Here is a 72,089-nt window from a genome sequence, read left to right on the forward strand (position 1 = left end):
TAACCGTTCTGCTGGAATCGATTGCATTTAGAACATTTACTACTATACTTTCACCAGCAATAAAATCCTTGGCGTCCAAGCATAATTCGAAGCCCATACTATTTACCTTGTCATGAAACTGTTTTACCCATACCGAATCTGTGTGACTATATGATATAAAAGCATTATAAATATATTCCTGTTGCAAGTCATTGTAATTTTTCATTTTCATTTTGAATCTCAGTAAAAAGTACTCAACAGCATATTTATATCGAAAGAATACGACGGTTAATATCATAGCAATATGATAAAGGAGGTTGTAGACACAGCAAACGCCAACCAGAATTTCGTTCTGCATGAAATCTCAAATGTCTTTAAGTTTGACATAACTTCAGACATATCCCTTCTGGAAGCCATTTCAGTAACGCAGGTCAGATCTAAGATATCCAGTACTCGGTTTGTCTCACTTAACCATTTTAAAAACTGTAATGTTTTACAGGAACATTTAAAGGGATTGCCTCTCAGGAGTATATCAACTTCTCCAAGCTTTTCTATTGGGTCAATGTCTTCTCTATTGAAATGTATAATACTGTTAAAGGTCAAATCAATTATTTTCAATGTTTTGATACTTGTATGAAATTTTGGAAATATTGTGAGATTGTTATACGACATGTAAACTGATAATAACTGCCCAAAGGGCGTAAAAATAATCCTTTCGGTGTACTATTCATTCTAATAGACGAAAGATTAATATCTTGCAATCTCAGATTCTTACTCAAGAAAGACCCAGCTCCAGCAAGGTTTACAAATCATTTTCCTAGATGTGACCCACTGGCTTTCAATGTCTTTAAATTTGGAAAACCATATAGCAAATTTATTGACAGCTTTTCGCATCTCCATCCAGACATATCAATATACTCCACATTTATAATTCCTCTAAAAGTTCCAATGCACGACCACATTTCATTGTCCTTCAAGCTTAGCACACGAAGATTGATACCTTTTATAAATTAAACATCGGCCATATCACCACCCATGTTATGTTCTATATACAATTCTTCAAGAGTTTTCGGAAGCACGAGACTAAATAATATTAATGCTTGTGAGCGTTTACTTCTCGAATTACACCAATTTCTGTTTATTTTCAAAACTTTCAAATTTTTTAATTTATTCATAAATGCAACTGCAGAAGCTCCTCGGTCTAAGAGTTTTTTTTCCAGATAATTCCAGGTACTCGAGACATGTGCTTTTGATAAAAAAAAATTCTTGCATCGCATATATAAGTATATCTGTAATGTATAGATTATTAAAAGTGAGTCGTTTCAAACAAATTGACCATAAATACTTCATTCTCTTGTGATTTAAAGTAAACCCATTATCAAATCTCCCTGTATTTATTTCAATGCTCGTCAGGTTTCTTCCTCTGAAAACACCAAACGATTCGAATACTTGGTTTATTGGATGTTTAGGTAGGTCAGTACCTATCGAAAGTGTTATTGAATCTAATTTAGGATTTTTTTTTACCGAGGGTATAGTTTGCCGGCTTCGATGGTCGAGAGACCCGTGGTAGCCCGTCCGCGTCTAACGTGCGACTCCTCGATGAAAAATTCACCCAGGTAAAAATTTTTTTTACCGAGGGTATAGTTTGCCTGCCTCGATGGTCGAGAGACCCGCGGTAGCCCGTCCGCGTCTAACGTGCGACACCTCGATGAAAATTTCACCCAGGTAAAAAAAAATTACCGAGAGTATAGTTTGCCGGCCTCGCTGGTCGAGAGACCCGCGATAGCCCGCCCGCGTCTAACGTGCGACACCGATATGAACGGTACAACATCTATGGACAGAGATATTATTTTCAGTAAGTTAACATGAGCGAAATTGCCTTGTTACATTGCACTTTTGCTGACCTAGCGAAAATCCCCAAATCTGTCAACTCACTTAACGTACCCCATTGACTGGGAAATTTGAAATTTGGATATATGTCAAACGAAAATTTCCTCAATGACATGATCTTTAACATGTTTAATATTTTTTGTTAATTCATTATCGTGTAAGTATTGTAGTTTATTGTCATCAATCGACAACTCTTGTAAACCATTCAGTCTGTCGAACGTGCCAGCGGGAAATAATTTTATAGAATTGGAGCTGAGATGAAGACTTCGTAGACGATGTAACCCATGAAAAGCATTTATCTCGATTACTTGTATCCCATTTCTTGCCAAATGAAGGTCGGTGAGGTATCGCAAAGACTGAAAGGCAAAGTCTGGGACTATTCTGATGCTGTTTCTACTTAAGTCCAGATTAGTCGCGTTTACTGGTAAGTGCCTTGGTATTGTGGTCAAGCCTAAATTGCAGCAATTAACATTGGTGCTTTTAACGTGGCATTTCGTTTCATTGCTATAACCTTTAGGTGAAAAAAAATGTAAGTATTAATATAATTTTTGATGTCAAGACAAGTTGAATAAAAGATCTTTACAAACCTTATTCAAATATTATAATCCTGGTACCTTTGATAAGTTTTTATCAAAATCCTTCAGTTAAACAAAAAAACAAAACATTTGAAACAACTCTTTCCGTATTGGTTAAAGCGGCACCACTTGTAAAATACTTGTTCACCGATTTGACTCAAATTCTCATATTTGAATTTATAACCCGGTAAAACATTTATTCAAGTTATAAATGTCTACAACAAACAAGTTAAAGGGCATTGGCTCGAGAATGTGTAGCTTCGTTTCGTGTGTAATTTTAAAAATGATACAGCTTCTAATAAACTACAGAGTTGACCTCCGATTCATATAAGCGATATAAACATAAATGTAGATATAAATAGAAGCAAACTCGTGTAATTGGATTTTTCTAGGGATGTTTAATTTCATATTATAGATTAACAATATGTCTTAATCATCGTTATTACCTGTATAACAATGATTTTTTGTGTATCAAATCAGTCAATCATATGATTTACCTTTGTTTCACTTTTCAATGTTGACATTCTTTCCCTATAAATAACCTAACACGAACAATGCATTAATTAACCATCTAAGGGTAACATTTAAGTTGACATAAATACTGATTCAATGAGCTCAAATTATTTTTTCGCAAGTAAATGAATCATCATTAATGTTTTAGCTCAATTTGACAAAAATAAACCATACTGGCTGCTAATGCAAAGTATTATTTTACTATAAGTCTTTTATTGATAATAGAACAAAAAAAATCATAATTGGAATGTTTAACATATCTCGTGCCCCTTTAAGAATTTAAAACCTGATATAGAATGTAGAAAATAGAGCATTCGTAAACATTTAATCTATACAAGTATATATCATAAAACAATAACTGTTAGCTCTTGTTTGTCAGTCAGATATAAAAACCGCTTGAATAAATACAAATATATTAAAACTTCCAAAATTCAAAGACAATCACCAAACATTGCATAATCAACAATCACAGACAAATTGTGTTATTTTGATCATCAAGCATGATGAGAAGAGTGTAAGTGTGAGTGTTTAGACATCGCATATATCAGTGAAATGTGAATGTTCTTAACCTTAAACAGTCATCAATGATCTACTGAATTGCCAATGGAAATATTGTAATGATATGGTTTGAATGAACCAAACGAACTAACGTACCTTCTTGTAAGGCTGTTAAGATCCAAAGGAGTATGATTTTAATAATGTGCATGGTTTTTCTTTTTTCAAGTGTTTGAGATTATTTTAGTAAACAGATATTTATATCACTGTTTCGTTTGCAGACCGATGTATCTCACATATCAACTACCTACCCTGTATGTATTTATAATCTGTGTTTTATAGGTAGACAGTGTTGTCCTTGATTTTTCTAAATGCAAAAGCACACCGTGCATGCATTGTTCGTCATGTATGATTGAATTACGTGTCAAACTGGTTTTTTTTCAATTGTACATGTTTAATTTAAAAAAAGTTGTAGCACAGTAATTTGATCTACATTCAACACCCCGTAAAGAATAATAACAACGCAAACGAATTGTTAAAGATGTGGTGTACGGTTAAGTATTCTTGTTACTGGTTATTAACATTCTACTGCCATCGCTGTAAAGAGGCATAACCAACACAAATAATTTTATAAATATAGAATAAAGGACTTTTTGTTTTTGATACTGACTTTATCACAGTAAAATATCAGGTGAGCCCGATCGGTAATTTAAAAAAAATAAAAATCACTACCATAATAGAGAAAATAACAAACGAACTTTTTTTTCGCGTCGAATCACGGCGAATCACACTTGACGTTACAGGCTGCATTACGTCATTTGAAATTTTGTCACAGTGCAGTAAACATGGCGTTCTCTTGCACAAAGTATTGAAAAGGAATTATTGCATGTGTTTCATTAATATTCTGCTTTGGACATGACTCTAACAATGGCAAATATAATGGTAGCATACCGGTAAGTCAAATTTCTTTATTTTTCACAGAGCATCAGCATAGATCAGCATAGATCGAGCATGGTATTAAGTCAGAACATTTAATAGAATATCAGATACGATATGAATCAGAAGATCATTTCAGGAGGCATTGTAACCTGACTATAATTTGTATATTACCTGAACAATAGAATAATTTAATACTTATGAAATCTTCAGGCGACTGTGGTCACAGTCACCCCTAGTCCAAATAATTATGACGTCTGGCAAGGCTATTTTTAATTTTTTTCTGGGATGCCCCAGAAAAAAATTAAAATAGCGTTGCCAGACGTCATAATTATTTGGACTAAGTCACCCCTTCTAAAGGCTAGCCTACAATTCTGGTCAAAGCAGACCTTTATTGTTCAGTGGTGCCCCGATTACCCCCCTTTTTCAAAATTTATCCTAGATCCGCATATGAATAAACTCATCATAGATACCAGGACTAAATTTTATATATACGCCAGACGCGCGTTAATAAGTTCACTTTTTTGTTCTTTGTTCAATGAATATCTGCCTTTAAATTGACAATGAAACCACATCTTTTAAAATTGTACATGATGGTCCCACAAAAATGTCGAAAATACGTAAATTTCATTTTTTTCTAGCTTCTCTGTTAGACTACCGATAGCGGTACCTTTTTGGTCACTATTTATGTGTTGCGTTTAAATATATATTGTAACACTTTATAGTGACTGAACAGGTGAAACAAATACTTCTCAAGAAAAAGAAAACAGCACCAGATATTGTATGAATAAAAACTCGGATTGGAACATCATGGACGGTATGTTAGTTGTCACTTCGTACATGTCATATATCAATTATTCTTTTTTTCCAAGTCTATCGGCTTTTTCATGCATTTTCTGTTCACATTTTCAAAACAATCGTTCAAAAAGTCTAAACTAACTTTGTGAAAGTTTCAAACGATGTCAAGTGTTTTATTCGCCAAAAATATCGTGCGTTTCTGTGAAAAAAAATACGCGCAATTTTGTGAATGAAAGGGGAAAGTAGATCCTTACGCGTTGCATTCGCGCATGTCATCTGCGTACTAACCTAATAATTTTTATATCACGGCCAGTCCACTGATACTGACAATATCAGCGAGTACACATCAAAGGAAAAATGTACAAATTACCGATAATCCAAAATATATGTCCGTTTCCTCATACTAAACTCAGACTTTAACAAACTTTGATCATTTCATTGTACAAAACCTTTTGAAAACGTTTTGGTTTTGTTTCTGTCTATTTGAAATGGTTGTGATTGTTTTATTTATTTAAACATTGTTTATTTGTATGTATACTTATAAAACTTAAGGTGATGAGACACATTTGACTAGGTCATAAACTTTAACACTGAGTATATTTCACTTGTAAAATACAAGAACTGTAGAAAAATGTAACCGGACAAATAATCGAGTAGAAAGTTTTGTTCGAAATATATAATATATATACTTTTAAGTTTGACTTAAATCTATTGAAAACAACATGAATATGTAAACTAGAAATAAGATATTCAAAGATATGATAAATAAAAGCAATACAAGTAATCCGCTGTTCGAAAGTCATCAATCGATTTAGAAAAAAAGGGGCTACAAACCAAAACTGAGGAAACACATCAACCACAAGAAGAAAACAACGAAACAACAGAAACACTGAAGTGCAACAAAAAACAAAAGACAATGCAACAATCACACAGGAAACTATAAGATATCAACTGCCGTTTTCCTGACTTGAATAACAGTATTTAACTGGTACACTTAGGAACGTTTGTCAATTTCTGAGCTTGGGAAACAACATCATTAAAAATAAAGATTTGCTATTCGTTTAAGATAAATTGTTTACAGGTACAACCAAACGTCCATACGAAACTTTGTATCTATGTCAGAATTTAGTGAAGTTGTTAAGAATTAGTTGTAATGATATCCATGACTTAATAATATACCAGTAATCAATTATAGATTAGGTTCATTAAAATATAAAATGTAACTACAGACACTAGCATAGTGAAGAATTTATGATATGTTGACAGCGTCAGACACAGTTTAAAGGAAAATTATATAATTTGGTTCACAAATTTGAATTTTGTGAACGGAGTTACACTTACCTGATAGGTTTATATAATTGGATATTCTCTCCGGTATTTTGTCTTATCTCGCTCAAGCGCTTAGCTGATCTTTTTAAAATCATCTACATCTATATCAGTTAAGCGCTTGGAACCTCAGGCAAAAATCCGGCTGAATTCACCATAGAAATTACTGAGGGGAGGAGGTGGGTAGGATATGAGGTAGGTGTAATTCCGTTCATAAAATTCAAATTTGTGAACCAAATTATATAATTTTATATTCACTCCGTTACACTTACCTGATAGGTTTAAATATTTGGATACATCAAGAATTCAAAGCAGTACTTTGTTCTGTGGTTGTTAGTAATTTCGTGTTCAATTTATATATATATGTAGGACTCTAAAGTGTGATGGTACTCTAAAGTGCAATGGTCACGCTAAAGTACGGTGGTCTACGCTAAAGTGCGATGGTGTCATAAGCTAAAGTGCGATGGTTGTTTGTTTTTTTAAGTGCGATGGTATGACACGTTAAAGTCCGATGATGTAACGGGAATGTGGTTCAGGCAATGGTTTTCGTTTGTTGCTGAGTTCCTATTACATTTTTGTTTATTGTTTTGATTATTATGTGTCAAGCCGTAGTTTTTATCTTTTGAAATGGTATACACTGGTCATTGTATAACCCTATATAGCTTGTAGCGGCGTGGACCAATGATTTACGTTGACGGCCGTATGATTATTAGCCGCATACATGAACGGCATTTGGGATTGAATGGATAGTATATTCTACATCTTCTTATGTTTATTTAAAGTACGATAGTTGTTCAAAAGGTGTAATGGTTACACTGAAGTATTGTTAGTACATCTGGAATGTAGTGGAAGTCGTTTTTTAATAAAATAATATGTTATAAGACAATGCCCCGTGTTAAAGGTCATACTTAATGTTGCATATTTCAATGACATTGGGTCGAAGATAGATAGTTGTCGTATTGGCAATCATATAGTATGATGATACTACACATCTGTTTGTTAGGTTGCTGTCTAATTGACATATGTTAGTATTTATTATTTAACAGAAATAACAAACACTATAGTATTTTTTTTCGTATTAAAAAGTAAATGTTTTGATTAAAGTTATTTCTACAATTTCACAAATTAAGTTAACTTATTCCAGCAACAACCAAAAATTCCAGATTGTGATCATTTGTTTTTCTCTTCTCTTCTTTCTTTTCTCGTGTTATAAAAATCCTTAATCTGGACAAACATTCTCGTCATAATGCTGTCGAACGTTTATAACGTCGATGTATTTGCCGTAAAACGCACTTTAGATTTTTTGCTTGGTTGGTCTCAACATTACTGTTCTTAACATGATTATAAATTCAAACCTTTTTCTCCTTAATTGTTTATTGATATGTAATGGGCTACTAGTTGGTAAAAAAAGTAAAAATATCAGTTACAACCATGTATTGGGGAAATCCCCTGAATAAAATCGAGCAAGACTTTGTTACATGTGCTATATAATTTTGTATTATTATTCTTATACTATAAATACAAAAACAGATATAAGTCATCCGGGTTGTTTTTCCTTTGTATTTATAATTAATATCATTTCAGTTTTAATATTGATGTATCATTCGACTGTAACCAGAGCTTGAACAATATACTTCGTCATTCATCGTCCTTGATCTAAGGTGTTATGTTGTTTATTGAAGTAAGCATTTATGGCGGAAAACATGCTTTTAAAGCTAACTTAACCTTTAACTTGTAAGACAGTCGCCTAAGATTCCATAATATTGACAACAATGTCTTAACAAAATATTTTCCTGAATTGCAATGCTCTGTATTTTGAAAAACTCAGAAGTTTTATAGAAACAGTTAATTATGATTATGATTTTATCAATGAAATTTCATGTCAACACAGAATTCGAGGTGCTGATATAGACTAGAATTGACAACAAATATAATATAGATAAGCAGTAGTCTGGCAAATGAATATTTCTTAATCTTATCATAAACTTGGTTCGTTTATTGTGGTGTTTCTTATTAAACTGATATGTGGTTTAGATTTTATTACGATTGTAAAGTCTTATCGTGTCCTTCTCATGTGTTAAATAAACATTTATCCCACTTGCTTTTTATTGTTGCACTTTTCAATGGGTTTTCTCTTTGTTTGATAAAGGACTTTCCGTTTTGATGTTTTGCTTTGCTTTTTTGTGGGTTATTTTGCGTTTCTTTTAGATCTTCCGCATACATATTAGGTTCAAATTGCATTAAATTGTTATCGTATGACTTGATTGTAATTAGAGCCGTTAAAATAAATTGACACGTTTTGATAGTTCTACTTCCTTGACTCAAAGTAAGAGAATAACACTTACTCATGTTACTAATTTTATCCATCTAATGCGCTTATCGGGATTCAACTTCATTAAAAACAATAAAATGGATTCAGCCAAGGATGTAACAGGATTTCTTTTATACATATATCTATATTTATAAAAACTAAGGAACTGATCTGTGAAGTTTCCACATGTTAAAAAATCCTTTTAGCTAGTGTTTTTTTAATAGAACTCCAAACTAAAGTAGCCGTTGGAACAAATATGGTTTTATCACAACTCACATGTGGATTCAATAACAAATTCAAGATTGGTAATCAACCCCTTCTAGGCAAAAAATGGACTGCAAAAGGAGTCTGAAAAATTAATGATTAATGATTTAATAGATAGCGATGGACATTCAATGTAGTTGCACTAATTAAAAAAATAATAATATTGATACCAACTTCTTATATACCAGGGTGTAGTTTCAGTCGTTTACTTTTTTATGAAAATAAAATTGGGAATGGAAATGGGGAATGTGTCAAAGAGACAACAACCCGACCAAATAAAAAACAATAGCAGAGGGTCACCAACAGGTCTTCAATGTAGCGAAAAATTCCCGCACCCGGAGGCGTCCTTCAGCTGGCCCCTAAACAAATATATACTAGTCCAGTGATAATGAACGCCATACTAATTTCCAAATTGTACACAAGAAACTAAAATTAAAATAATACAAGACTAACAAAGGCCAGAGGCTCCTGACTTGGGACAGGCGCAAAAATGCGGCGGGGTTAAACATGTTTGTGAGATCTCAACCCTCCCCCTATACCTCTAACCAATGTAGTAAAGTAAACGCATAACAATACGCACATTAAAATTCAGTTCAAGAAAAATCCGAGTCTGATGTCAGAAGATGTAACCAAAAAAAATAAACAAAATGACAATAATACATAAATAACAACAGACTACTAGCAGTTAACTGACATGCCAGCTCCAGACTTCAATTAAACTGACTGAAAGATTATGATTTCATCATATGAACATCAGGCACAATCCTTCCCGTTAGGGGTTTAGTATCATACCATCATAACATATATGAGAAGAACATAACCCGTGTCATGCCAACAACTGTTTTTAGAATAAATGTGTTTAGTTCCGATGCAAAGACCTTATCAGTGACTCAATATTAATGCCAAAATATGCAATCTTTAATGACTTGACAACAGTATCGTAATTATATCCCTTCTTAATAAGTCTATTCAAAGTCTTGATATTAAATGTAATGAGATTTATAAGCTTTATGGGCCAATTATTATCAATATCTTAAAATTTATGATAGGATCAAAAGAAATGTACAATGGTTTAACGACAAAACACAAATATCACAAGATAGGAAAAGTGGTTTCAAAATTTCAATAGACATTAAGTGTCATCTGGTACCTTGGTGAATGTTGTCTCATTTGCAATCAAACCATATCATATTTTAAATCTATTTGATGCAGTGTTTATTATTCGTGTTGTGTTAGAGCAGTAGAATGTAACCTCGTGCCTTTAGTGTATGCCGTTATACTTTACAGTTAGGATATTGTGCTTGTGAGAAAGTAGTCTACATATTCTAGAATGTGAAAGTAGAGTTGCCTCATTTGCAGTCATACCATATCTTCTTATTTTTATATGTGTTACAAGTATCATTTCAACTGATCGGGTGAGGCTTACGTTTTCATTTGCATAAGAACAGTCTATTTGAAGATGTGTGTGATAAGGATGATAGCCGTTATAATTATAATTGATTTCTAATCACCTATCAATGTCATCAAACGGATATACACTTGAGTGTATAAGATGAGACAAATAACTGAACACATCATTGATGAGTTTTAAATCCCGACACACTAGTCTATAGATGAACTGGTCTTAAATAAGCAAACCAGTTAAACCCTGCCTAATCGAGTGAAATAAATCAATTAATAATATTATCTGATATAAAGTGTATATGATGTCATTTTACAAGACTAAAAATAAAAAGTTACAGAATCTCAAATACAGGATCAAACACAGAGTTTTAGACATACATTAATTTCTGTACAAAATCAATGCAAACCAAAAATGTACTTTTTATTATGGACTTGTACAAAAATATTTGACGTTTAGAAATATTTTGAAAAAAGGACAAATACAAAAGTACAAAATAAGCTACCACTGAATTCAAATATTGTTTTATATTGGACATTAGAAAAAACCCAAATAAATATATATAATAAAAACTTAAAGATTATCTTAAAGATATTTTTTGATTTTTTTTAATAATGATTTTTCTTTTTTTGTAACAAATAGCCTATATGTAGCACTACATGTATGAACAAAGGTATGCAGAATGGCATATTCACAGCAAGGAAGAATTAAATAAAAAAAAAAAAACCATTGAATCTAAAAAGGTGCAACATTAGGTTGAACATAAATAATTATCTAATAACAATGAAATCGAATTCGTTTTTGGAATATCTATTTGTGCAGTTTAAATAAAAAAAAAAAAGTAAACAAAACCAGATATGTTTTTTAAATATTTTATAATAGGCCCACAGGGGCTCCAGTGTTTGCTATATAACTCTATATATATGATTTTAAATGAAACCAGTTGAAACCAATCATATAAAGAAAGTTTCTCATTTTCCTTTACAGCAAAAGTAATATTTGTCTCAATCAAAACTGTAGACATGTCCTCTGAACCTCATTGTTGATGAAAGAAAAATACTTATACTGAAAGGTAGCATTGCTTGAATGTTTTCTTTGCTTTACTTCAACATTGATCGATAATTTATTTATTGACAAAAACCATAAAAAAAAAAAGCTTCACAGAAAAGCGTATTCTTGACTCCTACTAATATAAATAGTACTTATTATTATTTTATATTTCTGAAATGATGACAAAGGCTCTATATAACTGAATTTCTAGAATAAAGTAAAGTAGTATCTTCCCTTCTTTGGAGAGACATTTTCATCTTTTCATAAAATATTTCCTCCGTATTGTATGGCAAGTTGTCATCGTTTGGCCATTGGATACATGTTATCTTAATCCACATATTCTTCATCACTTCCGGCATATCTGTTATCTTTATATCATCCTTCACGACAACAATCACCATATCTTCTCTTCCCTTCTGAAAAGCATGCATACGGGTCATTTCCATTTCATATGACCCCCAACTACTCTTTAAGAATTCGTGAGTTATAATAAATATTACCTTTCTGCTGGAATCGATTGCATTTAGTACATTTACTGCTATACTTTCACCAGCAATAAAGTCCTTGTCGTGCAGACATAATTCGAAGCCCATACTATTTACCTTGTCATGAAACTGTTTTACCCATACCGAATCTGTGTGACTATATGATATAAAAGCATCATAAATATATTCCTGTTGCAAGTCATTGTAATTTTTCATTTTCATTTTGAATCTCAGTAAAAAGTACTCAACAGCATATTTATATCGAAAGAATACGACGGTTAATATTATGGCAAGTACGACAATGGAGGTTATAGACACGGCAAACGTCAACCAGAATTTCGTTTTGCATGAAATCTCAAATGTCTTAAGGTTGGAAATAACTTCAGACATAAACCTTCTGGAAGCTTGTTCAGTTACACAGGTCAGATCTAAGATATCCAGTACTCGGTTTGTCTCACTTAACCATTTTAAAAACTGTAATGTTTTACAGGAACATTGAAAGGGATTACCCCTCAGGAGTATATCAACTTCTCCAAGCTTTTCAATGTGTTCAATGTCTTCATCATTGAACCGTGTAATACTGTTAAAGGTCAAATCAATTATTTTTAATGTTTTGATACTTGCATGAAACTTAGGAAATATTTTGAGATTGTTATATGACATGTTTACTGATGATAACTGCTCAAACCGGCGCAGAAGTAGTCCATCTGGTATACTGTTTATTTTATTAAACGAAAGATTAATATCTTTTAATCTCAGATTCTTACTCAAGAAAGACCCAGCTCCAGCAAGGTTTACAAATCCTTTTCCTAGATGTGACCCACTGGCTTTCAATGTCTTTAAATTTGGAAAACCATATAGCAAATTTATTGACAGCTTTTCGCATCTCCATCCAGACATGTCAAAATACTCCACATTTGTAATTCCTGTAAAAGTTCCAATGCATGACCACATTTCATTGTCCTTCAAGCTTAGCACACGTAGATTTAAACCGTTTATAACTTCAACATCGGACATATCACCACCCATGTTATGTTCTACATACAATTCTTCAAGAGTTTTCGGAAGCACGAAACTAAATAAGCTTGATTGTTGTGAGCGTTTACTTTTCGAATTACGCCAATTTCTTGTAATTTTCAAAACTTTCAAATTTTTTAAGTTATTCATAACTGCAATTACAGAAGCTCCTCGGTCAAAGATGGTATTTTCAGAAAATTCCAGGTACTCGAGACATGTGCTTTTGATAGAAAATTCTTGCATAGCATATATAAGTACATCTTTAATGTATAGATTATTCAATGTCAGTCGTTTTAAACAAATTGACCATAAATACTTCATTCTCTTGTAATTTAAAGTAAACCCATTATCAAATCTCCCTGTATTTATTTCAATGCTCGTCAGGTTTCTTCCTCGGAAAACTCCAAAAGATTTGAATACTTGGTCTATTGGATTTTTAGGTAGGTCAGTACCTATCGAAAGTGTTATTGAATCTAATTTAGGAAAATGTTCGAAAAAATCTTCCGATATGAACGGTACAACATCTATGGACAGAGACATTATTTTCAGTAAGTTAACATGAGCGAACATTGCGTTGTTAAATTGCACTTTTGCTGACCTAGCGAAAATCCCCAAATCTGTCAACTCACTTAACGTACCCCATTGACTGGGAAATTTGAAATTTGGATATATGTCAAACGAAAATTTCCTCAATGACATGATCTTTAACATGTTTAATATTTTTGTTATTTCATTATCTTGTAAGTATTGTAGTTTATTGTTATCAATCGACAACTCTTGTAAACCATTCAGTCTGTCGAACGTGCCAGCGGGAAATAATTTTATAGAATTGAAGCTGAGATGAAGACTTCGTAGACGATGTAATCCATGGAAAGCATTTTTCTCGATTACCTGTATGCCATTTCTTTCCAAATGAAGGTGGGTGAGGTATCGCAAAGTCTGAAAGGTAAAGCCTGGGACTATTCTGATGCTGTTTTTAAATAAGTCCAGATAAGTCGCGTTTACTGGTAGGTGTCTTGGTATTGTGGTCAAGGCTAAATTGCAGCAATTAACAATGGTGCTTTGAACGTTGCATTTCGTTTCATTGCTATAACCTTTAGTTGAAAAAAATATAAGTATTAATATAATTTGTGATGTCAAAACCAGTTGAATAAAAGATCTTTACAAACCAGCTTATTCAAATAACAATTTATCAAAATCCCTCAGATAAACCAAAAATGAACATTAGAAACAACTCTTTTCGTATCGGTTAAAGCGGCACTTCTTGTCAAATACTTGTTCACCGATTTGACTCAAATTCTCATATTTGAATTTATAACCCCGTAAAACATTTATTCAAGTTATAAAATCTAAATAGACAAATTAAAGGGCATGGGCTAGATAATGTGTAGCTTCGTTTCGTGTGTAATTTAAATGTAACAGCTTCTAATAAACTACTGAGTTGACCTCTGAATATAACACCTCCGATTCATATAAGCGATATAAACATAAATGTAGAAATAAGGAGAAGCAAACTCGTGTAATTGGATTTTTCTAGGTGTGTTTAATTTCATATTATAGATTAAAAATATGTCTTATCGTCGTTATTATCTGTATAAGAATGATTTTTGTGTGGATCGAATCAGTCCATCAAATGATTTACCTTTGTTTCACTTTTCGATGTTGACATTCTTTCCCTATAAATAACCTACCACGAACAATGCACGAGTTAACCATCTCTAGCTAAGGGGTTACATTGAAGTTCACATGAATACGGATTCAATGAGCTCGAATTATTCACTCGCAAGTAAATAATTCATCATCAATGTTTTAGCTTAATTTGACAAAATTAAACCATACTGGCTGCTAAAGCAAAATATTATTTCCCTATTAGTCTTTTATAAATGATTGAACCAAAACATCATACTTTATTTGTTTTACATATCTCGTAGCTAGTGCACCTTTAAGAACCCAAAACCTATGATATGGATCAATGAAGAACATAGAGCATTTGTAAACATTCAATCTGCACTAGTATATATCGTAAAACAATAACTGCTAGCCACTGTTTGTAAGTCACATATAATAACCCTTAAATAAATAAAAATATATTTAACCATGAAAATGCAAAGACAATTACCAAACATTGCATAATCAACAATACAGACACATTGTGTTATTTTAATGACCAAGCAAGATAATCAGAATGTAAGTGTGAGTGTTTTGTAAACTATTAAAACATCGCATATATCAGTTAAAAAGTGCATCAAAATTAGTTCCTTTCTCCTTAAATATAATCCCACCTTTCTATGTCTATGGTATAACCTTAAACAGTCACCAATGACCGACTGAATTTCCAATGGAAATATCGTAATAATACAGTTTGAATGAAACAAATGAAATAACTTACCTTCTTGTAAGTCTGTTACGATCCAAAGGAGTATTATTTTAGTAATTTGCATGGTTCTTCTTTCTTCAAGTGTTTGAGATTATTTCAGTAAACAGACACTTAGATCACTGTTTTGTATGCAGACTGATGTATGTTACATATCAAATTGCTTCCTTGTGTGTATTTAGAATCTGTGTTTTATAGGTAGACAGTGTTATCCTCGATTATTTCCTAAATTCAAAAGGACACCATGCATGCATTGTTCATCGTGTATGATTGAATTACGTTTAATATTGTTGTTGTTTTCAATTGTACATGTTAGATTTAAAAAAAGTTATAGCATAGAAATTAGATCTACATTTAACACCCCGTGAAAGAATTATAACAAAGCAAACGAATTGTGATAGATGTGATGAACGCTTAATTATTCTTGATACAGGTTATTATTCTACTATGAGCGCTGTAAAGAGATATAACTAACACTAATAATTTTATAATCCAAAACCTATGTCCGTTTCCTCATACTAAACTCTTATCTTTTTAATAAACTTTTATCATGTCATTATGCAACACCCTTTGAAAACGTTTGTGTTTTGTTTCTGTGTGTTTGTAACGTTGGAGTTTGTTTTAATTGTTTATACATTTGCCTATTTGTATTCATGCTTATAAAACCTAAGACACATTTGACTGAATTAGAAACACTAACACTGGATGTGTTTGACTTGTCAAATATTCGAACGTGACAAAAATATTACTGGACAAATAATCGAGTAGAAAGTTTTGTTCGTAATGCAGAAAATTAAATGTAACAAAAGAAACGAAATTTTGAAATGAAGTGGATGTAAGCATTTTTTTTTACAACCGTACGATTCAAATATAAGAAACACTCAGAAAATGATCGGTGTGAAAAGCCCGTAAATTAACAATAAAATTCAGAAACCTAAAGACCCTAATTTTAACAAAGCAAATAGAACAGACATGACCAACGACAAAACACCAAAACAAAGGGGGCTACAAACCAACACCAAATAAACACATCAACCACAAGAGGAAAACAACGAAACAACAAAAACACTGAAATGCAACAAAAAACAAAAGACAATGCAACAAACACAGCAACAAACTCTAAGATATTAACTGCCATTTTCCTGACTTGAATTACAGTCTGAACTGGTAACCTTTAGGAAAACATTTACCCAGAACGTATCTCAATTTCTGGGCTTTGGAAACAACTTCATTCAAAATTAAGATTTGCTATCCGTTAAAGATAAGTTTTGTGCAGGTACAGCCAAACTTCCTAATCAAATTTTGTATCTATGAACGAATCAATGACAATTGCACATAAACACTTTATCAAAAAAGTAAAATCACAAAAAAACTGAACTCCGAGGACGATTTAAAACGTAAATTCCCTTATTATCAAATGACAAAATCAAAAGCTGAAACACATTAAACGATTGGATAACAACTGTCATATTCCTGATTTGGTACAGGCATTTTCCTAGGTAGAAAATGGTGGCTTAAACCTGGTTTGATAGCTAGCTAAATATTTCACTTGTTTACAGTCGCATTCAATACAAGTTAGATAAACCTCTCACTTGTATGAAAGTCACCTTCAATACAATATTTGTAACTCATCAAAATAGTTACTTGACAAAAAAAAATAACTTTGAATAGGATTTTAACACTGCCAATACTTCTTTCACAGCCATTTTTCTCCTGTTTTGGGTTGTTGCTTGTTGTAACTTTTGTCTTTGTAGCTTTTAGGTAGTTCTTTTTCTATCAGAGAAATCCTAGTCCGTCTTTTGATATGAACATGGCCCTATGGTGTGGCTCTTATTTGTCCTTACATCATTTCCAGCTACAGTTAGAACGAAAAACATAATGCTTCTAACGCCTGTCATGTCATGCCACAATACAAGGATCAAAACAAAAAATATTATCTTATAGTAATAAAGATAAAATAAAGTAGATGTTTTACCAAGTGTTGGTGTGCAAGGCATATTTTGTTCCTTGGACAAAATATATCATCAAGAATTTGATTAACAATCTAAACCTAATCCTGATCAAATCGGGTACTTGCTTCATAAACTAAACGATTCAATAGTTTTTATGCTTTAACGTTGTAAATCTGATAGTATTGCTTTGAATAGGAATATACAGCAACAAACGGCGATGGATATCGGATACTTTTGCGCCAAATGGAAGTTCATTTGAGCATATGGTGCAAGACAATTGGTACCGTTAATTTTATTGAGCCAAATGATATTTCCTTTGCGCTTAGATAAAACAAATTTGTATGTGCCAATATGCAGGTAAATAGTATAAAAAAGTTTTATTCAAAAGAGACATAAAATAATACTTTTAAACACATATTATCCGTAAACTGTAATCGTTACCATCAGGAATGCACACTGATGCGTTCTTAAGTCATACGAAAGTAGTGACTTTTGGAAAATAAAGTGAATCCAATTCTTGAACCAATGTATGCATATAACATAAACTTATAACTTTGCACGATACTATCCTTTTTTACGCATCATATCGTCTTATCGTCAAATAAATATTTCACTCGCTTAGTGTTGATGTGATGATATGGCAGCTTATTAAAGGTCGTATTTTGTAGCCGACGTTTACCGACTGTACCATTTGTAAACAATCAGCAAAGAAGAGTGGATATTGAGGTAAGCATGTGTTTAACAATAATATATTGTTTATTTCGATGACTGAGCAATATTTACGTTTGTTGACCCTGTCTGCAAGTTGTGTTTTCCCCACTGCACTTGGGTATTGCGATCACCGGATTTTACGAGTAAGGTAAAACTGTAGTAACTGAATACGGAGAAAACGCGGGCTTATTGTTGGTTGGAAGCCAACAATTTAAAAAAAGTAAATGTTTTCTCAATTTCGTCAAGCTAAAAAATTTTGTCAGACAAACGTATAAGTTTGATAACAAATACCTAGCCATTTAAAAATAGAAAACACATGCATCCTTTTTTTTTAATTTGAAGTTTCATATTATTTTAATAGGATACTTTTAATATTAATGTTAAAACATAGTACTTTAATAAATTTTGTTCGAACACTTGACCAGTAGGCAACGGCTCGAATTTCCTAATGTACACTAGATAACCTGTATTTGTTATCATTAAAAAGTACAAACTCATTTCCTCTATATAAAAATATAGAAATAGGGTATGCCTGACAATGAGACAGCTATCCACCACGCTTAAATGAGGTTGATGAAAGCAGTTAAAGGCATCAATTTGAGAAAACCTATATTGTGTATAGTGCATATTTTCCCTCGATATCAACCGTACAGACTTCACTATATATTTTTACCATTAACCTAATGGGAAATAAATCTCAGCAGAAATAAGAGAGTCATAGCAGTTGACTACGTTATACAACTTGTCATTATAAGCTGCTATAACCATATCGTCTTTGTAATCCACACTGAAATCGAATATATTGGAATACACGTTTGATTTTAATCAAAAGTTTGAAACAACACATTAACTTATAAAGACATTTTTGCATTTAGAATATACTTTCATAGTCTTCCTTCATCGTCTTTTGTCATTTTGAGACTCAAAACGCATGTCAAGGTATTAACGGGAAAAATATATTACGTTTTCCTTGCTGAACGCAAATTTACTGAAACCAATACGCTGTGTCTTCATAGGTATAGGAAGATGTGGTATGAGTGCCAATGAGACAACTCTCTATCCAAATGTACATATGAAGCAATGATGTTTTTTGACTTTCAACTTTAATTAATTTTGTCTATTGTTTATGTGTAACTAGATATAGAAAGATGTGGTATGAGTGCCAATGAGATAACTCTCCATCCAAATAACAATTTATAAAAGTAAACCATTATAGTTCAATGTACGGCTTTACTACTTTAGAAAGATGTCAACATGAAGGATAATGCTAATAAAGTTTATTAATAAAACAATTAATTTACTTGAAGAAAGAAATCTTAAGAAAAAAATGTTATTTGTTTGCAATTTTTACCTTTTTTTGAAGTGTTAAACAATGTTTTATAGTAAGGTATAAGGCTTATATTCTTTACTTAAATCTACAATTAACTTGCTACGTATGTTATGTCATTTCGTATTGAATTGCTGATTCAACTGATTTTCCTACTTCTATTGTATAGTAAGATTATTTCACTCCCTGATGAATATGATGTACACCAAACTTTTTTATATGTACCTTTAAATGCGTTTTCAAAAACTACTGGACAGGTATCTTCCGCATTTATATGACGTTTTATATGTACGTGCAATTTACTGATATCGTATTATTGTAATCGGAGTGTTAAAAATACACATGAATAATTCAGCTTCCTAAATGTAAATAATTTAAACAAAAAAAAAGCAATTGATAAATTGAAGGTTAAATAAGAGCTTTGCTATTATTTTTTAAAAAGAATGTAGTTATTTATCCCTTGAATAACAGTAGTGTCGATGCTTGCTTTTTTTATTTAAAGAAGAAGACGATGTATTATTTCTAATGAGACAAACCCCCACACCAGTCCAAATGACATAAAAAAATTAACACATATAGGTCATTGTACCGACTTCAATAATACGCAAAACTTAAACAGCATAGTTCTATGAAGATATCTTGATCGATACTTGTGTAAACTTTTACGTCGATAACATTCGTATCTAGTGGTCGTTTTTTATAATGATATGATGTCCTAGATATCGCCAACCAGTGTAATCGTAGTAATTCTACTAATAGCATAAACGCAGCGATGCTCAACATTGGCTGTCCCCCGTCACACCCCCTTTATAAAACGACCCAGTCGACTCAGTTTGAAGCTAAAAAAAACCCAAGTTTTACGAAAGATAAGCTTCAATACAATACGATCATCTCTATGATAAAACAAGAACTACAAATCAGTCTATTTCAGATATTTTAAATTCAGTATAAAATTATGTAAAACAAACATTACGCAACACGATGCTATCGTCGTAGACAACGGAACAGGGTGACGTAATATGAAGCATTCTTGTGTCGAATAAGCAACGGACGTTTTCATGTTGCGACAAAGATCAGTCCTCTTTTTAGGTAAAAGTAAAAATTCTATGTGTAAATATTTTTTTTCGACTGGAGATTAGGACTTCACCGTACATAATGAACGGTCATTCGTCGCATGATTAAGTGATCCCAAAGAAAATTTCAGAAATCTACATCATCTTAACAAGCTAAGGGTGCTATTTGAAACCACATAGGAGGTCAATCTTGTTAGAATTCACCAATTTGAAATCTCGAATGTTCAGCACATTCTACAAAGTGAAATAGTTCTTACTGTCAACTGATATATACTGAGGATTGTCTTATCCCAGACATCAATTACCTTATACGTATTTGTAACAACTTTTTCGAATTTTGGGTCCTAAATGGTTTTCAACTTTATACCTGCTTGGCTTTATAACTATTTTGATCTGAGCGTCATTGATTAGTGTTATGTAGACGAAACGCGCGGCTTTTCAGACGACTTGGGAAAACTAAGAGCAGGACACGTAGGAAATAAGATCCCAATAATCTAATCTTATTTCTGCCTGCAGGATAACATACTTTATCAACTAATACAGAAAGCTTAGTAGCACATTAACATTTCTAACCAAAAGCTTCAGTACTCCATCCTAAGTTTCATATAAAAAGAAGATGTGGTATGATTGCCAATGAGACAACTGTCAGCTATAAAAGGCCCCGATATGACAATGTAAAACAATTCAAACGAGAAAACTAACGGTCTTATTTATATAAAAGAATGAACGAAAAACAAATATGTGACACATAAACAAACGACAACCACTGAATTACAGGCTCCTAAATTGGGACAGACACATACATAAATAGTGTGGCGGGGTTAAACATGTTAGCGGGATCCAAACCATCCCTCTAACCTGGGACAGTGGTATAACAGTTCAACATAAGAACGAACTATAAAAATCAGTTGAAATAGGCTTAACTCAGCATACCCTGTTCTCGTAAACATTAGAATAAAACACCACGTTAATCCGCAGAAGACAAAACCCAAGCTTACATCATTTGCAAAAAATATGTACTATAACTAAATTTACTATTTCAAATCTTTATGCGTCTTAAACGTTTTTCTTCGAACACATTCACGAATAACGTAAAAGCTTAACATGTCAAAGTCAAAGATAAATGGGTACTGATACACGTGTATTAGCAAAGTTAAATAAGTACTGATGCGTATGTATTATCAAAGTTAAATGAGTTCTGGTACGTGTGTATTATTAAAGATAAATGAGTACTAATACGGTGTATTTTCCTACATAAACTAGTACTTTATGATACGCGTGTATTATCAAACACAGCTGAGTACTGTTTTGAACAGATATTTCAGGTTAAGGAGGAGTATTTGCGAACATACCAGTTGAGAGAATGATAAATTTCGCGAGCCGTAAGGCGAGGGAAACTCATTCTCAAGACTGGTATTTTTTGCAAATACTCCTCAAGAGCATGCTATATCTGTTTGATTACACCGAATGTTAACGTTAAAAAAAAGCCTTGATGACCGTGACATTACTAGCGTCCAGTCAAATAGAGTATTTTTTGGCAAATACCACGGCAGAGAGAGTAAGAAGGCAATATCCTTTTTGCATATACACTGATGGCGTTACAAAATGAACGATATTCATTTGATAACAGTAAATTGGTGAAAAATACGCTGGCTATCAAACAGAAAATGTATGAGCGTATGCACACCACAATGGATGAGCGTATGCTCACCACATCTTCCTTTATCAATGTATGAGCGTATGCTCATTTTCAATCATTGTTGAAATATTATCTTGTAATATATTTATAGTACCTAAAAACAAAGAACATGGGTGGCCTGTTGAGCATGTGAGGCCAACATGTTGCCGGTCCCGCGGTCTTCCCGACATTTTCGGGGCCTTAAAATGAGATACTTTATGTTGAAAAGAAAATTGAAATACAATATAATTAATTATCAGTTCTTTCACAGTTGGACAAACGTAGTTATTAAAACAAAATCGCAAAACATGAACAGTCCATATCATGGCGTAACCCATTTCAAACAAATATGATCTATTACTTTACTTTGAAAGTCCATCAAATGTTAAATGTTCTCTTTCGCACATTTAGCTGCTGCTCGCGTGGATTACTGTCGTTCTGCAACATAGTCTTCCTTAGTCGGGTTGTTATTTCTTGTTTGTTCCATGTACGTGTTTTGACTCTCTATACGGATTGCAAGCGGATATAACTTTACAATTGGTCTATTTGTAAGTCCGTTTTTAGTTCTCACAACTGCTGAACGAATGTGTCCGTCATTTCATTTATGTGATGTGTACCGAGGCAGTTGAAACATAAATTGTTTCGTTAAACGGCAGCGAGGTGTTTATCTAAACGCGTATTTTCGGGCAATTGGTAGAGGATGTATATCTCTGCAGAAAATGCACGACTTAGCTGTCAAAAGATAACCCAACAAATTCACATTGCAAGTGAAAACAAGCATACATAACTACGAAAAATACTATCTTTTACCAATTTCTAGAACTGAATGATGAACACAGGTTCACAGTAACCCTTTATATGACCTACTGTTACCACATTTTAGCAACAGATATTTGAGGTTACATGTAGCTGTTATTTCGGACAGATATGTCAAAGGTTAGAAGTGATTAGAAAGATAATAAAAAGAAGTAGAAATCTGACAAAGAAATAATTCTTACATCTATCACAAACTTGTAAGGTAAATTATAAATACAGGCAACAGGTGTATACCGCTGTCAAATTATGTCATTTGTTATTAGAATAATATTAATAGGTCATCTTAGTTGATATATAAATAAGGAGATGAGGCATGATTGTCAATTTAACAACTATCACCCGAAGTTCAAATAAATTGGATGTCAGTAATTATCAGCATTCGTACGGCCTTCAAGAAATAGATAAAACCCTATCGTATAGTCGGCAATTCTTTATATTCGAGAGGTTTAGGAATATGACAGTTGCTATCCATTCGATAGATGTTTTTGAGGTTTTGATTCGGCCATTTGATAAGGCAACAGTAGTATACAGCTGTTCAAAACTCATAAATCGATAGAAAAAAAAAACCGAATTCGGGTTACAAACAAAAACCAAGGGAAACGCATTAAATATAAGAGGAGAAAAACGACACAACATTTTTGATATGTAACACACACAGACACGAACTAAGCATTAGACAAAATCTGATGAGAATAACAAATATAACATCAAAAATAAATACATGAATTTGGGTTAGAAAAGTACCTTGACACGTCGTATAATAATGTGAATTCACACTAAAAAATAAGAGAATAAACGACACAAAAGAAACACAACGTTAAAAGGAAACACACACAGAAACGAAACACAACGTTAAAAGGTAACACACACGAAAATGAAACACAACGTTAAAAGGTAACACACACGAAAACGGAACACAACGTTAAAAGGTAACACACACAGAAACGAACTATGATATAACAATAGCCATATTCCTAACTTGGTACAGGGCATTTTGTAAAGAAAAAATGGTGGGTTGAATCTGGTTTTGTGGGACTCTCCATTTAAAGTTTTCCTTGGTGTTCGATATTTTTGTGATTTTACTTGTAAAGTACTTATTTTGTACCTTTCTTTCCGTACAATGTGAACAATTTACCGAGAAATTAAACCATTTCGAGGCAAGGTTCACTCAATTCGTCATTTTGACGTGCATTTTTACTTATTTCTCCATTAATATAGAACGGTTGTAGAAAATATTGCATCTCACTATAGAAAATATTTGTATATGTATATATATTCTTCGATATCATAAAAAAAGAAGAAAATAAGGATGTGCAGTCATTCTTCTGTCTATTGATGTTCAGTCATTGCGCCGAATATTAAATACCATCGAGTCCGAACAATTTTTGCCGGTGTGGTTTAGACACAGTGTACACAGGTAATAAGAACATTGATCATATAGTAGGAAAGTCACGATTATTTAAAATGTTAAACTTTAGATTAAAATTCTCACCAGAAATAGAAAAGATAATTTCAATATGTATATTATGTGTGGTAAAAGTAAAAAATAGGTATGTAATTTGATATACATTATCGTGTGTATTAAAAACATGAAATCGGTATTTTTAAGCGTTTTTCAATGATGAAGATATAGATAAATAAAGGCAACAGTAGTATACCGCTGTTCAAAAAACAAAATCGGGGTAACAAACTAAAACCGAGGGAAACGCATTAAATATAAGAGGAGAACAACGACACAACATTAACATGTAACACACATAGAAGCGGACGAAGCATTAAACAAAATCCGATGAGAATAACAATTATAACATCAAAACCAAATACATGAATTTGGGATAGAAAAGTACCGTGACACGTCTTATAGTAATGTGAATTCACACTCAAATCTAAGAGAAAACAAACGACACAACGGAAACACAACGTTAAAATGTTACACACACAGAAACGAACTATAATATAACGATGGCCATTTTCCGGACTTGGTACAGGATATTTTTAAAGATAAAAATGGTGGACTGAACCTGGTTTTGTGGCATGCCAAACCTCGCACTTTAATGGCAATGTTAAATATAACATTGAAATGACAACATGATATTACAGGACTACAATACAAGTAAATAGGAGAACGTATTAGACAAAGACACACATTATTAATAGATAGCAAAAGGCATCAGGTTTAAAATTCAATACGCCAAAAACGCGCCTCGTCCACGCAAGACTCACCAGTGACGCTCAGATATAAAAATTGATGAAATACACGTGTATTGTCTCAGCGCCTATGTATGGGCGTAATACTATATAGATATAAAACGATGTGGTATGAGTTCCAAGTAGACAATTCTCACTCAAGTAACAATTGTGAAAGTAAAACATTAAAGGTTAAAGTAAGATTTTCAGCACGGAGCCTTGGCTCACATCGTACAGCAAGCCATAAAGGACTCCAAAATGGTAAGTGTTAAACCATTCAGACAGGAAAACCAACGGTTTAATCCTTATAAAAATCGAAAAAAAAAGAAACACATCAACAAAAACAAACACTGAACATCAGGTTCCTGACTAATAATAGGTGCAAACACATGCAGCGGGTTTAAACGTTTTGATAATCGCCAACCTTCACCCTAACCTTCACACCGAAACAATAGTGTAACATTAAAAGAAAAAATATAACATATCATTCGAATTTGCCTAACTCAATCAAAAGACATATTATTATAAAAAACAAAACTGTCCACAAGACCACCTTAATCTTGGACAAAATGCCACGAAATTTAACAACGTTTACAGGTTAATAACAGTGATTTGGTGGTAAGGTCTTTAGTTTTCTGTGTTGTTTCTTGTGTACTATTATTTGTATGTTTGTCTTTTTCATTGTAAGTCATGATGTTGTCAGTTCATTTTCGATTTATGAGTTTGATTGTTCCTCTACAAAATAAATTATTGTATTGTTCATAGTACGACAACATAAGTGATGCTTATCTTATATTAAATAGACTACCCTGTAATGTATTCATAGTTCCTAGGAATGACGAACCTGTCAGAATGTCGGGCTTGTATGAGAAATATGAACTGTCACTGCATGCATGCATTCACATGACAGGTTCTGTGAGAAAACAAATCATACGGAACTATGACAAATAGTTAACTGATATCAATTTTCGGAAACTGAATAATGAAAAGAGGTTCACATTGACTTTTCTCACAATTTATGTTCCAACATGTTACTTAACAGCTCATGGAGGATAGCAACTTTTGGACACATATGTCACAGATCAGAAGTGATTACCATCATAAGTAATATGATATATAGAAGTGGAAAACTAGCATTGGGTAACTCTTAAGTTTATCATTAATAAAGGCAGCAGTAGTATGCACTTTTCAAAAATCATAAATCGATTAAACTGAAACAAATTCAGTTCACAAAGCAAAACGAAAAGAAACACATTAACGATATGAACTGCTTCATAAGTAAACACAAACACACATAGAAAACATGTAACGTATAGTATGTCATGTTTTTATAAAATACTGTTAATACTATTAAAAGGGATACCTGGTTTTATTGTTGAGCCTAGTTGTGTTCTTCCTTGTTTCTAAAATGTATACACCACTTGCAATTTATCGGTATACTTTTTAACGGGGTTTCTCCATTTCAACTAGCATTGATACTCTTACATTTTAAAAAATAATATCGTATGACTCAATTGTAATATGAGCCTTTAAAATGAACTTGATTCATTTTACTTCAATTTCCTTGATTAAAAGTACAAAAATATCGCTTTATAAGTTGTATTCATCTGCATTGATAGTCAACCAGGGTTTTTCTTCATCAAGATCGTTGAAGGTCAACATTTAAAAGAGCAGGGGTGTATAAAAACCGAGAGGCGAAGTAAACATCAATATTACATGTTTTAATTTTTATCACACCAATTCATGATTTAAAACGAAAAATAACAAAAAAGGAAAGTCCAATCCAAAATTCCCTTATCAAATGGACATATCAAAGGAAAAAGCAGACATACGCATACAAAACAACTGTCATAATCCTGCCTTGGTACAGACATTTTTGACTACCACTGAGCATCACGTTTCTGACTAAAGACAGGTACAAACAAATGAAATGGTTACAACGTTTAAATAGAAACCATTTTTCAACCTTACCTGAAACAATAGTGTAACCTCACAACATAGGGAGACATCCTGTAAAATATCAATTGAAACTGCTTAACTCAATCAAAAGACAAGTTCGTGTTACCATCATTGTTTTTATTGTATAATTGAAACGTTTCGAATACATATTTGAAAAAAAAAACTAAATTGTCCAAATACTCATATGGTCCGGAACATAGAAGTTGATGTGATGAACATCGATTCAACGTTACTGTAAGCATCTTCGATATTAATACATTTAAATGCCAAACTTAATATAGTTCAATAAAACCCCATCCGTAAACACCCCAAAAACATTTATAATGCCTTTTGAAATTAACATCAAACAGTAAGTAATGTTGTTGTAATGTATAAATCTAGTTAAACTAAATCCCAACTACACACATATATTTCAGAAGTCTTACCAGCCATGCTTTATTTTGTGGGCAATATTTTAACATATGTATATATATAAGTTGAATAGCCAGAGCATGTGTTTACATGCATTAGTGTTAATATTATACTTTGACACACACAAAATTACTTTTATGCATTGAAACGTTAGAAACTGTCATAATATTTAATCAACATATAATGGATAACAAACAATTTTATACAAAATTACATTTCCAAAAATTGTGAACATTGTTCTCCAGTTTCTAGCGTCTACAATGGTAGAATCCTACAAGCAATCTTAAACTGAACATTTTTTAATAACGAATGAGTTGCTCTATAAAAAGCGTAAGGTAACAAGTAATCATATTAATATGCACATTTAAATACCATTTCCATTTATTACGGGAAGATAAAACAAGAACTGCCAATGACATACTTTAAAACCACTTATCAATTAAGCATAGCATACGCTATTATTAGTTTGCCCTCACATTATGCTGTACTTATTTAGATATAAGAAGATCTGGTATGATTGTCAATGAGACAATTATCAATCCATATTTACCTATATATGTTCAGTTAGCTTTGATACATCTCTGATACTAATATACACAAATGACAAACGACAATCAAACAAATATTAAAACACATGTTTATGCAATATCAATCACGAGAACAATTATGATAAAATTTTGACCGTGCAAAAAACAGAAACGATTTATAGCACAATTGATATAAATACAACATTGGAAGACGCTAAAGAGCATTCAAGTAAACTGTAAGACAACATCTAAACCGTGTGATAAACTTCAAAGTAGAATACAACTACATCTATAAACAAGTTTAAGCCTGCGTTTGTCCACTTTCCGCACTCTCTTGTATTATTGTTTTTATCACATCTATATAAACAGAATTTGCTACTCACCAAAGAAATGTTTCGCAAGTATTGTTAGGAAATGACGAAAAACGCTCTATACAACTGAATTTCTAGAAAACAGTAAAGTACTTTCTTCCTTCTTTTTTAGAGACATTTTAATCTTTTCATAAAATATTTCCTCCGTATTGTATGGCAGGTTGTTATCGTTTGGCCATTGGATACATGTAATTTTAGACCACATTCTCTTCAATATTTCCGGCATATCTGTAATCTTTATCTCATCCTTTACAACAACAATCACCATGTCTTCTCTTCCCTTCTGAAAAGCATGCATACGGGTCATTTCCATTTCATACGAACCCCAAGTACTCTTTAGAAAATTACGAGTTATAATAAATATAACCTTTCTTCTGGAATCGATTGCATTGATCACATTTTCTGCTATACTGTTACCAGCAATAAAGTCCTTGGCGTCCAGACATAATTCGAGGCCCATACTATTTACCATATCATAGAAATCTTTAACCCATTCTGGATCTGCATGACTGTATGATATAAAAGCATCATACGCATACTGCTGCCTCAATTCTTTGTAATTTCTCATTTTCATTTTAAATCGCAAAACAAAGTACTCAACAACATATGTATATCGAAAGAATACGACGGTTATTGTTATGGCAAGTACGATAACGGAAGTTATAGACACGGCAAACGGCAACCAGAATTTCATTTTGCAGGAAATCTCAAATGTCCTAAGGTTGGAAATAACTTCAGACATAAACCTTCTAGAAGCCTTTTCAGTTACACATGTCAGATCTAAGAAATCCGGTACTCGTTTGGATTGACCTAAAAACTTTAAAAACTGTAATGTCTTACAGGAACATTGAAAGGGATTTCCTTTCAGGAATATGTCAACTTCTCCGAGCTTTTCAATTTGTTTAATGTCTTTGTTTTTGAGATGTGTTATACTGTTAAATGTCAAATCAATTATTTTTAATGTTTTGATGTTTGCATGAAATTTAGGAAATATTGTGAGGTTGTTATACGACATGTTAACTGATAATAACTGCTGAAACCGCCGCACAAATAGTCCATCTGGTATACTGTTTATCATATTGGACGAAAGATTAATATCTTGCAATCTCAGATTCTTACTTAAAAAAGACCCAGCTCCAGCAGTGTTGACAAATCCAGGGCCTAGACGTGACCCAATTGCTTTCAACGCTTTCAAATTTGGAAAACCATATAATAATTTAAATGAAAGCTTTTTGCATGTCCATCCAGACATATCAAAATACTCTACATGTATAGTTCCTGTAAAGCCACCTTTACATGACCAGATGACATTGTCCCTCAAGCTTAACACACGAAGATTATGACCGTTTATAATTTCAACATTGGTCATATCGGTCGCAATGTTGTCTTCTATATACAGCTCTTTAAGAGTTTTTGGCAACATGAATTTATATCTAAAAAATCTTGATGGTGGCGAGCGTTTACCTCGCGAACGACGCCAATTACTTATATATTTAAAAACTTTCAAATTTTTAAAGTTCTGAATAAGTGTAATGAAAGTACCTCCTTCGTCCATGATAGAATTATCGGAAATTTCCAGGTACTCAAGACATGTACTTCGAACAGAAAATACTTGCAGCGCATATATAGATATGTGTCTAATATATAAGTCACTCAAAGTTAGTCGTTTCAAACAAATTGACCATAAATACTTCATTCTCCGATGATTTAAATTAAACCCATTATCAAATCTGCTGATCATTATTTCAATATTTGTCATGTTTCTTCCATTGAAAACTCCAAAAGATTTGAATACTTGGTCTATTGGATTTTTAGGTAAATCACTACCTATCGAAAGTTTTAATGAATCTAATTTAGGAAAATGTTCGAAAAAATCTTCCGATATGAACGGCACAATATCTATGGACAGAGACATTATTGACATCACGTTAACATGAGCGAACATTGCCTTGTTGAATTGGACTTTTGCTGACCTAGCGTAAATCCCCAAATCTGTCAACTTACCTAACGTATCCCATTCACTGGGAAATTTGAAACTTGGATATATGTCAAACGAAAATTTCCTCAATGACATGATTTTTAACATGTTTAATATTTTTGTTATTTTATTATCTTGTAAGTATTGTAGTTTATTGCCGTCAATTGACAACTCTTGCAAACCATTCAGTCTGTCGAACATGTCGTCGGGAAATAATTTTATAAAATTGGATCTGAGATGTAGACTCCGAAGACGATGTAACCCATGAAAAGCATTTATCTCGATTAACTGTATACCATTTCTTTCCAAATTAAGGTCGGTGAGGTATCGCAAAAACTGAAAGGTAAAGCCTTTGACTATTTTGATGCTGTTTCTACTTAAGTCCAGATTAGTCGCAATTACTGGTAGGTGCCTGGGTATTGTGGTGAAAGCTAAATTGCAACAATCAACAATGGTGTTTTGAACGTTGCATTTCGTTTCATTGCTATTACCTTTAGCTGCAAAAATATAAGTATTGATATAATTTTTGATGTAAATACTAAACAAATAAAAGATCTTTACAAACCTTATTATAATTACAGTTCATCAAAATCCTTCAGATAAACCAAAAAGAACATTAAATTTTGTAACAACTCTTTTCGTATTGGTTAACGCGGCACTACCTGTCAAATACTTGCTCATTGATTTGATTCAAAATCTCGTATTTGATTCATAATCCGGTAAAATATTTATTCAAGTTATAAAATCCTTGAAATAAACAATTTGAAGGGTATAGGCTCGCAAATACGTAGCTTCGCTTTGTGTGTAATTTAATTTAGACGGCCTTGGCTTACAAATATGTCGTAATTATCGTTATTACCTGTATAAGAATGATTTTTTGTGGATCGACTCAGTCAATGAAATGACTTCCCTTTGTTTCCCATTTCAATGTTAACATCCTTCCCTATAAATAACCTAGCATGACCAGTGATTAAAATAACCATCTCTAGTTAAGGATTATATGTTAGCTGACATGAATACGGATTCAATGAGGTCGAATTATTCAGTCACAAGTAAATAAATCATTCTGAATGTTTTACTTAATTTGAATAAATTGAATCATACTGGTATAACAGAGGGACGAAAGATACCAAAAGGACAGTCAAACGCATCAATCTCAAATAAACTGACAACGCCATGGCTTAAAATTTAAAAAAAAAAGACAAACAGACAAACAATAGTACACATGACACAACATATAAAAATTAAAGAATAAGCAACACCAACCCCACCAAAAACTAGGGGTGATCTCAGGTGCTCCGGAAGGATAAGCAGATCCTGCTCCATATGTGGCACCCGTCTTGTGGCTTATGTGATAACAAATGGTAAATAGTCTAATTCGGTAGATAACATTCATGAAAGGGAAGGGGGCTGTAGTAACGACGTTAGGAAATATCCGATATAATTTGTGTAACGGTTATTCGATAACGGTCAACCAACTCGTGATGGCGTCCGTAAAATTTACGAAGGGTTGATTTCAACTTCCCCATTTGGAACTCTTAGTTTAATAGCTTCCTTTGAGCAGCAACCCTCTATCAAGAAAATCATGATAAGAAATGCAAGCACGGGAATATTGTATCAATTCGGAGATATATATAGTTAAAGGCAACAGTAGTATACCGCTGTTCAAAACTCATAAATCCATGGACAAAAAACAAAATCGGGGTAACTAACTAAAACCGAGGGAAACGCATTAAATATAAAAAAAAACCACGACACAACACTAAAATGTAACACACACAGAAACGGACTAAGCATCAGACAAAATCCCACGAGAATAACAAATATAACATCAAAACCAAATACATGAATTTGGGATAGACAAGTACGATGACACGTCTTATCGCAATGTGAAATTACACTCAAAAATAAGAGAAAACAAACGACGCAACGTTAAAATGTAACACACACAGAAACGAACAATAATATAACAATGGCCATATTCCTGACTTGGTACAGGACATTTTAAAAGGAAAAATGGTGGGTTGAACCTGATTTGTGGCATGCCAAACCTCGCACTTTAATGGCTATGTTAAATATAACATTGAAATGACAACATAATATTACAGGACTACAATACAAATAAATAGGAGAACGTATTAAACAAAGAAACACATGATTAATGGATAACAAAAAACATCAGGATTAAAATTCAATACGCAAAAAACGCACCTCGTCCACATGAGACTCACCAGTGACGCCCAGATATAAAAGATCGAAAGTGAAAAAAAGTACAAAGTTGTACAGCACTGAAGATCAAAAGTTGAAAAAGGTTGTGTCAAATACGGCTATGTTTTTATGCTTGGGATAAGAACATCCTTATTATTTAGAACAATTAATACTATTGCAAACAGTAAATTTTAGCAAATGAATATAACAGATATACATAATGAAACTGAAGTATTAACTCATTACAGAAATCAAACACGAATACATAATGCAAAGACCAACACAGAATAGACACACCCGACTCAGTCCAGGCCTCAACGCAGTAAATCATAAAAAGGACGTCACATACAATGGCGAAAAGGCACAAAAAATACGTCACATTTGAATTTATGAAATTTCTGAAACAGCAGAAAAATGACGTCACATATGACAAACTATATCTCAAAAGTAACATAGAATTAGGATTGATTAAAGATTATAATAGAACTAAATACTGATATTGCATTTAAACACAATGCATATTACAATACTTATTAATAGCAATTAACTATAGTATATATATGTCCAGTTTGTTATGAATCCAACTTGAAACGTTAATTTTCGTACAGATTACGTTGACAAAAAATAAATCTAATAAATGAAGGCGGTGATTATTTTTTCTTTCGATAACACATAAATATATTAGAAAAGACGTCAACACATTTGACAAAATCCGATGAGAATTACAAATATAACATTAAACATTTAAACTAAATACATGAATTTGGGATTGACAAGTACCGTAACACGTCTTATAGTAATGCGAATTCACACTCAGCAAAACAGCGACAATCGGGAATAAGTCACGTTTGGTAATTAAAAGATTAGACGACATTATGACAAACCACAATCTACCATGTCCCGTTTGCAGGTGCTGCTGGAATGTTGCTAATTAGAAATGGAAAGTTCACAATATGAAAGCTGAAATCATCTCTTTTGTCGTAAAGATGTGTTTTCAACAGACTCTCATTGTAAATATCTAGTTGTAAGTTAAGATATGAGGCCGACTTAACTGTATTTGTAGTTTCCTTTATCTTTAGTTCGATGGGATAGATGCGTTCAACATAGTCACCAAGTTTTGAATTATTTAGTGAAAGAACCTCATCTATATAGCGGAATGTACAGTAAGAGGATATTGCTAACTTCTTATCTTTCTTCCAAAGAAGATCATGTCTGAAGTCTTCTATTAATGCTTGAAACAAAAAAAATCATTCTTAATTTTTCTTTTACATATCTAATAGCTAGTGCCCCTTTAAGAATTCAAATTCTCGCTACATTGAAGACCTGTTGGTGACCTTCTGCTGTTGTTTTTTTCTATGGTCGGGTTGTTGTCTCTTTGGCACATTCCCCATTTCCATTCTCAATTTTAAAACTTATGATATGGACCAATGTATAACATAACACATTTGTAAATCGCTACATTGAAGACCTGTTGGTGACCTTCTGCTGTTGTTTTTTTCTATGGTCGGGTTGTTGTCTCTTTGGCACATTTCCCATTTCCATTCTCAATTTTAAAACTTATGATATGGACCAATGTAGAACATAACACATTTGTAAATTTTCAATCTATACTAGTATATATCGTAAAACAAAAACTGCTAGCTCCTGTTTGTAAGTCACATATAAAAACCGCTTAAAAAATACAAATATATTTAACCGTACAAAATGCAAAGACAATCACCAAACATTGCATAATCAACAATCACAGACAAATTGTGTTAATTTGATCACCAAACATGACGATAAAAGTGTAAGTGTAAGTGTTTTGTAAACTATTGAAGACATCGCATATATCAGTTGAAATGTACATGGTCTTAACCTTAAACAGTCATCAATGATCTACTGAATATCCACTGGAAATATAGTAACAATTAAAATAAATGAATTAACTTACCTTCTTTTAAGGCTGTTACAATCCAAAGAAGTATAATCTTAATAATGTTCATGATTCTTTAATCTAAATGATTGAGAGAAAATTTAAGTGAGCAGATACTAGTATCAGTGTTTTGTATGCAGACCAATGTATGTCCAATACCTATCAACTTCCCTGTGTATAGTACTATTCTAATATAATTAGACAGTGTTTACCTTGATTTTCTTTTAAATTCAAAAGGACACGATGCATGTATTGTTCACCGTCTTTGAAAGTATTACGTTCAATAATGTTTTTTTTTGTTATTTCATTGTACATGTTAAATTTTTAAAAGTTATAGCATAATAATTCGTCCGTTTCCTTATATCAAACTCTTTCTTTTTAAAAGACAAACAAATCTGTTTATACATTGCTTATTTGTATTCTGCTTATGAAACCTAAGATGGTGAAACACATTTCCCTCCCTCCCAAAAATTAAAAAAAAAATCTGCTAAACAAATGATATATACGAAATAGACCGGAGATATAGTACTATTGCCAATGAAACAACTGTCAGCCAAAGATCAAATAAAGTAACTGTGAGCAGTTTTTATCATTTGTTATATATCTAAAGGAAAAGATGAGGCATTTACCAGTTTAGTCTGTCCAATCAGTTTGGCCATACAATAATTACTTTATACTCACATAAAAATTAATTTGTGCTTTTTGTAATTGCATGTGGGTGGTAAAGCGTTGATCAAAGTACATTTTGTATGATTTTCAAAGAAACAACTATCCATCAAAGTTCAAATAATGTGGATGTCAATAATTATAGGCATTCGTACAACCTTCAACAATTAGAGAAAAAAAACAAGTCTTAAAGTCGGCTGTAACATACAAATGTCAGTTAACCTAGCCATAAAACCAGGTTAAATCAACTATTTCTACATGCGAAAATTCATTAAATAAAAAATGCAAGTCAGGAATAAGACAGTTAATTTCCATTCGTTTGATGTGTTTGTGCTTTTGACTCATTGTCATTTGATTAGGGACCCACCGATTTGACTTTTTAGTTCAGTGGCTTCGTGATTTTTCTTTACACTCCGACATGAACAATATCAAAAAGTTCAATTGCGAAATTTAAGGAGTTTAATTGTGTCCTTCCTTGTATATATAATGTTTTTCCCACTTGCATTTAATTGATTTTACATTACAATGAGTTTTTTCTCTTATTTAATCTTCCGAATTCATACGAAGTTGTATCGTATGACTGGATTATAATCGAAACCTTCAACATGAAGTGGATTTTATTTTCATTTTGTTTGATTTAAAGAACGGTAAAACCCCTTGATAAATATCATGCTCTTTGTTTCGTTAGAATTTCAACTAGATCTTCAATCTCTGTATTGGATACCTGAACTGCAAAATGTATTTACAAACAACAGTAATTGCTTGGTCTTCCATCTCTATATTGGATACCTAAACGGCAAAAGTGTCTTTACAAACAACAGTATATTACTTGGTCTTCCATCTATATATTGGATACCTAATCGGCAAAAGTGTCTTTACCAACAACAGTACATTGCTTGGTCTTCCATTTCTATATTGGTTACCTTAACGGCAAAAGTGTCTTTACAAACAACAGTATATTGCTTGGTCTTCAATCGCTATATTGGATACCAAAACGGCAAAAGATTCTTTACAAACAACAGTATATTGCTTGGACTTCCATCTCTATATTGGATACTTAAACGGCAAAAGTGTCTTTACCAACAACAGTATATTGCTTGGTCTTCCATCTCTATATTGGATACCAAAACCGCAAAAGTGTCTTTACAAACAACAGTATATTGCTTGGTCTTCCATCTCTATATTGGTTACCTAAACCACAAAAGTGTCTTTACAAACAACAGTATATTGCTTGGTCTTCCATCGATATATTGGATACCTAAACTGCAAAGTGTCTTTACAAACAACAGTATATTGCTGGGTCTTTCACGAAACCTCTTTCTAAATTATCATCGTCAATTTTATCAGCAAGCAAAACAGGTATTAAAATTCATTGTGGAACTAATTAAATTAGGTGGTGTGCACTAGATGAGGATAATCAAAATTTTTTAAATCTTTTAGAGTAAATGCGTTCTCAGAATGCTCTTTCATCTTGCAATAGTATTAAAACATGTGACGTTTCTACACTTTGCAAATATTTCCCATTCCAAACGTAATGGAAAATTGAACGAGTTCGTTCTGCTTTGTTTTATAAAAACAATAACCAAAATATATACAACTATCTTGTTTTGTTCTACTTTGTAAATCATCACTCTAACTCAAATAAACAAATTCTCTGAATCTGTCATAAAACAGATGATTCATTTCTTGATTAACAACATATTTGTTACGTTTGGAGGACGTGGTTTTGAACACACAATTGCCATTTGAATAGAAACAAACTGTTCCCCTATTTTTGCCGACTTCTTCTTTGTATGCGACTGACTTCTTTCAAGAACTGGTTAGGAAGGAAGAATCATTAACCTTACTTTCAGCTTTAATTTGTTGACTACGTTGAACTCATCTACGCCATCAAACTTGATACAAAGAATACAACAGATACAGTTAAATATGCCTCATGTCTTGACTTACATCTGGTATTTGAATATGTGCGTAGGTTGAAAACAAAATTTTATGACAAAACATTATTTATTTTTCAATTGTTGCATTTCTATATAGCAACAATTCAGTAGCGCCTGCATATATATGGAGTCGAAACGATATTCGAGGGTTTGTATTTACCATCATGATTCCTTAATATAGGATTGAAGCTTTTAAACCAATAGTTGCAAGTGATAAAGTTAAAATCATTAACTTTTAGGAAGATTTGGTACACTGTTGTGGAATATCCTTTCAACATATACTAGCGGATATGTTCTTAATGTATTAACTACGATCCTGTTTCCATGAGCAACACGTCTAGTTCCTCCTACGGAATAGCAGTTCATACCCTTTCAGAGCACATGAGATCAATCCCAGCTGTTTGTGGGCTCGTGTTTCTGAGTCTTTAGTTTTCTACGTTTTGTTTTGTTTTCTATTGTTTGTCTATCGGTCTTATTTATTTCTAACTATGGCGTTGTCAGTGAATTTTTGACCTATGAGTTTTAATGTCATAAAATAATCTTTCGTCCATTTTTCCTTGGTTAAATAATTCTAAATGGTGCAAACAAATTAACTGAATATATTCAAACTTCTTGCTTTAAATGCTAAATTGTAAAACAGCCAACAATAGCATTTTTTTTTAGATTTGATAATAAGTATTTAGATGTAACTTTAAGCATTATTTCCAAATGATAAGTTCTTTTTAAATAGTTTTATGTTTTATGATATAACATGTGAATTTACATAACATGGTCTTAAACGCAAACACATATTCGGGTAAAAAGCTAAAACCGAGGGAAACACGTCAAATAAAACAGGGAAAAAAACGGAACAACTAAAACATTGAGCTACAACAAAAATAAACGCTAAAATACATAGAAACGGACTATAGATAACAACTGCCATGTTTTACATTTTACAGATACATGGTTGGTTGCACCTAGTTGTTTTGTTAACTCTTGCTTACATATCAATGTTAAACAAATCTGTTAATTGACACACTACGTAACAGGAATGCGGTACAAACAAGAGCACTTAGCACAGAAGTACATAACTGAATATTATAACAGTACATTATTACATGTGTACCACAGAATAACAGCGGACACATTCAAATGAATTTACAACAGCACACCAGGTTTCGATAAACGATAGGAATGTTTATCTTATATGCGTCGCGGACTGGTTAGCTAATTTGCATAAGAAGTTAACTCACTAAAAACAGGATACAAATTCGATTGTTCTCTCTGTGTACTTTGGTTTCCTCCACGAGTAGAAACTGACCGACACTAAATAATCAATAAAACTATACAATGCGTTTAACACCATTAATCAATCAAGCATATGTTTGATACATATCTGATTCTGATATACATTAATAACAAACAACAATAAAACAAATATATTCTGTGAGTACAACACGTGTTTCTGCAATATCAACCACAAGAACAATCACAACTAAAAGTTTGACCGTGCAAAAAATATAAAAATGATTTATATCACAATCAAAAGGAAAACAAGTATGTGATACGCTTACAAGCATAAGAGAAAATGGTCAGGCTACTTATATAACCGTTACGTAACAGTTGTATTAAGAATAAGACCACATTTATATACAAATCATAGCCTGAGGATATGTTCTCCTCCTCCTTTTCCTTGTGTCATGGTTCTTATCACATCTATAAAAACATATCATTTCTACCAACCAACGATTTTTTTCTTAATTTGATAATTGTTCTGAAATGATGGCAAACTTTTTATACGGCTGAATTTCTGGAATATAGCAAAGTAGTTTCTTCCTTTATTTTCAGAGACATTTTCATCTTTTCATAAAATATTTCCTCCGTATTGTATGGCAGGTTGTCATTGTTTGGCCTTTGGATACATGTAATTTTAAACCACATATTCTTCATTGTTTCCGGCATATCTGTTACCTTGATATTATCCCTTACGACAACAATCACCATGTCTTCTCTTCCCTTCTGAAAAGCATGCATACGGGTCATTTCCATTTCATACGATCCCCAATTACTCTTTAAGAAATTATCAGTTATAACGAATATAACCTTTCTACTTGAATCGATTGCATTGACCACATTTTCTGCTATACCGTAACCAGCAATAAAGTCTTTGGCGTCCAGACATAATTCGAATCCCATACTCTTTAAATTGTCATGGAAATCTTTAACCCATTCTGAATCAGTATGACTGTATGATATAAAAGCATCATACGTATACTCTTGTCTGAATTCTTTGTACTTTTTCATTTCATTTTGAATCTCAATAAAAAGTACTCCAAAGCATATTTATATCGAAAAATTATAACGGTTGTTATTGTGGCAATTATGACAATGGAGGTTATAAATATAGCAAACGCCAACCAGATTTTTGTTTTGCATGAAATCTCAAATGTCTTTAGGTTGGAAATAACCTCAGACATAAATCTACGGGAAGCCTTATCAGTTACACATGTGAGATGCAAGATATCCTGTACTTGGTTTGTCTCACTTAATAATTTTAAAAACTGCAATGTTTTACAGGAACATTGAAAGGGATTACCTCTCAGGAGTATACCGACTCCTCCAAGATTCTCAATTTGTTCAATGTCTTCATCATTGAAGTGTGTAATACCGTTAAAAGTCATATCAATTTGTTTTAATGCTTGAATACTTGCATGAAATTTAGGAAATATTGTGAGATTGTTATACGACATGTTTACTGATGATAACTGCTCAAACGGGCGCAGAAATAATCCATTTGGTATACTGTCTATCCTATTAGACGACAGATTAATATCTTGCAATTTCAGATTCTTACTCAAGAAAGACCCAGCTCGAGCAATGTTTGCAAATCCTTTTCCTAGTTTGACCCACTGGCCTTCAATGTCTGCAAATTTGGGAAACCATATAACAAGTCGATTGACAGTTTTTCGCATGACCATCCAGACATATCAAAATACTCTACATTTATAACTCCTGAGAAACTACCTTCGCATGGCGAGATTTCACAGTTCTTGAAGCTCAACACGCGTAAATTATGACCGTTAATAAATTTAATATCAACCAAATCGCCAGCTATGTTATCTTCTATATACAACTCTTCAAGAGTTTTTGGTAATATGAAATTAAATAATATTGATGCTTGTGAGCGTTTACTTCTCGAATGATGCTTATTACTACTACTTTTCAAAACTTTTAAATTTTCAAAGTTCTGCACAATGGTAAACAAAGAACCCCCTTGGTCCAACAAAAGATTTTTAGAAATCTCTAAGTACTCAAGACAAGTGCTTCGAACCGAAAATACTTCAAACGCATATAAGGATATGTCTTTAATATATAAATCATGCAATGTTAGTCGTTTCAAGCATATTGAACATAAATATTGCAATCTGTTCCAGTTTAGAATAAACCCGTTATCAAATCTACTGTATGCAATTTCAATATTTGTCATATTCCTACTTTTAAATACCTCAAAAGACTTGAATACTTGATCAATTGGATTTGTAGGTAAATCGTTACCTAGCCATAATGATATTGAATCTAATTTAGGAAAGTGTTCAAAAAAATCCTCCGATATGGACGGCACCTTCTCCAAGTGCAAAAAAGTTATTGGTATTTTTTTAATGTGAGTGAACATCTCCTTGTTGAATTTCACTTTTGCCGATCTAGCAAAAATCTCCAAGTGAGTCAAATTACTTAATGTGGACCATTTGCTGGGAAACTTGAAATCTGGATATATCTCAAAATAAAGGCTCCTTAGTGATGACATCTTGGACGTCTCCGTCATTTGTTCATCCTGATTATTTTGTAGTTTATTGTGATAAATCCAAAGATGCTGCAAACAAATCAGGTTTTCAAACATTCCAATTGATAACACTTGTAAGACATTGTGCTCCAGGTGTAAACTGTGTAAGCTATGCAACCCATTTTTATGTGCTGATTATAATTCACACCATAGTTCAACAAAATAATGTACATCAGCAAAAGATACTATAAACATCCTCCGATTTGGTCAAGTGGTAGAGGTCGTTGATACAGAAAAACAAAAACAGGTCTATACGCTATCTTGTTCAGTGGTTGTCCGGTTATGTGGTTCATTAGTGTTTCTCGTTTCTCGTTTTTACATAGAGAAGACCGTTGATTTTCCCGTTTGAATGGTTTTACACTAGTAGTTTTTTGGGGGCCCTTTATAGCTTGTTGTTCGGTATGAGCCAAGGCTCCGTATTGAAGACCGTACCTTGACCTATAATGGTTTACTTTTATAAATTATTACTTTGATGGAGAGTTGTCTCATTGACACTCAAACCACGTCTTCCTCTATCTATGTATCTTCAAACGCGTGTTGCTGAGTAATTGTCCGATAATTACCATTGTATAAGAACATTTTAAAATACATACTATAGAAAAGTGATTTTGTTACCCTTTTTTATCTGTTCTTAGAAACTATAGGTTTTTTAAACACTCTGATTGCAACACTATAATTCAGAAGATAAGTTGATAGCATATATATGGGTTACGTTCGGACGACGAGTCTCTTTTACACACTTCCAATTGCATACTTTTTGTCTATGCTTTGCGACTTTTATATTATAGATATGAAACAGACTTACTACACGAGCTTATCATCAGTAATACAAAGAAGCTGATAAACATAAGAAGATCAGCGTTTTAAACGTTTTAATAGACACCAACCTCGACCCTTCCTGCAACAATTGTGTAACATCACCACACAGAAAGACACTAAGGCTTTTTCTACCTCAGGAATAGACTACCTTAGCTTTATTTGGCAATAATGTATTAGCATTTTAGTCCTCAATGCTCTTCAACTTTGTACTTTATTTGGCCTTTTAAACATTTTTGAATTCGAGCGTCACCGATGAGTCTTTTGTCGACGAAACGCTAGTCTGGCGTAAATACAAAATTTAATCCTGGTATGTATGATTAGTTTATCTATGGAATACCAATTAAACTGGTGTAACTCAATCAAATGAAATGATGGCAATACAAGTGCATATACATCAACAAGAGTATTTGATCTATGACACAATGAAAATACAAAATTAATGAAACAAGGGAATTATATGTCAACAAAACCAAACAGAAAGACAAAATACCGTCAATCACAACAACGAGCACAAGTAAGTCAACATAAATTTGCTGTGAGGTATAAACGGAGAACGGTAATACTAGTAGTTTGTTTTACAAATTATATAATTTTATACGAGTACGAGAACAGAAGTGTGTTTTTCCCGGACAGGATGGTCCAGCAATGAATAAAGTTATTGAGATATAAGAAGATATGGTTTGTCAGAGTGCCAATAAGACAACTCTCCATCCAAGTCACAATTTGTAAAAGTAAACCATTATAAATCAGTACGGTCTTCATCACGGAGCCTTTTGTCACACCATACAACAAGCTATAAAGGACCCCCCCCCCAAAAAAAAATGCCTAGTGTCAAACCATTAAAACGGAAAAACCAACGGTATAATCTATTTCATAAACGAGGAACGAGAAACACTATACCAAATTAAAACCTTCGGAAAATATAATTGGATTAAAACTAATGAATTAAGCTTTGCTGTACATTCATTTGTTTTTCATAAAGAAAGGAAAGCTCTTCAATTTAAAAAAAAAGGGCTAGGTCGAGAGCGTCAACAGAGTAAGCAATCCCAGCTTTGAAAGTAAAGATCATATGTTCATTGTTTTATACAAATATGGAGACGTGGCATGTTAATCGATTGTTAAAGTATTCTGCATGGTCTATATGAAGGGGAATTAATGTACGTGTGTGTCATTGTTGTACCTAAAACCATGGGAAAACCGAAAATATAAAGTCAGCTTATCAAGAGCAACGCCTTATAAAATGCAAATAAAATCACAAAACAATGAGTTGTGGCCTGATCAACTTACTTGATGATTACATTTTTGTGACACTTAGGTTACCATTACCAGGGTAACATTTACCTTTCTGAACCATTGTAGCAAATATAGGTTCTTATATGTAAAGGAACACACATGTGGTTATTTGAAGAAATGATTAGATGAGGGGAATGTGTTGTAAGCAATAAGCCTTCACTTGACTGTAACCAATTCATACTTTTTAAATGAAATAATTGAGATGTCGGTAAAGGTAATCCGAAGCTTTCTTCAGACATTGAATTATGAAAACTAACATTTTCTACATAATGCATTTTCTATTTTGCGTATTGTTAAAGCTCTCTACTCACGGACTAGGGCTACCAAAACGGATCTGATTACATTATTGTGAATCATTGGGATGTTTCTAAATATTGAAAACTTTGATATTGAATAGAGAATTGACAATTGATTACCTTTGATTTTCACTGTTTTTTGGTGTTCTGTCTCATTGACAGACTTTAGCCCACACATCATTTATCTATTGATAAAGCGTTTGAGACTATTGTACAATTATTGATTGCAAGCATTTACAAAAGCACGATTTGGCTTCAAAAAGAGAAAAAAAAGCAGACGTTATAAAAGAATAATTTAATTTGGATGTAACGCGTCTTCTGATTGGCTGACGTTATTTTGTTATCAGCCCATAGACATAATTTATTCATGTGACCGTGACGTCATCAACGTTTTTTCATGGTTTTAAATTTTAAAACGGAATTAGAATTAAGTTATAAGAAATGATTGTAATATTTTTTTCTGTCTATTCGAAATAACATAAAAAAAAGTGGTGCACATTGTTAAATAACTCGCTACGCGCGTTATTCAGTGTTCACCAATTTTTTTATGTTATTTCTTCATAGACAGAAAAAATATTACAATCATTCCTTAAATGTATGTACTTGGTAAACTATTACAATTCGTATGCACAATAATAATTCCACAATCTGCTAAATTAAATGTAAAACTCTATAACAACCCTACAAATGTTATATATTTCCTGTTCAGCAAAACATACCCAAAATCTCGATAAATGAAAGATAGGAATATTGTAAGAAAACCAAAGAATGATAATTCTACTGGCGATCCTTTTAACTCAAAACATATTAAACGTATAACGATTCTTGTAAAGAAGGTCCTGTTTTATCTGCAAACACGGATTAGTTTAAACCAAAAGAGTTGACGTTTAGTTGTAATAATATGGTAGCAGAACATTTATATCAGATTACATTTATACCGATAAAAGGTATCAGTCATTCGTCTCATCATTCAATGATCTGAAAGAAAATGTCAGAAATCTGCATGAGGATCAAAACAAGGTAAGGGGGAAACTTGCAATCTCAAATGAGGCTCATCTGGTGAGAAATCCCCAAAGTGAAAACTCGTTTTTACAGCACATTATGCGTGCACTGCTATAAACAGTCATAGTGCCTAACAACGAACAGACTTCCGAAAGACACTGGTTTGCAAGAGGTTAAACACATTTGTTTTACAAATAAAATTTTGACCGTTCAATTTTTTTAATAATTTAATTTTTGATGTAACGCATCTTCTGATTGGCTGACAGAATTTTTTCTATCAGCTCATAGACGTAATTTCGTCATGTGACCGTGAGGTCATCAACATATTTCATGATTTACTCCGGCTTAAAATGGAATTTAAAATTAAATTAAAAGGAAAGGCTGTAATAATTTTTTCTGTCTTAGAAATAACGTAATAATGCGATGCCTCTTTGAAATAACATGCTACGTGGGTACCACATTGATTATGTTATTTCTTCATAGACAGAAAAAAATATTAATCATTCCCTTAATATCATCTGCATTTGGATTTGGTACCATATTCCAGTCTTTGTATTACCTATCATGTTTTCCTGGATAGAGGATTGAAGGCTTTAAACCGAGATTTCAAAGTGATAAAGTTAAATTTTCCTTCTTAAGTTTTCGGAAGATTTGATAGACTGTTCCGGAATATCCGTTTCACAGATACTAGCGGATAAGTTTTTAATGTCGTACCTACAATCCTGTGCCCTTTTTCCGAATAAATTTACCGAATTAGACTTATTTCTTCGTTTATACTACCACAAGCAATACGCCAGGTGCCGCCTGATGAGCAGGGTAACCTACCCTTTTGAGCACATGAGATCAACCCCAGTTTTTAGTGGTTTTCTACGTTGTGTTTTATTTACTATTGTTTGTCTATTGGTCTTAATTCTTTTAACTACGGTGTTGTCAGTAAACTTTCCACCTATGAGTTTGAATGTCCTTGAGGTATTTTTTTATCTTTCACTATGATGAACGAATCTGTCCCATCGAACTAGAGATAGCGTATACTATGATACAGTTAAGTTTGCTCATATCACGATTTACATCTAGCAATGACAATGAGGGTTGTTTGAAAATAAAACTGTACGACAAAAAAGATGATTTCAGCTTCCCAATTGTGAACTTTCCATTTCCATGTAGCAACATTCCGGCAGCGCTTGCATACGGAGTATATACCTCCAATTGATACGATATTCACGGGCTTGTATTTCCTATCGTGATTTCCTTGATAGAGGATTCCTGCTCACAACGACGCTATCAAGCCAGGAGTTCCAAATGGTGAAGTTTAAATTTTCCCTCCGTAAATTGTACAGACGCCAATACGAGTTGGTTGACCGTTATGGAATAACCGTTTCACAGATGATATGAAATATGTTCCTTATGTCTTAATTACAATACCCTTTCGTTTTCACGAATGTTACCTACCAAATAAGACCGTTTACCGGATTTGTAATAACATAAGTAAAACGACGGGTGCCACATGTTGAGCAGTATCTACCTATCCGTCCAGAGCACCTGAGATCACGCTGGTTTTTGGTGGGTTGTTGCTTAGACTTTAGTTTTCTATGTTATGTTTTGTATATTTTTATTTGTCTCTTTGTCTTGTATTTTTTAGCCACGCGATGTCAGTTTTTTTTTCAATCTATGAGCTTGACTGTCCCTCTGGTATCTTTCGCCCCTCTTTCATCTTTTTTCCTTGATTAATCAGGGCTGTATTAATATTTCTGAATTTATGCAAATATATTAACTGAATAGATTCAAACTTATTGCTTTAAGTTTTAAATTAGCAACATAGCAAATGTGGAGATTTTGTAATAAATATTTAGATGTGATTCTAGGCATTTTTTAGAAATTATACATTCTTTTTAAATAGTTTTATTGTTTTCATGATATAACATGTTAGATTACATAGCATAGTATAAAACGCAAACACAAATCCGGTTCAAAACTAAAACCAAGAGAAACAGATAAAATAAAATAGGAAAAAACGGAACAACAGAAACAGTGAACTACAACAAAAGTAAACGCTACGTGTATGGAAACGTACTATAGATTACAACTGCTTTATTTTTACATTTTACAGAAACACAGTGCGATACTCCTGCTTGTTTTGCTAGCCAAACTCTCGCGTATATGGCAATGTTAAAACTACCGCTAAATTGACACACTCCTGTCACAGGAATGCATTACAAACAATACAACTTACCATAGAACGGTACATACATTTATTATGTAAATGAATAATATAATAATACATTATTACATGAAACCGCAGAATAACAGCAAACAACTTTCATGAATTTACAACAGCACACCAGTTATTAATAATCGGTAGGAATGTTCATACTGTTTACCTAACTAGCCTCAGATGTAATAATTACATCACTAAAGGCAGGATACAAATTCGATTGTTCTCTCTGTGTACTTTAGTTTCCTCCACGAATAGAAACTGACCCCCACGATATAAGCAATAAAGCTAAACAATTCGTTAAACACCACTAATCACTGAAGCAAATCCTGCGTGAATATTATGTTGTCCCTGCTCATGATGTACTTATCCATAATAACCTATAAATGTTCAGTTAGCTTTGATACACATTAATATCAATCACAAGAATTATCATAACTAATAGTTTGATTTTACAAAAATAGATTTATAGTACAATTCAAACGAAAACAAATATGTGAGACGCCTACGAGCATACAACAAATTGTCAGGCTACATATAAACCGTTAACTATACGTTAAAAGTTGTATTCATAATATACAAGAGGGACGAAAGATACCAGAGGGACAGTCAAGCACATAAATCGAAAATAAACTGACAACGCCATGGTTAAAAATGAAAAGGACAAACAGACAAACAATAGTACACACGACACAACATAGAAAACTAAAGAATAAAGAACACGAACCCCACCAAAAACTAGGGGTGATCTCAGGTGCTCCGAAAGGGTAAGCAGATCCTGCTCCACATGTGACACCCGTCGTGTTGCCTATGATATAACAAATCCGGTAAATAGTCTAATTCGGTAGGTCACATTTATGAAAGGGAAGGGGATTGTAGTCATCGTATAACCATATTTATATACAAATCATATCCTTGATATATTACCCTTCCTCTCTTTATTGTGTCATGGTTCTTATCATACCAATAAAAATATAAATGATCTACTAGCCAACGATTTTTGTCTAAATTTGATAATTGTTCTGAAATGAAGGCAAACTCTTCATACAGCTGAATTTCTAGAATAAAGTAAAGTAGTATCCTCCCTCCTTTGGAGAGACATTTTCATCTTTTCATAAAATATTTCCTCCGTATTGTATGGCAGGTTGTCATCGTTCGACAATTGAATACATGTAATTTTAAACCATTCTTCATCACATCCGGCATATCTGTTACCTTTATATTATCCGTTACGACAATAATCACCATATCTTCTCTTCCCTTCTAAAATGCAGGCATACGGGTCATTTCCATCTCATAAGACCCCCAACTACTCTTTAAGAAATTATTAGTTATAATGAATATAACCTTTCGACTGGAATCGATTGCATTGACCACGTTTTCTGCTATACCTTTACCGCCGATAAAGTCCGTAGCGTCCAGACATAATTCGAAGCCCATACTGCTTACCTTGTCATGGAACTGTTTCATCCATTCCCAATCTGTATGACTATATGATATAAAAGCATCATACGTATATTCCTGTGTCAGTTCTTCGTAATTTCTCATTTTCCTTTTAAATCGCAACAATAGGTACTCAACAGCATATTTATATCGAAAGAATTCGACGATTAATATCATAGCAAGTATGATGATGGAGGTTATAGACACAGCAAACAGAATTTCGTTTTGCATGAAATCTCAAATGTCTTTAAGTTTGACATAAGTTCAGACATAAACCTTCTAGAGGCCTTTTCAGTTACACAGGTTAGATGTAAAATATCCTGAATTCGTTTTGTCTCACTTAATCATTTTAAAAACTGTAAGGTTTTACATGAACATTGAAAGGAATTACCTCTCAAGAGTATATCAACTTCTCCAAGCTTTTCTATTCGTTCAATATCTTTGTCATGTGTATTACTGTTAAAGGTCAAATCAATTATTTGCAATGTTTTGATACTTGTATGAAATTTAGGAAATATTGTGAGATTGTTATACGACATGTTAACTGTTGCATTGATAACTGCTAAAACGGACGCAAAAAAAAAAACATCTGGTAAACAGTTTATCCTATTAGACGAAGGATAAATATCTTGCAATCTCAGGTTTTTACTCACGAAATACCCTGCTCTAGCAGTGTTTACAAATCATTTTCCTAGATGTGACCCACTTGCTGGCAATGTATTTAAATTCGGGAAACCATAAAGCAAGTTATGTGACAGCTTTTCGCATCTCCATCCAGACATATCAAAATACTCTACATTTATAATTCCTGTAAAACTTCCAAGACAATATTTCATTGTCTTTCAAGCTTAACACTCGAAGGCTATGACCGCTTATAATTTCCACATTGTACAAATCACCAGCCATGTTATGTTCTACATACAATTCTTCAGGGGTAAATTCAGTAAATAAATATACGTCATCAGGGACCGCCCATTTAGGGGAGAGCTTTCTGTATAACACTGAAGTCATATGCTCTTCTGATCGGTAGATAATGTTTTTAATAAATATTTTTGGCAGATGGATCAAAACTAGAGTTGACAAAAAATAAAAAATAAATGCTGAATGTACTAATCTTTTTTACTACAGGGTTGAAAAGTAATGGGGGTCAGTATAGGAATTCAGTGCGAATCTTCATTGTTTGTAAACAAGGCCATGTGGATGCCCAAAAATGCCGCATGACCCTATGTTTTTATTAGTGCAAAAGATAGGGCTACATTTGTACTTTCATGAATGTTATATGAAAGTTTCCAATTTCTAAAGGTAAATCAGGTATAAATTTAATTCCATACATAGATTAGCATTAAAGTCAATGGGAGATTTTTTACTGAATTTACCCCTATAGGAAAATATGCACTCTTTCACTGTACTTGTTCAAGGCCACACAATAATCCACAAACTCATTTCCTGTAAATTTTAATGTAATGGAAGGATTTTGGAACCATTTGAAGTTGTTTTTTACACAAATTTCTATCTTAGCCGCGGCTATTCAGGATGCACTGAGTGTACTGTGAGAGGAAGCATGGGGTACATGTTAAAAATCAGTTTCTGTGTGCAGATTGAAAGAAACAATAAAAATGACACTTTAGAGTTATGATATCAATGAAAGGCACAAATATTCTCCCCATTTACATCACATTTTGCACATATTTCTCCTCATATTATATATAAAATCATATGAAAAAATGGATTACCTCCCTTTGACAAAGTGATTTTTTTTAGCTGTGTTCCCCATGTTAAGTTGTAGAACAAGTGGTAAATAAGCACTTTTCTAGTATTTTAACACTCAAATAATCTGACCGCATGAAGATATTCATTTATTTTCACATAACGCATTGCGATTCTTTATTTAAAAACTAAACTAGAGAACGTTTCATGATTACATGTCCTTCATCTAGGAAACTATTGTTAAAATGTTTGTGATTGGATTTTTTTGTTAAATAATTGCATTTAAATATTCTTAATTGTAACTTTAATCTTCCAAATGCAAAGTTTGGTTACATTTAGACTTATTTATTCATATTTGGCACTTTTTTCTACTTCAGTTTTGGCTGTCTAGTTTTGGCGAAGAATCCATCCTGATGTTGGGGTAACAGGAATTTCTGCAGAGTGATTGTCAATGACATTTTGTGAACTTTACAAGTAATTAAAACACAGATTTAGTATAATGAAACATAATTGTTGTTTTATTTGGTATCAAACTGCTTAATAAAGGCAACAGTAGTATACCGCTGTTCAAAAAAAAAGCCTTTAAAAAAGCCTTTAAAAAGTCCTTTTGTGCTCTTTTCAGGGTATTTAATCAAAAACTTCCATATAAGGAAAAATTTAACTAAGAGTACACCAAGTCTTTAGTTTCTATGTGTACTTGCAATACTGGTCAAAGCAAACACAGAAAACAATTCATATGTATTAAACATAGTATTTTACACCATTCTTTTAAAAACAGTCAATGTGCAACTTTATATACCAAATATACATTGGCCGCAGTATGGGCTGTTGTATAAATTTTGCTCTATCTTTACAAACTCAGCATTTATGAATGTTGTATTGAAACTGGAACTTGAAAATTGGATACCTTACATGTTTATTACAAAAAAAGTGGGAAAAGAAGTAAAAAAGTCCCTTATAGGGGTAAATTCAGTAAATAAATATACATCATCAGGGACCGCCCATTTCGGGGAGAGCTTTCTGTATAACACTGAAGTCATATGCTCTTCTGATTGGTAGATAATGTTTTTAATAAATATTTTTGGCAGATGGATCAAAACTAGAGTTGACAAAAAATAAAAAATAAATGCTGAATGTACTATTTTTTTTTACTACAGGGTTGAAAAGCAATGGGGGTCAGTATAGGAATTCAGTGCGAATCTTCATTGTTTGTAAACAAGGCCATGTGGATGCCCAAAAATGCCGCATGACCCTATGTTTTTATTAGTGCAAAAGATAGGGCTACATTTGTACTTTCATGAATGTTATATGAAAGTTTCCAATTTCTAAAGGTAAATCAGGTATAAATTTTATTCCATACATAGATTAGCATTAAAGTCAATGGGAGATTTTTTACTGAATTTACCCCTTCAAGAGTTTTTGGAAACATGAAACTATATAAGCTTGTTGGTTGCGAGCGTTTACCCCCCGAACTACGCCAATTTCTTATAATTTTCAAAACTTTCAAATTTTTTAAGTTCTTCATTACTGCAAATACAGAACCTCCTCGGTCGAAAAGGGTATTTTCAGAAAAATACAGATACTCAAGACACGTCCTTTTGATAGAAAATACTTGCACCGCATACATAAGTTTGTCCTTAATGTACAGATTATACAATGTCAGTCGTTTCAAACAAATTGACCATAAATACTTCATTCTCTTGTGATTCAAGGTTTGTCAGGTTTCTTCCGTGGAAAACTCCAAAAGATTTGAATACTTGGTCAATCGGATTTTTAGGTAAATCATGACCTATTGAAGGTGTTATTGAATTTAATTTTGGAAAATGTTCGAAAAATTCGTCTGAAATGAACGGCACAACTTCTTTGAATAGAGACACTATTTGCAGTACGTTAACATGAACGAACATTGCCTTGTTGAATTGTAGTTTTGCTGACCAAGCGAATAAACCCAAATCTGTTAACTCACTTAACGTACCCAATTGACTGAGAAATTTGAAATTAGGATATATGTCAAACGAAAATTTCCTCAGTGATATGATCTTTAACATGTTTAACATTTTTGTAATTTCATTATCTTGTAAGTATTGTAGTTTATTGTTTTCAATTGACAACTCTTGTATAGGTTACAAGAACGCAATTATTTGTTTACATTTTACCGGCAAGTTTTTTACCCCGAGATGGTACTCAGAATAGAATCCTATACGGCTTATGATTGGTTGATACAGGATTGGAATTACATTTAATCGAAAGCCTATCCAATTAGGTTTAAAAATTGCCGAAAATTATGTTCACATTTTACGAAATATAGAAAATATCTTCCATTTCTGCACGTCGGAGCCATTAAAAATATGCCTTTTTCATTAAGCGAAAAAAGTAGACGATCTTTTTCAACTGCAGTTTAAGTCAATTTGAGCCGCATGACCCTATATATTTTTTTGGTTGTAATGCAACACTAGCATTTCTTGTAACAGGAACTGCTATCCGTTTTTCCCTAGTTTTCTTCGAGAAAAAACTACGGAACACTAGTGGTACCCTATGGAAAATGCATTACGAATAATTGCGCTCTTGTAACCTATACTATTCAGTCTGTCGAACATGCCGCCGGGAAATAATTTTATAAAACTGGAGCTGAGATGTAGACTCCGTAGACGATGTAACCCACGAAAAGCATTTATCTCGATTAACTGTATCTTATGTCTTTCCAAATTAAGGGCGGTGAGGTATCGCAAAGACTGAAAGTTAAAGTCTTTGACTATTTTGATGCTGTTTTTCCTTAAGTCCAGATTAGTCGCGTTTACTGGTAGGTACCTTGGTATTGTAGTCAAGGCTAAATTGCAGCAATTAACAATGACGTTTCGAACGTTGCATTTCGTTTCATTGCTATAACCTTTAGCTGCAAAAATATAAGTATTGATATGATTTTTGATTCAAATACAAGTTGAATAAAAGAACTTTACAAACCTTATTCACGTAATAGTTCATCAAAATCCTTCAGATAAACCATAAAGAATATTTGAAACAACTCTTTTTGTTTTGGTTAAAGCGGTACTCAAAGTGAAATACTTATTCACCGATCCGACTCAAATTCTCATTTTTGAATTATATCCCGGTAAAACATTTATTCTAGATTTAAAATGTCTAAAATAAATATTGTAAAGGGCATAGGCTCTATAATGTGTAGCGTCGTTATGTGTGTAATTTTAACGTGATGGCGTCTAACTAGCTATCGAGTTGACCTCCGAAAATAACACCTCCGGTATTCGTATAAGCTATATAAACATAAATATAGATATAAATAGAAGCAAACTCGTGCAATTGGCTTTTTCTAGGTCTGTTTAATTTCATATTGTAATGAAGTGCACCATACTGGGTGCTAAAGCAAAGTAATATTTTATTAGAAATATATCATTCAACAACAACTGCTAGCTCCTGTTTGTAAGTCACATATGTGACCCGCCATGAAATTTCCAGGCTTATGGAGGTAGAACGTCATTGTTAGAAAAATTATAAACATGATAAATATCGAAATTCAATGAAATACGTATTTGTGAAGAAGAGATAAACACTTAATTTGGCTTCTTTTTTGCGGACGCCGAACTATACATCATATATAAGTTTTGAAGAAGTTTTGCTTTATCGTTTGAAGTGAAAAATATTTGAATATACATTTTAAATTGATACAAAAAAAATCAAATTTCTGCTCTATAGATTTCCTTTCATAAATGAAGTCTGAAATATATCCATAATAAATGCACCGTATCAAATGCATATAAGATAACACCTACTTATAAACTGTTATGCGTCGCATACTATTTATAGAGACATGCATAATAAATCTAAATTAAAAAAAGGAATTCTTAATGCTTACTTTGACAAATTTAAAACTAACTTCATTTCAACAAGTTTAAATTACATGTCCTAAAATAGAGCTTAGAATTTTTTGCACTTTAGTAAATTTAAGTCTTTAAAATTTTATTCAAATACGCTATTGAACATCATTAAAAGCCAATAAATACAATATTTTTGCGTTTTATAAATTAGTGCATTCAATAAACAAAAATCGTTATAGAACAACCTCATTTTCATACCGGTATTCGAAATGACTCGTTTCATTGCTGTTACTACAAATATGTCATAATAACATGACAGAGAGTTTTGTTTCGGAATATTCTAGATAAATATACAAAAATCAAATTTTAGACAATGTACCCTCCTAAGCCTGGAAATTGCTAGTTACATATAGTTAACGGCGTTTTTCTCACAATGACGTTCTACCTCCATAAGCCTTGATATGTTGTGACTGGTCACATATACAAACCGATTAATAAATAAAAATAAAGTTAACCTCGAAAAATGCAAAGACAATCACCAAACATTGCAAAATCATTAACCACAGTCAAATCGTGTTATTTTGATCATCAAACATGATGAGAAGAGTACTAGTGTAAGTGTGAGTGTTTTGTAAACTATTGAAGACATTGCATAGATCCTAGTATATATATCGTAGACCAAACACTGTTTGTAAGTCACATATAACAAGAGTGTGTCCTACGTACACGGATGCCCCATCCACACTATTATTTTCTATATTCAGTGGACCGTGAAAATCGGGTAAAATCTCTAATTTGGCATTAAAATTAGAAATATCATATCATAAGGTACATGTGTAGTAAGTTTCAGGTTGATTGGACTTCAACTTCATTAACAACTTTAACCTACCTCATCCAAAAACTTTAACCTGAAACGGGACAGACGGACGAACGGACGAACGAACGGACGGACGAACGAACAGACGAACGGACGCACAGACCAGAAAATATAATGCCTATTAATAGGGCATTAAAACCGGTAAAATAAATACATATATATTTAACCTTGAAAAATGCAAAGACAATCTCCAAACATTGCAGAATCAACAATCACAGGCAAATTGTGTTATTTTGATCTTCAAGCATGACGAGAAGAGTGTAAGTGTGAGTGTTTAGACATCGCATATATCAGTGAAATGTGAATGTTCTTAACCTTAAACAGTCATCAATGATCTACTGAATTGCCAATGGAAATATTGCATTGTTATAGTTTGAATAAAACAAATGAACTAACTTACCTTCTTGTAGGGCTGTCACGATCCAAAAGAGTATGATTTTAATAATGTGCATGGTTCTTCTTTCTTTAAGTGTCAGTGAACAGATACTTAATAACTAAAAAAAACCAACAAAAAAATAAATAACTTTAAATATGATTTTAACACTGCCAAGACTTCTTTCACAGCCATTTTTCTCAAGTTTTGGGTTGTTGCTCGTTGTAACTTTTGTCCTTGTAGGGTTTAGGTATTTCTTTTTCCAACAGAAAAATCATAGTCTGTCTTTTAACATCAAAATCGACCAATGTTGTTGCACTCATTCGTCCTTACATCATTTTCAGCTACAACTAAAATGAAAAACATAATGCTTCTAACGTCTGATATATCATGCTAAAATACAAGGACCACAATTAAAATAGTTATATGATGATTATAAAGAGAAAATCATTCATCTAAAGTGGATGTTTTACCAAGTGATGATGTGCAAGTCATATATTGTTCCGTGTACAAAATATATAACCAAGAACTTGATTAACAATCTAAAACGCACCCTGTGTACAAAGTGCAAATCCAGAACTTGCTTCATGAATAAGGGGACTACAATCGTTTTGATGATTTGACATTGTAAATCATATAGGTTTGCTTTGAGTAGGAATATAAAGCAACAAATGACGATGGATATGGGATGCTTTTGTGCCAATTGGAAGTTCATTTGAGCCAAAATAATCTTTCATTTACTCATACATAAAACATATTTGTTTGTGCCAATAATGCAGGTAAATAGTATAAAAATAGTTTTTTTCAAAAGAGACTTTAAATAATAACTTGTAAACACATATTCATCCCAAATCCGTCAGCGTTACCATTATGACTGCACACTGATGCGTTCTTCAATCATTTCAAATCAGTGACTGGTGGAACATAATGTTTATCAAATTCTTCAACCAGTTTATGCATATAACAACAACTTATAACTGTGCATGATTTTTTTATGTTTTACGCATCCATATCGTTTAATCATCAAAAAAATATTTCACTCGCTTAGTGTTGATGTCATAATATGGCAGCGTATTAAAGGTCATGTTTTGAAGCCGACGTTTACCGATTGTACACTTTCTAAACAATCAACATTGAAGAGTGGATATTGAGGTAAGCACGTGTTTAACAATTACATTAATATATTGTTTATTTCGATGACTTAGCAATGTTAACGTTTGTTGACTCTCTCTGCTTATTTTGTTTTCCCCTCCGCACTTGCATATCGCAATCAAAGGCTTTTGCGAGAAAGGTCACAAACTGTTGTCTGGAAGCCAATTAAATTTTATCTTAATTTCGACAAATTAAAGACTTTTCTTCAGACAAAAGTATAATAAAATTGAGAATGGAAATCGGGAATGTGTCAAAGAGACAACAATCCGACCATAGAACAGACAACACCAGAAGGTCACCAATAGGTCTGCAATGCAGCGAGAAATTCCCGCACCTGGAGGCGTCCTTCAACTGGCTCCTAAAGAAATATATATATATTAGTGATAATGACCGCCATACTTAACTCCTAATTATACACAAGAAACTAACATAAAAAAAAATACAAGACTAACAAAGTCCAGAGGCTCCAGACTTGGAACACACTCAACAATGCGGCGGGGTTAAACATGTTTATGAGACCTCAACCCTCCCCTATACCTCTAGCCAATGTAGAAAAGGAAACGCATAACAATACGCATTTTAGAATTCAGTTCAAGAGAAGAAGAGAAGTCCGAGTCTGATGTCAGGAGATGTACCAAACGCAAATAAACAAAATTACAATAATACATAAATAACAACAGACTTCTAGCAGTTAACTGACATGCCAGCTCCAGACTTCAATTAAACTGATTGAAAGATTATGTCTTCATCATTTGAATATCAGGCAATATAAGTTTGATAACACAAACTAGCCATTCAAAAACAGTTCGAACACTTGACTTGTAGGCAACATCTTGAATGTCCTCATGTACACTGGATAACTGTATATGTTATCATAAAAATGTACAAACTCATTTCATCTATATTAAAATAAAGAGATGGGGTTATGCCTGAAAATGAACCAGCTATCCACAAAAGCTTAAATGAAGTGGATGAAAGTAATTATAGGCATCCGTACAGCCTTCAATTTGAGAAAAACATATATTGTGTGTAGTTAATATTTTTCCCTCAATGTCAATTTTTTTCTTCACCTAATGGGAAATAAATCCCAGCAGAAATTAAGGAATTATAGAAGTGGACTACATTTTAATATATATATATATACAACTTGTCATTACAAAAGGGGGACGAAAGATACCAGAGGGACAGTCAAACTCATAAATCGAAAATAAACTGGCAACGCCATGGCTAAAAATGAAAAAAGACAAATAGACAAACAATAGTACACATGACACAACATAGAAAACTAAAGAATAAGCAACACGAACCCCACCAAAACCTAGGGGTTATCTCAGGTGCTCCAGAAGGGTAAGCAGATCCTGCTGCACACATGTTAAACAAAGTTTTTAGTAAGCTATAAGGATTATATTCTTTACTTAAATCCACAGTCAACTTGCTACATATGTTATGTAATTTCGTATTGAATTACTTCAACTGATCTTCCTGGTTTTATTGTATTATAAGGTTATTTTACTCCCTGATGGATATGATGCACACCAAACTTGCATTTTGTTATGTACCTTTAAATGCGTTTTCAAAAACTACTGGTATCTTCCGCATTCATATGACGTTTTACATGTAAGTGCAATTTATTGGTATCGTATTACTGTAATCAGAGTGTTAAAAATACACATGAAAAATTCATCTTCCTTTATGTGAATAAATTAAAAAAAAACACCGATTTATAAATTGAAGGTCAAATAATAGCTTTTTCCAATTAATTTTGTAAGGAATATGGTTAGTTCTCCCTTGAATATCAGTTTTGTCGATGATTTCTTTTTTTTATTCAAAGAAGAAGACGATGTATTATTTCCAATGTGAAAAAAACACACAACAGTCCAAATGACGTAAAATTTAACACATATAAATAGGTCATCGCCTTCAATAATACGCAAAACCTAAACAGCATAGTTCTATGAAGATATCTTGATCGATCATTGTGTAAACTTGTTTAAACGATAACATTCGTATCTAGTGGTCGTTTTTATAATGATATGATGTCCTATATATCGCCAACCAGTTTAATCGTAGTACTTCTACTGATAGCGTGAACGCAGCAATTCACAACATTGGCTGTCCCCCTTACACTCCCCTTATTAATACGACCCAGTCAACTCAGATTGAAGCAACAAATGATAAAACAAGAACTACAAATCAATCTATTGCAGATATTTTAAATTCTATGTAAAATTACTTAAAACAAAAATTACTCAAAATAATGCTATCGTCGAAGACAACAGAACGAGGTGGCGGCATATGAAGCATTCTTGTGTCGAATAAGCAGCGCGCGACAAAGATCATTCCTCTTTTTCGGTTGAAGTAAAAATTCTATGTGTTAGCATTTTTTTAACTGGAGATTATTACTCCACTGCACATAATGAACGGTCATTCGTCGAATGATTAAATGATCCCAAGAAAAAGTTCAGGAATCTACATGCTAATTTAAACAACATAAGGGCGCTATTTGCAACCACAAAGGAGGTTTATCTTGTTAGAATTCACCAATGTGAAAACTCGATTGTTCAGCACGATCTACATAGTGAAAAATTGCTTACTGTCAACCGATATAAACTGAGGATTGTCTTATCCTAGGCATCAATTATCTTATACGTATTTGGCCAAACTTTTTCGATTTTTTTGGTCCTAAATGATATTCAACTTGATACTTGCTTGGCTTTCTTGCTTGGCTTTCTAACTATTTTGATCTGAGCGTCATTGATTAGTGTTATGTCGACGAAACGCGCGGCTGGCGTATTAATCTATAAAATATATACCTTTGATATCTATGTATATAAAAGCCAGAACAAAATTAACCTCGATTCTTTTGAACATATGATGTAAACAAATTCAGTTGAGAATCGGTTGTTTTTTTTTCGCCATTTATTTTCTTATTGTTGCACTTTCTAGTCAGAATTCACTTTAAAATGTGCATCCAATTTATTCCTTCATAGTGTGTTAATTTACGTTTTTTGATTGAGTTAAGCCTTCCAATTGATATTTTATCGTGTGGTTTTCTATGTTGTGATGCTATGCTATTGTTTCATAAAAAGGGAGAAGGTTTGGTACCATTAAAACGTTTAATCCCGCTGCAAATGTTTGCACCTGTTCTAAGTCAGCAATCTGATATACAGTAGTTGTCGTTTGTTAATGTAATTTATACGTGTTTCTCGTTTCTCGTTTTTTATATAGATTAGACCGTTAGTTGAAAATGAACTGTTACAGTTTATTCCATCAATGATGTCTTGTTAAGTGAACAATGCAGGTATAATTTGCTGACTCAATATAACCTCTTGTGAATTTTTTTAACACTAATGGAAAACTCCGCCATTAACCTTTGACCTTTTTTGTTTTTAATTGCAACATTTTCCGATTCTACGGCAAATTGAATAATAGGAAAAGAAGCTGCCCATTTTAATTTTAAGCGTGTTCTGCACATTTAATTGTTTATGGACCTGAATTACATACTTTGTAACGCCATAGATCATTTGAAATCACGTTCAGTAAAATTAATTACAGAAACTGATCACGTTGCTTTTGTTTCACCAAGACTCATTCCTCCGTATGTAGATTCTGGAACTTGTTTATGATTAACATTAGTCTTACGCAGTATCAACATAACAATGGTTGAAAAAACGTCGACTACTAAGGTTGCAAAACATAGAATGTGGATTAAAAAAATGTCGTAATTACTTTTGTCTAGCAAACTATATATCTGATGTTTTGTCTAAACCAGATAATTCCTGAATAAAAAAGAGGACATTCTGGGTATAGGCCGAGGATATATTCAGCTAACTATAATAAAAACTTTACTATATCGATACGGCAGTCTTAAAAATGAGACAGAGGTGTACATAATATGTCAAGCACTTAATCTCACCGAGTCTATACCATCTGTTTAAGACTTAAACATATACACTCAACTGGATAAAGTATAAACGTAAGACCAATGTTCACGAGTTCTAGTACTTTATATTTCATTTTAGCACACAGTACAACACGAACCCTATATAAAATTCTGCTGTCGGGGCTTCTATAAACTATATTTGTTACACGTCTTTTATCATTATATTTTGTTACATTCATATCCAAAAACTTTTTGTTTTATTGTTGGTTGTCTGTATAGTAGGAGTTTGTTTTTGTTTACTTTGCTTATTTTCCATTCATTAAAAAAAAAACTCAGATAAAAAGTCACATTCACTAAAGTCAGTAAATATAATACAGAATGTTTGAGAATGGATAATATAAAAACAAATATGAGAAATGTAACCGACGAAATGATAGAGTTGACAGTTGAGGTTAATATTTTTTCTCGTAAAAATGAAAGAGTGTCAAATAAAGGCAACAGAAGTATGCCGCTAATTCCGGAAAACATACTCAAACATAGAAAATAAGTCTTATCCTCCAAAATCGTGTTTGAGAAGAACATAACATAGTTCTGATATATTTCTAAGAAGTGCATATTTATAATCCGACCAAGGGAAAAGTAAAATCACAAAAATACTAAACTCCGAGGAAACGTCAAAAAGTAGAGTCCCTAATAAAATGGCAAGATCAAACGCTCAAACACATCAAACGACTGGATACCAACTGTCATAATTCTGACTTATTACAGGCATTTACGTATGGTGGACTGAACCTGGTGTTATAGCTAGTTGTATGGCAGTGGCTTCAAATTAGTTACACCTTTTCAGACTAGGGAAAATTAAAGAGCATGACACGTAGAAAATAAGATCACAATAATCTTATCTTATTTCTGCCTTTAGGAAATAAAAAACTTTATCAGCTAATACAGAAACTTTAGTAGCAATTGACATTTCAAACCAAAAGCTACAGTACTTCATCCAAATTTCCATTCCATGTTCTCGTTAGACGAAAACACCACCGTATGTATATGACATAACCAAGATAATCATGTACATAATTGCAATTCAAAACAACCGACAATACGTTGCACTTATTACTGCAACCTCCAAATTTGTGAATTGAAGTTAATCTGCAGAATACAAGACACAAGCTTAAATTCATTGTACAAAAAAGTACCATAACGAAATTAAGTATCTAAAAGCTTTATGCGTCTCAAACGTTTTTCTTCAAACAAGTTCATGAATAACGTAAAAGCTTAACATGTCAAAGTCAAAGATAAATGGGTACTGATACACATGTAGTAGCAAAGATAAATGAGTATTGATACGTGTGTATTATCAAGGATGAATGAGTACTGATACGTAACCTTCATGTGACCTACTGTTACCTCATTTACCAACAGATATTTGTGGTGAGCTGTTATTTCGGACAGATATGTCAAAGATTAGAAGTGATTAGGAAGATGATAGAAAGAAGTAGAAATCTGACAAAGAAATAATTCTTACATCCATCGCAATCTTGTAAGGGAATGGTCATTATTTATCAGCTGAGGGGGTCGGTTCATATTTTTAATATAAAATTTTATGTTGGGAACCCCCCCATTATTTTATAAAACCACATAATGACCCCCCCTAAGAACATAATTTCAAAAGTTTGACCCCCCCCCCAAAAAAAAAAGAATTCCCAGTGGTGTTGAGGAGATGATGACCAGCTACATAGTAACTGGCTTTGAGAAGCTCTGAGTATAACAAACAGCTTTTCTTCTTGTTTTTTTCAAAAAGGAATATCTGACAAGTACATGTAGAAAAATAGAAAAAAATGTACAGAAAATTGTATGTTCCAATTTATTAATTTATTTTACTGCAACCTATAATTCTACAAATTTTGTCAGTATACTGGTAGATAAACTTTCAATACTGACTGTTATTTTAATCCCAATCACAGTCCCTTGTATCTTATTTTTTTTAACCTTTGAACTTAAAAATATCTAGTTATGAATGGGGGGGTTCAGGATTCACATGTACAAATGATTTAGGAAGTGCAAATAAAATAAGTAAACATTGATTAAATGGTTCTTGTCCTTTCTTGATTAAATATGTAAATGATTTATTTGAGATAAAGAAATATACAACCAAGCCAGGAACCTCTGACCTTTCTTTGTTTTGTACAGGTGTATGTTTTAAGAGTTTAGTGTGTTATCAATTTTCTCTGAACAAGTACACATTTTTGTTTAGGGCCCCAGCTGAATATATTTGTTCTTTTTCCAAATAGTTTAGTGTGTGTGAATACCATGGTGCCCATCAAATATAGTTTATTAAGGTCTGAAATCTGGATAGGAAAGAATATCGGAGAATGGATAAAATTTACAGAAAATTGAAAAAAAAAAAAAAAAAAAAAAAAAAAGATCAGAGAATACTGGTGTTCAAATATGAATAAAAGGAGAAAAAGGCAAAAAATACTAAGGAATAAAAAAAAAAATACCTTAAAAATTAAAGAATACAGAAGGGATATACCTATAATATCGAGATCACATTTTATTCTTATTCGATATCTTTGTAATAATTTCATAAAATAAGTATACCTATTACCACGTGACGGACATATAACTAACATGCATCCTTGCTTTCATCAAAATAATTATATATACACACCCATTTCATCTCAAGAATCACATCAAAATGATTCAAACACTATCATGACTATAGAAAGTTAATTATGCATGTCCAGAAACCTTTCCAACTCACTGTTTCCTGTGGTCAAAACTAGGGAGAAACATTTCATAGAGTTGTTAATTTATTGATTGTAAATTTACACAACTGTGATAAGGAGTGATCAGATTCACTGTCCTTGAGAAATTAGCCATATCCTGCTGCATGGTGCTTTACAGTTTACACTATCAAAGATTTAATAAACAGACATTATTTCACAGATTGCACACTCACTTCAATTTTGTCAACAATTTATCTGTACAAGTCAGACATAAAAACCTTTATTGTGTGACCCCACCTAGTAAAAATATTTTTTGATGGTAACCTCCCCAATGATATGATATTTTTGGCAATGACCCCCCCTAAAATGCACCGACCCCCTCAGCTGATAAATAATGACTGTTCCCTAAGGTAAATTATAAATAAGGGCAACATGTGTATACCGTTGTTTAATTATGTCATTTGTTATTAGAATACTATTAATAGGTCGTCCTGGTTTTATAGTATATATATATTAATTAGGAGATGAGGCATGATTGTCAATGAAGCAACTATGCACCAAAGTTTATATAAAGTTGATGTCAGTAGTAATTGGCATTCGTACGGCCTTCAACAACTAGATAAAACCCCTATCGTATTGTCGGCAATTATCTATATTTGAGAGGTTTAATCCACAATTTCTACATAAAACAATACAGGTCCCAAGTCAGGAATATGACAGTTAATATCCATTCGATAGATGTTTGTGAGGTTTTGATTCAGCCATTTGATTAGGGACTCTCCATTTAAAGTTTTCCTCGGTGTTCGGTATTTTTGTGATTTTACTTTGTACACCGACATGAACACAATGCAACATAAGTATTCTAGTTGTGTTCTTTCCCGTGTATATAATGTAAACCCGACTTGCATTTTATTGGTGTATTTTTCAATGTTTTTTTTCTCTATTTCAATCTTACGCATTAATATGAAGTTCTAATTACATTAAATTGGTACCGTATGGCTCGATTGTAAATGGAACTTTTAAGAAGAAGTGGATTTAGTTATCACCTTCTTTGATTAAAAGATCGATAATACCATATTATAAATACCTTTCGTCCGAAGCACTAATACCTTCATTATGAATCCTGAAAGTCATTTTAAAAAAGCCAGGGATGTATAATCAGAATTAACCTGTAGGCTATTTATGCCCATGTTACATCAATCTTAAAAAAAAAAACAAAATGCTGCAAAGCATTTGACCTACCCCCATGACCAATATGGTGTTGTCCCCACAAATAAACACCCTAAACAACAATGTTCTTGTGTGAAAATAAAATTAGATTAACTGTTTGATCAATGAATCAGGTATAAACAATTCACTAAGAAACTCAACATATACCCCACGACATTTACTAAAGAGGAATATTGAATAGCCATAGGTCTATTCGTTGTTTCCTTTGGAATTTCAACTTGATCGTCTAGCACTGCATTGGGTACATCAACTGCGCAAGTTTTCTTACAAAAAACGGTATATTGCTTGGTCATCCACGAAACCTCTTTATATGCCTATTTGTGCTTCTTTGTTAAATATTTTTAAACAAAAATGTTTAACATACTTGTGGTACTTGTACATCCTGTCATATTGTTATTGTTTATGATATTCTCGTATTCTTGTTGTTAATTTTTGCTTATATGCTAGCTTTGTCTGTATGCCTTTTGGTGTTAATTTGATACACATCGAAAGTGTTATTGAATCTAATTAAGGAAAATGTTCGAAAAAGTCTTCCGATATGAACGGCACAATATATATGGACAGAGACACTATTGGCATCACGTTAACATGAGCGAACATTGCCTTGTTGAATTGAACTTTTGCTGTTCTAACGTAAATCCCCAAATCGTTCAACTTACCTAACGTTCCCCATTCACTGGGAAATTTAAAATTTGGATATATGTCAAACGAAAATTTCCTCAATAACATGATCTTTAACATGTTTAACATTTTTGTTATTTCATTATCTTGTAAGTATTGTAGTTTATTTCCTTCAATTGACAACTCTTGTAAACCATTCAGTCTGTCGAACATATCGTCGGGAAATAATTTTATAGAATTTAAGCTGAGATGTAGACTCCGTAGACGATGTAACCCATGGAAAGCGTTTATCTCGATTACCTGTATCACATTTCTTTCCAAATTAAGGCCGGTGATGTATCGCAAAGACTGAAAGGTAAAGCCTTTGACTATTTTGATTCTGTTTCTGCTTAAGTCCAGATTCGTCGCGTTTACTGGTAGGTGCCTTGGTATTGTGGTCAAGGCTAAATTGCAACAATCAACAATAGTGTTTTGATGTATTACTAGTTGAATAAAAGATCTTTACAAACCTTATTTTAATTACAGTTCATCAAAATCCTTCAGATAAACCATAAAGAACAGTTGTAACAACTCTTTTCGTATTGGTTAAAGCGGCATTACCTGTAAAATACTTGCTCACAGATTTCACTCAAATTATCGTATTTGATTCATAATCCGGTAAAACATTTATTCAAGTTATAAAATGCTTGAAATAAACAATTTGAAGGGAATGGGTTCAATAATGTGTAGCTTCGCTTTGTGTGTAATTTAATCGTGCCGGCTTCTAATTTACTATCGAGTTGACCTCTGAACATGATACCTCCGATGTTCATAGAAGCGATATAAACATATATATATATATATATAAAAAATTATACAACTCGTCTAAACATCAACCCAACAATGTTAGATCTGTAAATTTGCTTTCGCAAATTTTTGGTTCTTCCCTCGCCGGGATTCGAACCCATGCTACTGTGATATCGTGACACCAAATCGCCTGCACTGCAGCCGTCCCGCTAGACCACACGACCACCTGGGCTCTCAAAAAAAGAGCTTTCGCTGGCCGTGTGTTACCTTTCCACGTCAGTTTTAATCTAGCGGCGTACTGCAGTACATGATATATAAGGCATGAAGATGTTATTGTTACAGATCAGCTAAATTATCTATAGTAAAGGATCCTACAAATGAATGTAAGATACAGTCACAGAAAATAATTATATTTATAAGTACGTCTGAGTCAGTGACAACCCTACAACAGATGTATCCATCGGATCGCCATCAATGATGGTGATACATGGCTGTGTACATAATGTATATACAACTCGTCTAAACATCAATCCAACAATGTTAGATCTGTAAATTTGCTTTTGCAAATTTTTGGTTCTTCCCTCGCCGGGATTCGAACCCATGCTACTGTGATATCGTGACACCAAATCGCCTGCACTGCAGCCGTCCCGCTAGACCACACGACCACCTGGGCTCTCAAAAAAAGAGCTTTCGCTGGCCGTGTGTTACCTTTCCACGTCAGTTTTAATCTAGCGGCGTACTGCAGTACATGATATATAAGGCATGAAGATGTTATTGTTACAGATCAGCTAAATTATCTATAGTAAAGGATCCTACAAATGAATGTAAGATACAGTCACAGAAAATAATTATATTTATAAGTACGTCTGAGTCAGTGACAACCCTACAACAGATGTATCCATCGGATCGCCATCAATGATGGTGATACATGGCTGTGTACATAATGTATATACAACTCGTCTAAACATCAACCCAACAATGTTACATCTGTAAATTTGCTTTCGCAAATTTTTGGTTCTTCCCTCGCCGGGATTCGAACCCATGCTACTGTGATATCGTGACACCAAATCGCCTGCACTGCAGCCGTCCTGCTAGACCACACGACCACCTGGGCTCTCAAAAAAAGAGCTTTCGCTGGCCGTGTGTTACCTTTCCACGTCAGTTTTAATCTAGCGGCGTACTGCAGTACATGATATATAAGGCATGAAGATGTTATTGTTACAGATCAGCTAGATCATCTGTTGTAGGGTTGTCACTGACTCAGACGTACTTATAAATATAATTATTTTCTGTGACTGTATCTTACATTCATTTGTAGGATCCTTTACTATAGATAATTTAGCTGATCTGTAACAATAACATCTTCATGCCTTATATATCATGTACTGCAGTACGCCGCTAGATTAAAACTGACGTGGAAAGGTAACACACGGCCAGCGAAAGCTCTTTTTTTGAGAGCCCAGGTGGTCGTGTGGTCTAGCGGGACGGCTGCAGTGCAGGCGATTTGGTGTCACGATATCACAGTAGCATGGGTTCGAATCCCGGCGAGGGAAGAACCAAAAATTTGCGAAAGCAAATTTACAGATCTAACATTGTTGGGTTGATGTTTAGACGAGTTGTATATACATTATGTACACAGCCATATATATATATATATATATATATATATACGTCTGAGTCAGTGACAACTCTACAACAGATGTATCCATCGGATCGCCATCAATGATGGTGATACATGGCTGTGTACATAATGTATATACAACTCGTCTAAACATCAACCCAACAATGTTAGATCTGTAAATTTGGTTTCGTAAATTTTTGGTTCTTCCCTCGCCGGGATTCGAACCCATGCTTCTGTGATATCGTGACACCAAATCGCCTGCACTGCAGCCGTCCCGCTAGACCACACGACCACCTGGGCTCTCAAAAAAAGAGCTTTCGCTGACCGTGTGTTACCTTTCCACGTCAGTTTTAATCTAGCGGCGTACTGCAGTACATGATATATAAGGCACCGATTTGACTTTTCCTTTTCTGAGTTCAGTGGTTTTGTAATTTTTCTTTACACACCGGCATGAGCATTATAAAAAACCTCAATTGCGAAATTTAAGGAGTATAATTGTGTCTACTCTTGTATATATAATGTATACCCTACTTGCATTAAATTGATGTACATTACAATGAGTTTTCTCTATTTCAATCTTCCGCATTCATACGAACTTGTAATTACATTTATTTGGTATCGTATGACTGGATTATAATCATGTAGTTGATTTTACTTTCATCTTGCTTAATTTAAGGAACTGTTATACCCCTTTATAGATATCATGCTCTTTGTTTCGTTAGAATTTCAACTAGATCTTTTATCTTTGTATTGAATACCTAAACTGCAAAGTGTCTTTACAAACAACAGTATATTGCTGGGTCTTTCATGAAACCTCTTTCTAAATTATCAACGTCAATTTTATCAGCAAAGCAAAACAGGTATTAAAATTCATTGTGGAACTATTTAAATTGGGTGGTGTGCATCAGATGAGGATACTCAAAAATTTCAAAAATCTTTTAGAGTACATACGTTCTCAGAATGATCTTTCATCTTGCAATAGAATTAAAACATGTGACGTTTCTACTCTTTGCAAGTATTTCCCATTCCAAACTTAATGTAAAATTGAACGAGTTGGTTCTGCTTTGTTTTATAAAATCAATAGCTAAAATATATACAACTATCTGGTTGTGTTCTACTTTGTAAATCATCACTCTAATTCAAACAAACAAATTCTCTGAATCTGTCATAAAACAGATGATTCATTTCTTGATTAACACATATTAGTTACGTTTGGAGGACGTGTTTTTGAACACACAATTGTTATTCGAATGATATAAACTGTTCCCCTATTCTTGCCGACTTCTTCTTTGTATGCGACTAACTTCTTTCAGGATCTGGTTAGGAAAGAAGAATCATTCACCTTACTTTCTGCTTTAAATTGTTGACTACGTTGAACGCATCTATGCCATCAAACTTGATATAATGAATACAACAGATACAGTTAAATATGCTTCATGTCTTGACTTAAATCTGGTAGTTGACCATGCGCGTAGGTTGAAAACATAACTGTATGACAAAACATTATCTTATTTTTCAAATTTGGAACATTTCTATATATTAACAATTCAGTAGCGCATGCATATATATGGAGTCGAAACGATATTCGAGGGTTTGTATTTCCCATCATGATCCCTTGATAGAGGATTGAAGCTTTTAAACCAATAGTTGCAAGTGATAAAGTTAAAATCATTAAGTTTTAGGAAGATTTGGTACACTGTTGTGTAATATCCGTTCACACATATACTAGCGGGTTTGTTCTTAATGTAGTAACTACAATTCTGCTCCTATGAGTGACAGTCTGGTTCCGCCTGCGGAATAGCAGTTCATACCATTTCAGAGAACATGAAATCAATCCCAGTTGTTTGTGGGCTCGTCTGTAGTTTTCTACGTTTTTGTTTTGTTTTCTATTGTGTGTCTATCGGTCTTATTTATTTTTAATTATGGCGTTGTCACTGATTTTTCTACCTATGAGTTTTAATGTCACAAAATAATCTTTCTTCCCTTTTTCCTTGATTAATCTGGTCAGTATACTTATTTCTGAATTGTGCAAAATATTAACTGAATAGTTTCAAACTACTTGCATCAAATGCAAAATTGCAAAACAGCCAACAATAGGATTTTTTTTAAAGATTTTGTATGGGTATTTAGATGTGACTTTAGGCGTTATCTTCATATGATCAGTTCTTTTTAAATAGTTTTATTTTCTAATGATATAAGATGTGAAATTACATAACATGGTCTTAAACGAAAACAAATATCTGGGGAAAAAAACGAGGGAAAACATCTAATGAAAGAGTGAAAAAGGGAACATCTAAAACATTGAGCTACAACAAAAATATATGCTAAAATACATAGAAACTGACTATAGATAACAACTGAAATGTTTTACATTTTACAGATACATGGTTGGTTGCATGTATGTCAATGTTAAACATATCGCTTTATTGACACACTACGTAACAGAAATGCGGTACAAACAAAAGCACTTAGCTCAGAGAAGTGCAGAACTGAAGTACAACCGCAATGTAAACTACGGAATAAAAGCAGACATCTTCAATGAATTTACAACAGCACACTAAGTTTTAATAATCGATAGGAATATTTATTTTACATAAGGCGTAATCTGTTTAGCTAAATTGCATAAAAAGTTAACTCACTAAACACAGGACACAAACTCGATTGTGCTCTATATGTAATTTGGTTTCCTCCACAAAATAAAAACTGACCTCCACTAAATAAGCAATAAAGCTAAATAATGCGTTAAACACCCTTAATCAATCAAACATATACAAGTATTGCCTAAATATTATGTTGTTCCTACTCATGATGTTCTTATCCATAATAACCTATTTGATACATATCTGATTCAGATATACATTAATAACAAACAACAATAAAACAAATATATTCTATGAGTACAACACGTGTTTCTGCAATGTCAATCACAAGAGCAATCATAACCAAAAGTTTGACCGTGCAATAAAATTAAAAAAATGATTTATAAGACAATCAAAATGAAAACAAGTAGGTGATACGCTTATAGGCATAAATAAGAGAGAGAAAAAATAAGAATATGACCACATTTATATACAAATCATAGCCTGGCGAAATGTTCTTCATCTCTTTCTTGTGTCATGGTTCATATCACATCTATATAAACATAAAATTTCTTCTAACCAACGATTTTTTTCTAAATTTGATAATTATTCTGAATTGATGGCAAACTTTTTATACAGCTGAATTTCTGGTATATTATATAGTAGTTTCTTCCTTCATTTTCAGAGACATTTTCATCTTTTCATAACATATTTCCTCCGTATTGTATGCCAGATGTTCATCGTTTGGCCATTGAATATATGTTATTTTAAACCACATCTTCTTCATCACTTCCGGCATATCTGTTACCTGTATATCATCCTTTACGACAACAATCACCATGTCTTCTCTTCCCTTCTGAAAAGCATGCATACGGGTCATTTCCATTTCATACGAGCCCCAAGTACTCTTTAAGAAATTGTGAGTTATAATGGATATAACCCTTCTGCTAGAATCGATTGCATTGATCACATTTTCTGCAATACCTGAACCGCCAATAAAGTCTTTCGCTTCCAGACATAATTCGAATCCTATACTGCTGACCTTGTCATGGAACTGTTTAATCCATTTCGAATCTGCATGACTATATGATGTAAAGGCATAATAAGTATATTTCTGTATTTATATCGAAAAAATACGACGTTTTTTTTACAGCAAGTATGATTATGGAGGTTAAAGACACAGCAAACGGCAACCAGAATTTGTTTTGCAAGAAATCTCAAATGTCTTTAAATTTGAGATAACTTCAGACATAAACCTTCTGGAAGCCTTTTCAGTTACACAGGTCAGATGGAAGATATCCTGTACTCAGTTTGTCTCACGTAACCATTTTAGAGGGATTACCTCTCAAGATTAAATCAACTGCATTTGCATGAAATTTGGGAAATATTGTAAGATTGTTATTCGACATGTTAACTGATGATAACTGCTGAAACGGGTGCAAAAATAGGCCATCTGTTATACTGTTAATCTTATTAGACGAAAGATTAATATCTTGCAATCTCAGATTCTTACTCAAGAAAGACCAAGCTCCAGCAATGTTTGCAAATCCGTTTCCTAGATATGACCTAATTGCATTCAATGATAAAGAAATTACACTAAAGCTGTTTTAATGGGAGGTCCATAAAAGACATAGAACGGAAGTACATTTATGTGAAAAGTAACAAAACTTTTACCAATTTTACAAAACTTAATCAGGAACAAAGATTCACATTGATCCCCGTCACCCTATCCTTTCGCAAGGCCTTATGTTTCCACATGTTACAATTCACTTAGAAACTCAACATAGACCCTCGCGACACTTACCAAAGAGGAAATCCTGGATAATCATAGGTCTGTTCAATGTTCCTTTGGAATTTTAACCAAAGATGAAGAACTGGATCTTCCATCACTGTATTGGATACCTAAACTACATAAGAGTCCTTACAAACAACGGTATATTGCTGGGTCTTCCAAGTGCTCCACGAAACCTCTTTCTTAATTATTAACATCTATTTTATCAGCAATTAAAGACGGACTTCAAAGTTATTGTGAAACTGCATATTCTAGAGGTGGCGTGAATCAGATGTGGATACTTAGAAATTCCAAAGATCTTTTAGAGTACATACAATATAACTCTCTTTCATTTTGTAACAGTATTAAAACATTTTACTTTTCTACTCTTTACACAAGTATTCCACTTTCCAAACTTAAAGACAAATTGAAAGAGTTGGTATTGCCTTGCTTCATAAAAAAGAATGGCCAACGTAGATACAAGTATCTTGTCTTAAAGAGGGATAAATCCTGCTTTGTAAAGGATCACTCTGATTCAAACAAAAAATTCTCTGAAAATGATATTATCAAGATGCTTGATTTCTTGATTGACAACATATTTGTTACGTGCAGAGGACGTGTTTTTCAACAGACTGTCGCAATTCCAATGGGAACAAACTGTGCCCTTCTAATTGCCGACTTGTTTCTTTATTATTATGAGGCTGACGTCATGCAGGAACTTCTTAGGAAGAAAGACAAGAAGTTAGCAATATCCTTTAACTCTACTTTCCGCTATATAGATGATGTTCTTTCACTAAATAATTCAAAATTTGGTGACTATGTGGAACGCATCTATCCCATCGAACTACAGATAAAGGATACTACAGATACAGTTAAGTCAGCCTCATATCTTGACTTACATCTAGAAA

General features: G+C 32.9%; 2 protein-coding genes across 2 annotated transcripts; both read right to left on the reverse strand.

Moving 5' to 3' along the window:
* Positions 1–27,280: 27,280 nt before the first annotated feature.
* Positions 27,281–30,897, reverse strand: LOC143048481 (toll-like receptor 4). The gene has a single exon (XM_076222169.1). The coding sequence runs from the start codon at positions 30,604–30,606 to the stop codon at positions 28,486–28,488; it is 2,121 nt and encodes a 706-aa protein (XP_076078284.1). The 5' UTR covers positions 30,607–30,897; the 3' UTR covers positions 27,281–28,485.
* An 8,518-nt stretch (positions 30,898–39,415) lies between these two features.
* Positions 39,416–43,130, reverse strand: LOC143049585 (uncharacterized). Its single transcript, XM_076223188.1, has 2 exons — positions 43,118–43,130; positions 39,416–41,088 (listed from the first exon to the last, which is right to left on the reverse strand). The coding sequence occupies exons 1-2, from the start codon at positions 43,128–43,130 to the stop codon at positions 40,013–40,015; spliced, it is 1,089 nt and encodes a 362-aa protein (XP_076079303.1). The 3' UTR covers positions 39,416–40,012.
* Between the last annotated feature and the right edge of the window lie 28,959 nt (positions 43,131–72,089).

This window comes from Mytilus galloprovincialis, chromosome 10 (genome assembly GCF_965363235.1).
Source record: "Mytilus galloprovincialis chromosome 10, xbMytGall1.hap1.1, whole genome shotgun sequence".
NCBI classification, from domain to species: domain Eukaryota; kingdom Metazoa; phylum Mollusca; class Bivalvia; order Mytilida; family Mytilidae; genus Mytilus; species Mytilus galloprovincialis.

Excerpts from the sequence above, each read along its gene's own strand:
- LOC143048481 (XM_076222169.1), bottom strand. The coding sequence starts at position 30,606 with ATGTTCGACAGACTGAATGGTTTGCAAGAGTTGTCAATTGACGGCAAT.